Raw genomic sequence first — 72,089 nt, 5'->3', positions numbered from 1 at the left:
TCTGACCCCTTTTATATCCGGAAGGTTGTTGTGTTCTCCTTAGTGAATACCGAAGCAAAGTACTTGTTCAATTGGTCTTACATTTCTTTGTTCCCAGTTATGACTTCCCCTGATTCTAACTGCAAGGGACCTACGTTTGTCTTTACTAACCTTTTTCTCTTTACATATCTATAGAAGCTTTTGCAGTCCGTTTTAATGTTCCCTGCAAGCTTCCTCTCGTACTCTATTTTCCCTGCCCTAATCAAACCCTTTGTCCTCCTCTGCTGAGTTCTAAATTTCTCTCAGTCCCTGGGTTCGCTGCTATTTCTGGCCAATTTGTATGCCACTTCCTTGGCTTTAATACTATCCCTGATTTCCCTTGATAGCCACGGTTGGGCCACCTTCCCTTTTTTTATTTTTACGCCAGACAGGGATGTACAATTGTTGTAGTTCATCCATGTGGTCTCTAAATGTCTGCCATTGCCTATCCACTGTCAACCCCTTAAGTATCATTCACCAATCTATCCTAGCCAATCCACGCCTCATACCTTCAAAGTTACCCTTCTTTATGTTCTGGACCATGGAGTCCCGCCCCTCGGACTCCCCGATTGGTTGGAGGACCCGCCCCACTCATTCCCCATTGGTCAGAAGCTCCCGTCAATCAGGCCGTGGGCCCGGCTCACATGTCCCTCGAGCGCGCTCCACCAAACTGGAAACTGGTCTCGGGTCCCAGATGTGCGGACTCTCAGGTTTGAATTTCCCTTTATTCTCCCCCCCCCCCCCCCCCCACACACAATTCTCTACCCAATCGGAGTGGAAAAAACTCACTTTACGTCACCGATCGCGGCTCTTTAACGGACACAAACGCCTTTCCCTCGAAGGCCCCGCGCCGACCCAACTCCGCGCCACAGGATCCGATCGCGCTGGCGCAACTCCGAATGTGAGGGGGAGGGGTGGTTGGTGTCCTCTGGGCATGCGTGGTTATTGCCGATGGTGACCGAGAGGGGGCGCTGTGCAGGGCACAGTTCCCGGTGCGCAGGCGCGGACTCTCGGCTGTCAAATCAGGCAGCATGGCTGCTGGTGAGGCCTGAGACGTCACAGAACCCCAGACAGTGACATCACAGAAGGAGGCCATTCGGCCCATCGTGTCCCTGCCGGCCGGCACAGAGCTCTCCAGCCTAATCCCACTGTACAGCTCTTGGCTTACACTGATACAAGACTTACATTTATATAGCGCCTCTCACCGCCACCAGACGTCTCAAAGCTCTTTACAGAGAATGAAGTTCTGTTGGTGCGTAGTCACTGTTGCAATGTGGGAAAGCGGCAGCTAATCTCCGCACAGCAAGCTCCCACAGACAGCAACATGATATTGACCAGATAAACTGTTTTTGTTATGTTGATTGAGCGATACATATTGGCCAGGACACCGGGGATAACTCCCCCACTCTTCTAAATAGTGCCATGGGATCTTTAACGTCCACCAGAGCGAGAGCAGACGGATTTAATGTCTCGACGAAAGACGGCTCCTCCGACACTGCAGCACTCCCTGAGCACTACACTGCAGTGTCAGTCTAGATTTTTTTGTGCTCAAGTCCCTGGGGTGGGACTTGAACGCACAACCTTCTGACTCAGATGAGAGTGCTACCTACTGAGCCACAGCTGACTCCTCTGCTAAGGGAAATAGGTCCTTGCTATCCACTCTATCCAGGCCCTCATACTTTTATATACCTCAATTAGGTCTCCCCTCTAATCCTTCTACCAATTACTTTAATTCTATGCCCCCTGAGTTATTGACCATTCTGCTAAGGCAAATAGGTCCTTCCTATCCACTCTATCTAGGCCCCTCAAGTATGATCCCATCCTCGAGGCCACCTGCAGCCACTCCCAGTGCAGCATTCGTCGCTCCGTGATTACAGTCCAGCCGAAGTACATGTATGCTGGTAATGTCCATCTTTTGTATACTTAACTGCCTTGTAGCTGATTGTATTTATTCATTAAAGTTTTAACTTTAAAATGCAAACTCGCCCTAAAAGAAAATTAGTTTACCCGGAATTGCCAAATGCCCAAGCGATCCGGATAAACGAGAGTATCCTGCAATTTTAAATGCTATGGGTTTCTGCCTCTACTGCCCTTTCAGGCAGTGAGTTCCAGACTCCCACCATCCTGTGGGTGAAAAAACTTCTCCTCAAATCCCATTCAAACCTTCGACCAATTACTTTAAATCTATGCCCCCAGTTATTGACTCCTCGACTAAGGGAAGTAGGTCCTTCCTATCCACTCTGTCTAGACCCCTCTTAATTTTATACACCTCAAATGAGGTTTCCCCTCTGCCTCCTTTGTTTAAAGAAAACAACCCCAGCCTATCCAATCTGTCCTCATAGATAAAATTCTCTACTCCAGGCAACATCCTCGTAAATCTTTGTACCCTCTCTGGTGCAATCACATCTTTCCTGTAATGTGGTGACCAGAACTGCACGCAGTACTCTAGCTGTGGCCTAACTAGAACCCAGCCAGAGTCAGTAACTTCAAGGGAGGAGAGGGAGGGGAACCAGTGAGTGTACAACTGAACCCAGCCAGAGTCAGCACCTTCAACAAGAAGGAAAAAATGTTGGTGGTGATGTAATGGGTTTGGATTTCAGCACTGGTGTAGGATAGTGTGTGTGATGGGGATTTACAGCTGTGGGGAAACCAGAGGTGAATGTGTATACCATAGAAACTAGAATATTCTGTCCTTAGTGATGACTTTTGTAAACTCCTTTTACAGGGGATAAGAAGGGGAGGATTTGCAGATGGGAAACTCTAACCAAACATCACCAAGATCTGACACTCTCTCGATCCACCGCAACATGAATATCATCGGCCTTTGAGTGTGGAAAAATAAATGTTTGTCTGTTCTGTCTGTGGGAAAAGATTTCAAACATCAGTGTGACTGGAAAAGGACCGAGATACACACACCCTTGAGTGTTCCAGTGCACTGACTGTGGAAAGGGCTTTAACCAGTTACACAGCCTGAAAAAACATCTCACTATTCACAGCGGGGAGAACCCGTACACGTGTTGTGTGTGTGTGGACAAGGCTTCAACTGATCATCCAACCTGGAGAGACACAAACACACCCGCACCATGGAGAAACCGTGGAAATGTGGGGACTGTGGAAAGGGATTCAGTTCCCCGTCCCAGCTGGAAATTCATCGACGCAGTCACACTGGAGAGAGGCCGTTCACCTGCTCTGTGTGTGGAAAGGGATTCATTATTTCATCCAACCTCATTGAACACCAGCGAGTTCACACTGGGGAGAGACCATTTGTCTGCTCCTTGTGCGGGAAGAGATTCACTTGTTCATCTCACCTCACTGATCACAAGCGAGTTCACACCGGAGAGAGACCGTTCGTCTGCTCTGTGTGTGGGAAAGGATTCATGAAATCATCTCACCATCTGAGACACCAGCGAGTTCACACTGATGGGCCATTCACCTGCTCTGAGTGTGGGAAGGGATTCATAAATTCACCCCACCTTCTGGCTCATCAGCGTATCCACACTGGGGAGAGACCATTCACCTGCTCCGAGTGTGGGAAGGGATTCACTTGTTCATCCCACCTGCTGACACACCAGCGACTTCACACTGACGAGAGGCCATTCACCTGCTCTGAGTGTGGGAAGGGATTCACTTGTTCATCCCACCTGCTGATACACCAGCGAGTTCACACTGGGGAGAGACCGTTTACCTGCTCTGAGTGTGGGAAGGGATTCACTTGTTCATCCCACCTCACTACACACCAACTTGTTCACACCAGTAAAAGACCATTTAAATGTTCTGACTGTGAGAAGAGCTTTAAAAGCAGAAATGATCTGATGATGCACCAACGCACTCACACTGGGGAGAGACCGTTCACCTGCTCAGTGTGTGGGAAAGGATTCACTTGTTCATCCCACTTCACTACACACCAAGTTGTTCACAGCAATAAGAGACTGTTTAAATGTTCTGATTGTGAGAAGAGCTTTAAAAGCAGAAGTGATCTGATGAAACACCAACGTATCCACACTGGGGAGAGGCCGTTCACCTGCTCAGTGTGTGGGAAACGATACATTCGTTCATCCCACCTCACTGCACACCAACTTGTTCACACCAGTAGGAGACCATTTAAATGTTCTGACTGTGAGAAGAGCTTTAAAAGCAGAAATGATCTGATGATGCACCAACGCACTCACACTGGGGAGAGACCGTTCACCTGCTCTGAGTGTGGGAAGGGTTTCACTCGTTCATCCAGCCTGCTGACACACCAGCGAGTTCACAAGTGACTGCAGGTTTTGGATTCTGCTGTGAATCAGATCGGGACCGAACCGTGTTCATTCTGACAGTTGGGCTGTGTTTTCCCTGTAACTGGGCTGAAGTTTAATTTTCTGGATATCTGACAAATAAATCGGTTTTGGTTCAAACAGTATGTCGATTCCTTGATTTCTCCAATATATGAGGAGACTAATTGTTGTCCTGTCACCGACTTCCTTTTTTTAAACTTTTCTCCTTCAGTTAACAAAGACCTGTCCTTATGCAGCACCTCACATGACCTCAGGATGTCCCAAAGTACTTTACAGCCAATGAAGTACAACAACATCAAAGTACATTTGAAGTGCATTCACTGTTGTAGTATAGGAAATGCAGCAGATGATTTGCACACAGCAAGCTGCCATGAACAGCAATGTGATACTGGCCAGATAATCGGTTTTAATGATATTGGTTGAGGGCTGATGGGGCCTCGGTTCAGGGATTCATCCGAAAGATAGCAACACTGACAGGGCAGCAATCCCTCAGTACTGCACTGGAATGTCAGCCTAGATTTTGTGCTCAAGTCTCGACAGGTGGACTTGAACCCACAACCTACTGACTCGGAGACAAAACTGCTACCACTGAGACATGACTGACACCCGATCATTACTCGTGATTATTTTAGTTCGGTTACTCTCATGGACAAACCCCAGCTCCCCAAACCTTCCAGAGTGCCTCTCCTAGCCTTGGTATCCAGAGAAGGTATTGGTAACATGTCCATGTACCTGCCTGGGAGTGTTTGATGGGACAGTGTAGAGGGAGCTTTACTCTGTATCTAACCCGTGCTGTACCTGCCCTGGGAGTGTTTGATGGGACAGTGTAGAGGGAGCTTTACTCTGTATCTAACCCATGCTGTACCTGCCCTGGGAGTGTTTGATGGGACAGTGTAGAGGGAGCTTTACTCTATCTAACCTGTGCTTTACCTGATTAAAGTGTGCTTTAGGCAGACACAAGCTGCTCAGAATGACCCATTCCTCGATGCTGGCATCCATCACCTCTTTGAGAACATAATTTAACCCAAAGATAGAAACCCATCAGTTCCTCCCCTGGACACAGATCCGGAGGGACAGTGAGTGTCCTGAACATTGTTGTACAGTGTGCTTGATAGTTCATCCCTGGGTCTGGGCCTTTTGGTGATGATTTGAATTCGATGCCCTCGAGTTACTGACTCACCGACTGGTGGAAATAGTTTTTCCTCATTTACCGGATCAAATTTTGAACACCTCCCTCAGATCTCCAATTACCCTTTGTTCTCATGAAAAGAGCCCCAGTTTCTCCAATCTCCCCTGATAACTAAAGACTCTCTTCCCTGGTATCGTCTGTGAATCGCTCTGCACCCTCTCCATGGTCTCGACATCCTTCCTGGTGTAAGATCCCCAAAACCTGACACAATATTCGAACTGCAGCCTAACCAATGCTTTCTACAGGTTTACATGACCTCTGCCCTTTTGTACTCCACACCCCTATTTATAAAACCTAGGATCCCATGTTTTTTATAACGACTTTATCAACTTGCCCTCCTACTTTTAAAGGTTTATGTATCTGAACTCCTTGTATGTTTTAGAGATATTAACATAACTTGGCTAAAATACATTGACATCTCTAATGGCGGATATAATGTGCATCATGGGAAAGAGAAGTTTAGTCTGAGTTAGAAACTCAAACAATCGATTCACTGCAGACAGGTCGCCATGGCAACACTGATCAGACATTCCATTCACTGAACCCAGTTAGAATCTGTAATAAGAACAGGGTTTGTCTGTTAGTAACCTTAAACTAGAATGAGTAACACAATAGATTAGATTATAATGTGTGATATTTATATCTATAATTGTGAAACTATAAGAAATAAAAACTAAAGCAGGCAGGGGAGTTTGGGGATATTGAGAAAATTACTGAAGAAAAATAACTTGGGAACCAGGGAAAGTGTCCTTGTAAATCACAGATTAGAGAAGTTCCAGCTGTCGTCTTCACTTCCTGCCCAACCCTGTGGAGAAGACAAAGAAGAGTCCGGTGCCAGAGGTGGATCAGTGCAGGGTATAAAAGTGAGGGGAGACTGATGTAAGGGGGCAGTCGGGACTGGAGACACCGGAGATCAAGCTCAGGGCGCCCGAGGTTCCATCCAGCGGGCTGACCTGGTGTCAGTTACTGTGTACACGTGGGACTTGCATCTTTACTCTGATGTGGTAGAGCACAGAGAATCTGCTCAAATTATATTTAAGATATTAAAGTTGCTAATAATTGAATATATTTAAGGTGGCGATAGAGTTTTGAAAGATAAGGGAGTGAAGGGTTATGGGGAGCGGGCAGGAAGTGGAGTTGAGGCCAGGATCAGATCAGCCATGATCTTATTGAATGGCAGAGCAGGCTCGAGGAGCCAGATGGCCTACTCCTGCTCCTATTTCTTATGTTCTTGTGTTCCTTAATGAGACAATGAATTAGCTAGAATCTTACAACCCTAAATCGCTCTGCTCCTCTACTCCATTGAAAGTTTTACCATTTAATGTACATTTCCTCCCTTTATCTTCCTCCCAAAATCTATCACCAGCACATTTCTCTGCATTAAATTTCATTTCACATCTACCTGTCCCAATTACTAACCTGTGTATTGACAATGAAGGCACTTAAAGTCCTCTTCACAGCTGGCCATGGGCTCTTTTTGGCGTTCCCTGGAGATTTTGATCGTGTGCCCCATATACCCAAGCCCAGATCATTTCTCTATATTGAGCAGAGCAATGGTCCCAACACTGACCCTGGGTACACCACTGTTTACATCCCTCCAGTCTGAAGAACATCCATTAACCGCTACTCTCCGTTGTCTGCCCTTTATCCAACTTCCTATCCACCCTGCCCCTCTCCCTTTAATACTGTGAGCCTTAATTTGATCAACAAGCCTCCTGTCCGGCACCTTATCAAAACACCTTTTGACAATCCATCCAGACAACATTCACTGCATTTCCTTTCTCACTGCACGGTGTTATTTCCTGAAACCCTGCTGTCTGTCCTGAATGAATCCATTTCACTACCAAACGTTGCAATGTTTGCTCCACCCCACAGGGTTCCATCTGTTTAAAGCCACAACACAAAGGTCCAGTTTCCTCCTGGAGTTTGAGGGAAAACACTCCAAATTATCCACCTCCCCACAACTACCCGGGACACAAAGACACAAACTCCGGGACAACCAGGAAGTGCTGAGAAATCCCCAGCGAGTCAGGGAGCGTCTGTAAATGGAGGAGAAATGAGTACTGGTCAGAGAGCGTCTGGAAAATAAGGTGAAATTACTATTTTTAGTTGACAAATGTATCACTGATTTTAATGGGACTTTTCCCATGACCCAGCTCCTGTGATAATACAATAACTTTTATTTATATAGCGCCTTTAACATTGTAAAACGTTAATACTGGTTGTAAAAAGACCAGATTCTCAGGAGGCTCTACACCACTGGCTATTCATGAGTCAGTGATCTCCCATCACATTAATGTGCTTCTGCTGTGTGTGTTTAATAAAGTGCCAGGAGCATTTCACAAAAAGTGGGGAACCAGTGAGTGTAGAACTGAACCCAGATACAGTCTGCACCTTCGGGGGAGGAGAGGGAGGGGAACCAGAGTGTAGAATTGAACCCAGCCAGAGTCAGCACCTTCAAGGGAGAAGAGGGGAACCAGTGAGTGTAGAACTGAACCCAGCCAGAATCAGCATCTTCAGGGAGGAGAGGGAGGGGAACCAGTGAGTGTAGAACTGAACCCAGCCAGTGTCAGTACCTTCAGGGGAGGGAGAGAAGTCAAACAAAAGGGAAAACATTGGAGATGGTTTGGACTTCAGCACAGGCAGGAGGGAGTGTGTGTGGGAACAAGACAGGAAAGAATGTTCTGTAGAAACTTGAATTGTCTGTTTAGAAGGGTAGGATTTGCAGACGGGAAACACAAACCAAACATATAGTCAAGATCTGACTGAGACACTCGCTCAGGACCTGAATATCATCGGCCTTTGAACACAGAATGAGAAATGTTTGTCTGTTCTGTCTGTGTGAATAGATTTCAAACATCAGTGTGACTGGAAAAGCACCAAGACACACACTCCTGAGTGAGAGTGTTCCAGTGGAAAGTGGAAAGAGCTTTAACCAGTTACACAGCCTGAAAAAAACATCGCACCATTCACAGCGTGGAGAAACCGTACACGTGTTGTGTGTGTGGGCGAGGCTTCAACTAATCGTCCAACCTGGAGAGACACAAGGATACCCGCACCATGGAGAAACCGTAGGAATGTGGGGACTGTGGGAAGGGATTCAATGACCCATCCCTATTGGAAACTCATCGCTACAGGCACACCGGGGGGAGGCCGTTCACCTGCTCCATGTGAGGGAAGGGATTCACTCTAGGCTGCAAAAAACAAAAGCAGCCTTGGAGTCTGGAAGGGCGTTAAGAACGGTTCTCTTGCTGCTGAAACTCTCATCCATGCCTTTGTTATCTCTAGACTTGACTACTCCAACTCACTACTGGCCGGCCTTCCACATTCTACACTATGTAAACTTGAGGTCATCCAAAACTTAGCAGCCCCTGTCCTAACTCGCACCAAGTCACGATCGCCCATCACCCCTGTGCTTTCTGACCTACATTGGCTCCGGTTAAACAACGCCTCTATTTCAAAATTCTCATCCTTGTTTACAAATCACTTCACGGCCTCGCCCCTCCCTGTCTTTTTCAGCCTCACAACCCCACAAGATATCCGTGCTCCTCAAATTCTGCCGCCTTGAACATCCCTCATTATAACTGCTCAACCATCGGTGGCCGTGCCTTCAGCTGTTTGGGCCCTAAGCCTCTCCGCATCTCTACCCGTTTTTCCTACTTTAAGACGCTCCTTAAAACTTACCTCTTTAACCAAGTTTTCGGTCATCTGACTTAATTTCTTCTTTTGTGACTCGGTGTCAAATTTATCTGTTTTGTCTCATTAACACTGCTGTGAAGCACCTTGGGATGTTTTGCTACGTTAAATGCGCCATATAAATAACATTTATTATAAAAACCGTTGCACATGACTGCTCCATGCAACACTCCACCCCAGATCCCCAATGGTGCAGGGAAGGACCCCTGCGTAGAGAGCCCTCCATTGGGGACCACCGCCTCCGCTGGACAGCAAGATGACCCACCATTGCGACTGAGACTGGGCAATGAACAAAATTCATCAATCAATGACACAGAAACCCGAGTGCCCGGGTTCTCAGCCCTGGAGCCAAGTACGCTGGCCGCCACTTTTCCATCACTAACTCGCATCTTAGGCCCAGCCCAGTCTGGCTCAGTCACTAAATGCTTTCTAACTGTGATTCTAACTCTGGTGGAAAGCTATGAGGCCTCATTTTATTGTGTGACCCTGTGGATATGTGAACCCTTTGAGACCTTGCAGTTGGACTACATTGAGTTGCAAAGGGTTCAGTGTTACAAATATGTGTTAGTAATAGTAGATGTGTTTAGCAAATGGATTGAAGCCTACCCTACCCTGGACAATAAGGCTCAAACTGTTAAGGTGTTAATGAGGGAAATTGTTCCTAGGTATGGTATCCCAGCTCGACTGATGACCACCTATGTTCTTTCTCTGACATAGGCTCTGCGACTAGCTCACAACCAGTTTCGAGAGGCTCACCTCGACCTCCCAGTTTTACCCGAAATGTCGCTCGTGGCACCAGGGAAGTATGTCCTGATTAAGAAATGGATTCGGAAGGGATTAGAGCCACAATGGGAGGGGCCTTTTCAGGTGTTACTCACTACCCCCACTACAGCCAAGATTGAGGGGAAAAGTGCCTGAGTTCACCTGCACCACTGCAAGCTCACCACCCTCTAACAAACCTATTTTACTGGTTATTCTAATTCCTGTTTCTGTTCCAGATTTCCTCTTCTCCATAGCTGAACAAGGCCATCTCTAGCGGCGTCCTGATTAAAAGAGTGGGTCCCGAGGAGATCAGTTTGAACTTTTACCCGTAGTGATAGACAGCCAGCTACACCGATGGTGACCTAAGGAGAGCCGGGAAAACTGAACTCTTTTAATCAGCAAAATAATTGGACTATTTATCTGAATCCTGAGCCGTAAGATGAAACCATGTCTGTTTGACACAGTCTATATTGATATATGATAGTTTTGGCGCATGGGAAAGGAAACAGAGGCGAGAGCTCCATGTAAACACCTTTTTGTATATGTCTTATGTTTATGCGCAAAATGGGCACTTCTCTAGATGCTGGGTGTGTTCCCATATCCCTATACATTCCAAAGGGGGAATTCCTTTGCGCCCTGTTCCACTGACCCTAACTGAGACTGTCAGATGGATTCAGAGCCAGACTATCACATCCTATCTAATGCATGGGGCAATTATTCTCATCGTAGTAATAATTACCTGTTGTCTGATTGTTGGTTGCCTTAACCTCTGCTGTAAAGTAATGACGGCAAGGTTACCAAACCCTCTTGTGGTCAAGGGCTCCCGGGTTATGATCCAACGAACTAAAGAACTACTCGAAAATAACAATATGATTCAGGAAATAGAGTGTGAACGGATGAATGCAATACTCCTAGAATGATCCTAAATGTTTTCATAGAATGATAAAAGGGGGGAATGTGGATATTGTCGAAATCTCGACCTCAGAAAAGAATGACTCCGACACTTACAGCTCCGATGGAAGTTTCCCTTTTAATTTACTTGCTCGCAAGGGGTAGGTTTCACTCAGTCAAGGGCCAAATGAAACCTCCGCAATGGTACAGCTTCACAAGATATTTATACAGTAAAACCCAAGTTCTGGCCTCTCCCTGTGTATTGCTCTGTCTCACAGTCAGTGAATACAGATAAAGAGTTAATTACTATATCCTGGTCCTGAAATGGTATCCAGATATTTCCTTTTGTCAGGGTTATCAGAAAGCCAAACGGCCATTACTCCATGAGTCATAGGTAATGGGCTATCACCTGTCTTGTATTGTATCAGGATTATCCAATTTCCTGGTCAGTTTACCTGTTTGCTTCAAATGGATGAGGTAAAGGAAAGAGATAATGGCTAGAAGATAAGGGTGGGGTGACATGGAACTCCTGTAGTGTAGACAATAGGAGAGCACCATGGGGGGTTACTTGTCTCAGCATGACTTGTCTCCTAGCTGTCTGATAACCATCAGCCATCTAACAGCAGGTTTAGCTGTTCATAATAAGCTGGCTGCTAAAATGCAGAAAGTTCTGGAAGGGCCAGGACTCCATTTTAATCAAAAGGCACACAAATACCGTATGGTATCAGCTTAGATAAAAATACATTTCCACAATATGTGAACTGGATATATGGAAATAAAGACAGTGAAGTGAACTGGATATATGAAAATGTATAAGCCATGGAAAAATAACTAAGAGAATGTCAGATTGCAAATAATACAACATCAGCACAATTAAGACGTTCTCAAGGTTTTAAGTTACTAATCATGCCAGTATAAATTGTAACATGAAATGGATATATGGATAAATGAAAATACAACATCAGCACAATTAGCAGAATTGCAAGGTTTCAGTTAGTAGTCACGCCAGTAAAATTGTAACATTTAGAAGCAATGCCTGAGCTTTAGTAAAAACAGCCCATATAGATGTCGGTTCATGAGTGGACAAAGGAAAGGAAGGATCAAAAGGGATAGGCTGAACTAGGATGTCACTCTAATTGTATCTTGTTATCTATTTCTGAAAATGTATAACTGTCGTCGCTTTACAATGCAACGTTACCTTGTCCGTAGGAAGTGTGTACGCTCTATCAAGAGAGTAAACCTTCTGTCTGATAAGGTCCCCGATCGGGATTTGCTTTTTAAATAAAAGCTTGCTTTGTTTAAAGCACAATCGGTATTCGTTTCAGTAATTTTGCTGAACCAGATTGAGGGAAAAGAATCCACATTTACATTCCGAGAGGCTTTTAATGGCTTTAATAAACTGGCAATAAGATTTTTATTTTAAAAACTGGAAAGTGGTGAAAAACGTCATTAGCACTGCCTCAAAACTCAGAGAAATCCACTTCATCAGCGCCCCTGCCACAGGACTCAATATCCACCCCCTCCACCTCTGGTGCACTGTGTCTGCAGTATGTACTGTCTCACAAAATGACCACGGTCAGGTCGTGTGGAGTCAAAGGTCAGGTAACAGAAAGGATGGAAATATGGCAACAAACTGCCCTCAACTCCAACAAATGATTTCTGTTTTGCAGCCATCTTTCCATCCATTCTGCTGCCTGGCCCTTCACTCCACACGGCCTGACCTTGGTCATCTTGTAAATCTTACATACTGTTGTGGGTAGCAAGCTGGTTACAAAACAGTAAACAGAGAGTAGGGGTTAAGAGTAGCTACTCAGACTGGCAAAAGGTGGGAGGTGGTGTTCCCCAAGGATCGGTGCTGGGACCACTGTTCTGGCAATAGGTGGGCAGTGGTGTTCCCCAGGGATCAGTGCTGGGACCACTGTTCTGGCAATAGGTGGGAGGTAGTGTCCCACAGGGATCGGTGCTGGGACCACTGTTCTGGCAATAGGTGGGAGGTGGTGTTCCACAGAGATCGGTGCTGGGACCACTGTTCTGGCAATAGGAGGGAGGTGGTGTTCCCCAGGGATCGGTTGTGGGACCACTGTTCTGGCAATAGGTGGGAGGTGATGTCCCACAGGGATCAGTGCTGGGACCACTGTTTTGGCAACAGGTGGGAGATGGTGTTCCCCAGGGATCGGTGCTGGGACCACTGTTGTTCACCATTTACATAAAGGATTTGGGCTCGTGAATCAGAAGTACAATTTCCACATTTTTAGATGACACAAATTGGGAGGTAGAGTTAATACTGAGGAAGACTGTGACAAAATGCAAGATATTAATAAGTTTCAGAATGCGTGTGTAATTGGGAAATGAATTTCAGTATAGATCAGTGAGAGGTGGTGTGTTTTGGTAGGAAGAATAAGGAGGCCACATTCTATTTGGAAAATAAGAGTCGAAATGGGGCAGAGGAGCCAAGGGATCGAGGGGTACTGATACACAAATCACTAAAAGTAGCGACGTGGGTTAATACGGCCATTTAAAAAAGCAAACAAAGCACTGGGGATAATTTCTAAAGGAGCCTTCTGTTCCATGCCCAGGAGCTCTGAACCATGGGACAGAGCGGCTGGGACACATTTCTTACACACCTCAAGATTAACCCGCACGGTGATTTTGCTGTCAGTGCAGAGAGATGAAAGAGACCAAAGTTCCGTTTGGCCCTCTCAGTGTGGCCCTGAAGGATTGTGTCCAGGCTGAAGTTCTGTTCCCGCCGTATGATCCTCCCCCTAGATTGTCCTCTCTGAGCTCCAGCCGGGTGATGCTAAACACTCCGGTGGGAAAGACAAAAATCCACAGCAATGTGTTAAAAGCAAAGCTGATTCATTTCCCATTCATCCTGAATATTAAACTCCAGCCCAGTTACAGAAGTTATCAGCAGAAACAAACCCCAACTGTCACAATGAACATGGTTCAGTCCTGGATGTGATTAAGAGCAGCAAAAACAGCAGAATCCATGCCCTACAGTCACTTGTGAAGTCGCTGGTGTGTCAGCAGGTTGCATGACTGAGTGAATCCCTTTCCACACTCAGAGCAGGTGAACGGCCTCTCCCCAGTGTGAATGCACTGGTGTATAGTAAGTCCAGATGATCGCGTGAACCCAATCCCGCAGCGAGAGCACCTGAACGGTCTCTCCCCAGTGTGAATGCACTGGTGTATAGTAAGTCCAGATGATCGCGTGAACCCAATCCCGCAGCGAGAGCACCTGAAATGTCTCTCCCCAGTGTGAACACGATGGCACATCAGTTGCCCGGGACTTTTATAGCACTTCCTGCAGTCCGGGCATTTAAAAGGTCTTTCGTCAGTGTGAACTCGCTGGTGTGTCAGCAGGCTGGATGACTGAGTGAATCCCTTCCCACACTCGGAGCAGATAAACAGCCTCTCCCCAGTGTGAACTCGCTGGTGATTCAGCAGGTTAGATGACGAAGTGAATCTCTTCCCACACTCTGAGCAGGTGAACGGCCTCTCCCCAGTGTGAATTCGCTGGTGTATCAGAAGGTGGGATGACTGAATGAATCCCTTCCCACACTCTGAACAGCCTCTCCCCAGTGTGACTGTGCTTGTGTCTCGATAGGCCAGAGATTCGGCTGAAGCCTCGTCCACACACACAACACGTGTACACTTTCTCCCCACTGTCAATGGTGCTTTTTGCTTCCATATTGAGAGGCCGATGATATACCGGTCCCAATGAATCGAGTGACGCCGTCAGATTTTGATGCAGCGTGCAATTTGAGTTTCCTGTCTGCAAATCCTCCCCTTCGAATACCCTGTAAAATTAATTTATAACAGGAAAAAGGGAGTGTGAGAGAGAACCCACAAAGAGGCAGGTTAGTAATAGACAAGACAAATGTGTGAAACATGACTCTGACTGACTGAATTCTGCTTTTCCAAATGTCCTGCTACTGCTTCTTTAATAAGAGGCAGGTTAGTAATTTGAACTGAATGAATCTGCTAAATTGAGGGGCTGGCAGTACAACAAAGTGACTATGACAGCAACCGGATTGTCGTAAAAACCCAACTGGTTCACTAATGTCTGACTCTGGCTGGGTTCATTTCGACACTCACTGGTTCCCCTCCCTCTCCTCCCCTGAAGGTGCTGACTCTGGCTGGGTTCAGTTCTACACTCACTGGTTCCCCTCTCTCTCCTCAAGGTGCTGACTCCGGCTGGGTTCAGTTCGACACTCACCAGTTTCTCTCCAATACGTGACCCATGTGCGAACCTCAACAGTGAGTGTCGACAGGCTATTCTCATGAGGCATCACATGTGCATTTTCCAGCAGGGTCACTGGACCCTCCTCTCAATGGCTCAGTAGCTACAGGCAGCGACCAGTGTGACTGAGTCATAATAACAGGAGGGGCCCAGGTTTAATCCCCTCTGCGTATCCTCCCCTTCTAAACCCCTGTAAAAGCTGTTTACAAAAGTCATCACTGTAAGTAGTGTGGAAGTACAGGCCATAAGGTCACCGGTCTGGGCAGCCAAAGCAGAGCCAATTTCCCCCATCACAAAGACCAAGTATGCACTGTCAATTTCAGCAGGAAAGAAGCTAATTACCTTAGACTTACTGACCTGATCACTCAGACTTACTGGCACCAACTCGACGAGTTCGGACAGGAATATTACATGAAAAGGAGGGTATAAAGATAGACAGGTTTGGACAGTCCAAAGTGAGGATCTAGGAGTAACACTCGGCAGAAGTAGGCACCAGGGAAGAAACCCTTGATGGGACAGTGTTAGGATGGACTGATCATCCAGGGACCTACTGGATAACTATAAAGTATAAGTGGTGAGTCTTGTTCTCCAAAGCTGTAAATGCCCATCCCACACACTCTCCCTCTCCCTGTGCAGAAATCCAAACCTATTGCACCATCTCCAACTATTTTTTCTCGCTTCCCTGAAAGCACTGACTCTGGCTGGGTTCAGTTCCATACTTACTGGTTCCCCTCCCGCTCCTCCCCTGAAGGTGCTGACTCTGTCTGGGTTCAGTTCCACATTCACTGGTTCCCTTCCCTCTCCTCCCCTGAAGGTGCTGACTCTGTCTGGGTGTCTGTGCTCTCATCACCTCTTTATACACTCTGACCCTCCCTATCTATCTGTAATATCTCCCTGTTTGGTGATGGGCTCTCCCTGACCACTCTCCATTTCATCTTCTGAGACAGATGCTCCCAGACTGTCACCATTTCAGGGAACCATACAGCACAGAAGACCAATCGGTCCATCAAGCCTGTCCGACTCACTGAAAGAGCCACTCCCTGCACCTACCCCAAAACACTGGAACATTTTTCCCTTTGAAGCATTCATTGTTTTGAAAGTTATTATTGATGTCCTTTTCAAAGTGTGGAGCCCAACCCTCAATATCTGAGGTGTAACTAGTGACTGATAAAGGTTGACCATAATGAGCTTGTTGTTGTACTCTATACTGCTATTAATACTTTAACAGATTGAGCAGCTGACCCTGCCCCTCACAGATTTGTGGTCACCTTTAGGCCAAGGGTGCCATCAGCCGGTCCAGGCAGCGGGCGGTCGAGGGGGTCGTTCAGCCTGACTGTCTGCCTCTCTTCCGTGCCTACATCCGGTCCAGGGTGTCCTTGGAGATGGAGCACGCGGTGTCCACCGGTACGCTCGCGGCCTTCCGCGAGAGGTGGGCACCGGAGGGACTGGAGTGCATCATCACGCCCGGCAACCAAATTTTAATTTGATTTTACGTTTTAAAGCTTAATTTGTTTTAATTGCCGGTGCTTTTAGTGTCCCCCTCCCCTTTTATAGGGGGCACTTGGAAAAATGTGATCTTAGCGCCCCAAAAAAAAAACAAAAAAAAGAAAAAAAACACAAAAAAAGGAAAAAAAAAAAGGGGCCTTGAAAATGTCTGCTGTGTCACCCAGGCGGGTGGCACGGTTTAATGTTTGTTTTTTTTTCAGGTAAACTCAAAAGAGTTTCATGCACAAGGGCCAATTGTGGAACAGTGGCCTATTCAATTGGAGCCCTGCTGCTGAGAGAGGAGCAGCTACCAACCTTAGCTCCTGCCTGGAAGGCCTGGAGTGAGCCCTGAGACCAGCCCAGGAAGAGGAGGAAAGGGCTAGCTTGCTACCCATTCAACATCCGGAGGGAGAGGAGGAGCACAGAAACATTTTGTGGTCACCTTTAGGCCAAGGGTGCCATCAGCCGGTCCAGGCAGCGGGCGGTCGAGGGGGTCGTTCAACCTGACTGCCTGCCTCTCTTCCGCTCTTACATCCGGTCCAGGGTGTCCTTGGAGATGGAGCACGCGGTGTCCACCGGTACGCTCGCGGCCTTCCGCGAGAGGTGGGCACCGGAGGGACTGGAGTGCATCATCACCCCCGGCAACCAAATTTTAATTTGATTTTATATGTTTTAAAGTTTAATTTGTTTTAATTGCCGGGATTTTTTTAGTGTCCCCCTCCCCTTTTATAGGGGGCACTTGTAAAAATTTATGATTTTATTATCCCCCAAAAAAATCACAAAAAAAGTAATTAAAAAACCCCCCAAAAAAAACAACAAAAAAGGGCATTGGAAATGTTTGAAGTGTCCCCCAGATCGGGGGGGCACTTGATCTAATGTTTGCCTGTTTACTTTAAAAGATTTGTGGTCACCTTTAAATTGGACCATTTGGTTTAGAAAGCCTCCCATTTTTCTTCCTTCCAGAATACATTGAGTGTGGGTGTCCCTGGGAGCCTGAGGCCCTGTCCCCGCGGGCGGGACAAACCCGGGCTCAGCCTCTGGCCTGTTATTGGGCCCTGGGCCCTACACCAGGGGTTTATGAAGCTCACCAGCCCCACTCGCGGCTTCAATTCCTGCCCCGCGCCGACAACCCACCGTCTCGTGTCCCACATCATCCGGGCTCCACCAACTGTCGCCGCCTACGCATGCTCAGTGCGGGAGTTTCCGGGCTCAGCCCCGCCCACTGGGGGGGGGGGGTCCGCAAGCCCCGCGCACTCCGATTGGTTGCAGGACCAACCGCCCGCTCGGTTCTCCAGTCCTGCCCCCGTGCTTCCTATTCGTCCGCAGCCGCCGTCAATCACCTGGGCAGTATGAGCTGAGCATGCGCGGTGGGGCTGCTGTGTCTCAGGCAGCGGCTGAGAGATGGGCGGAGGGAGCGTGTTAATAAACCCCGGGGGGACGCGGGCTTCACACACACCGAGTGCGGGCCCAGGCCCCGCCCGCGACACAACACTCCACATTATCCGCTTCACACACACCCGCTGTGGGCCTCAGGCCCCGAACAACAACCTGCGGCTCCGGCCTTTCCCCGGGCGGGGGCAGCTGCGGGGCTTTCTCCCGGTGACAGGCCCCCGGCAACGGCCGCTCTGTCCCGGGGTGGGCGCTGGGTGCGGGGCGGGGGGAGCTCTGTGTGTTGCAGCAGTTTGAGCGGCAGTGGGGATGGAGGAGAAGCTGCTGGGTTCCCCCCCAGTACTTCTGGGCCCAGTGGGTCCAACAATTGCCCATGTGGGGCTGTCCGGGGAGGTGGGCTCTGGGCCCAGTGGGACCAACAATTGCCCATGTGGGGCTGTCCGGGGAGGTGGGCTCTGGGCCCAGTGGGACCAACAATTGCCCATGTGGGGCTGTCCGGGGAGGTGGGCTCTGGGCCCTGTGAGACCAACAATTGCCCATGTGGGGCTGTCCGGGGAGGTGGGCTCTGGGCCCAGTGAGACCAACAATTGCCCATGTGGGGCTGTCCGGGGAGGTGGGCTCTGGGCCCAGTGAGACCAACAATTGCCCATGTGTGGGGCTGTCCGGGGAGGTGGGCTCTGGGCCCAGTGGGACCAACAATTGCCCATGTGGGGCTGTCCGGGGAGGTGGGCTCTGGGCCCAGTGAGACCAACAATTGCCCATGTGTGGGGCTGTCCGGGGAGGTGGGCTCTGGGCCCTGTGAGACCAACAATTGCCCATGTGGGGCTGTCCGGGGAGGTGGGCTCTGGGCCCAGTGGGGCCAACAATTGCCCATGTGGGGCTGTCCGGGGAGGTGGGCTCTGGGCCCAGTGAGACCAACAATTGCCCATGTGTGGGGCTGTCCGGGGAGGTGGGCTCTGGGCCCTGTGAGACCAACAATTGCCCATGTGGGGCTGTCCGGGGAGGTGGGCTCTGGGCCCAGTGGGGCCAACAATTGCCCATGTGGGGCTGTCCGGGGAGGTGGGCTCTGGGCCCAGTGGGGCCAACAATTGCCCATGTGGGGCTGTCCGGGGAGGTGGGCTCTGGGCCCAGTGGGTCCAACAATTGCCCATGTGGGGCTGTCCGGGGAGGTGGGCTCTGGGCCCAGTGGGGCCAACAATTGCCCATGTGGGGCTGTCCGGGGAGGTGGGCTCTGGGCCCAGTGGGGCCAACAATTGCCCATGTGGGGCTGTCCGGGGAGGTGGGCTCTGGGCCCTGTGAGACCAACAATTGCCCATGTGGGGCTGTCCGGGGAGGTGGGCTCTGGGCCCAGTGGGTCCAACAATTGCCCATGTGGGGCTGTCCGGGGAGGTGGGCTCTGGGCCCAGTGGGGCCAACAATTGCCCATGTGGGGCTGTCCGGGGAGGTGGGCTCTGGGCCCAGTGAGACCAACAATTGCCCATGTGGGGCTGTCCGGGGAGGTGGGCTCTGGGCCCAGTGAGACCAACAATTGCCCATGTGGGGCTGTCCGGGGAGGTGGGCTCTGGGCCCTGTGAGACCAACAATTGCCCATGTGTGGGGCTGTCCGGGGAGGTGGGCTCTGGGCCCAGTGGGGCCAACAATTGCCCATGTGGGGCTGTCCGGGGAGGTGGGCTCTGGGCCCAGTGGGACCAACAATTGCCCATGTGGGGCTGTCCGGTGAGGTGGGCTCTGGGCCCAGTGAGACCAACAATTGCCCATGTGTGGGGCTGTCCGGGGAGGTGAGCTCTGGGCCCAGTGGGACCAACAATTGCCCATGTGGGGCTGTCCGGGGAGGTGGGCTCTGGGCCCAGTGAGACCAACAATTGCCCATGTGTGGGGCTGTCCGGGGAGGTGAGCTCTGGGCCCAGTGAGACCAACAATTGCCCATGTGTGGGGCTGTCCGGGAGGTGGGCTCTGGGCCCAATGAGACCAACAATTGCCCATGTGTGGGGCTGTCCGGGGAGGTGGGCTCTGGGCCCAGTGAGACCAACAATTGCCCATGTGGGGCTGTCTGGGGAGGTGGGCTCTGGGCCCAGTGGGACCAAGTATTGCCCATTTAGAACTCAGCAGAGGAGGACAAAGGGTTTGATTAGGGCAGGGAAAATGGAGTACGAGAAGAAGCTTGCAGGGAACATTAAGGCGAATTGCAAAAGTTTCTATAGGTATGTAAAGAGAAAAAGGTTAGTAAAAACAAACATAGGTCCCCTGCAGTCAGAATCAGGGGAAGTCATAACGGGGAACAAAGAAATGGCGGACCAATTGAACAAGTACTTTGGTTCAGTATTCACTGAGGAGGACACAAACAACCTTCCGGATATAAAAGGGATCGGAGGGTCTAGTAAGGAGGAGGAACTGAGGGAAATCTTTATTAGTCGGGAAATTGTGTTGGGGAAATTGATGGGATTGAAGGCCGATAAATCCCCAGGGCCTGATGGACTGCATCCCAGAGTACTTAAGGAGTTGGCCTTGGAAATAGCGGATGCATTGACAGTCATTTTCCAACATTCCATTGACTCTGGATCAGTTCCTATGGAGTGGAGGGTAGCCAATGTAACCCCACTTTTTAAAAAAGGAGGGAGAGAGAAAACAGGGAATTATAGACCGGTCAGCCTGACCTCAGTAGTGGGTAAAATGATGGAATCAATTATTAAGGATGTCATAGCAGTGCATCTGGAAAATGGTGACATGATAGGTCCAAGTCAGCATGGATTTGTGAAAGGGAAATCATGCTTGACAAATCTTCTGGAATTTTTTGAGGATGTTTCCAGTAAAGTGGACAAAGGAGAACCAGTTGATGTGGTATATTTGGACTTTCAGAAGGCTTTCGACAAGGTCCCACACAAGAGATTAATGTGCAAAGTTAAAGCACGTGGGATTGGGGGTAGTGTGCTGACGTGGATTGAGAACTGGTTGTCAGACAGGAAGCAAAGAGTAGGAGTAAACGGGTACTTTTCAGAATGGTAGGCAGTGACTAGTGGGGTGCCGCAAGGTTCTGTGCTGGGGCCCCAGCTGTTTACATTGTACATTAATGATTTAGACGAGGGGATTAAAGGCAGTATCTCCAAATTTGCGGATGACACTAAGTTGGGTGGCAGTGTGAGCTGCGAGGAGGATGCAATGAGGCTGCAGAGTGACTTGGATAGGTTAGGTGAGTGGGCAAATGCATGGCAGATGAAGTATAATGTGGATAAATGTGAGGTTATCCACTTTGGTCTATTATCTGAATGGTGACAGATTAGGAAAAGGGGAGGTGCGACGAGACCTGGGTGTCATGGTACATCAGTCATTGAAGGTTGGCATGCAGGTACAGCAGGCTGTTAAGAAATCAATGGCATGTTGGCCTTCATAGCGAGGGGATTTGAGTACAGGGGCAGGGAGGTGTTGCTACAGTTGTACAGGGCCTTGGTGAGGCCACACCTGGAGTATTGTGTACAGTTTTGGTCTCCTAACTTGAGGAAGGACATTCTTGCTATTGAGGGAGTGCATCTAAGGTTCACCAGACTGATTCCCGGGATGGCGGGACTGACATATCAAGAAAGACTGGATCAACTGGGCTTGTATTCACTGGAGTTCAGAAGAATGAGAGGGGACCTCATGGAAACGTTTAAAATTCTGACGGGTTTAGACAGGTTAGATGCAGGAAGAATGTTCCCAATGTTGGGGAAGTCCAGAACCAGGGGTCACAGTCTGAGGATAAGGGGTAAGCCATTTAGGACCGAGATGAGGAGAAACTTCTTCACCCAGAGAGTGGTGAACCTGTGGAATTCTCTACCACAGAAAGTAGTTGAGGCCAATTCACTAAATATATTCAAAAGGGAGTTAGATGAAGTCCTTACTACTCGGGGGATCAAGGGTTATGGCGAGAAAGCAGGAAGTGGGTACTGAAGTTTCATGTTCAGCCATGAACTCATTGAATGGCAGTGCAGGCTAGAAGGGCTGAATGGCCTGCTCCTGCACCTATTTTCTATGTTTCTATGTCCGGGGAGGTGGGCTCTGGGCCCTGTGAGACGAACAATTGCCCATGTGGGGCTGTCCGGGGAGGTGGGCTCTGGGCCCAGTGGGACCAAGTATTGCCCATGTGGGGATGTGCGGGGAGCTGGCTTCTGGGGGAGATTAGATTGTTAAACAGACACTGTGCACAATATAAAAGCATTTTAGGATTAAGTATTTCTGCAGAGGATTTACGTCCCTCTTTCATACACAGATTTGTTTTAGTTCATTCTTTGGATGTGGCCATTACTGGCAATATATTGCCAGTCCCTTATTTCCCGTTGAACTGCTGCAGTCCGCATTTGCTCCCACAGTTAGGTAGGGAGTACCTGGAATAGTGATATATGTCTGATTCAGGATGGTGTGTGACTTGGAGATGTTAGAATCATAGAATGGTTACAGCACGGAAGGAGGCCATTTGGCCCATCGAGCCCATGCTGATTTCCTGCAAGAGCACCTCAGCCAGTCCCACTCATCTGTCCTTTCCCCATAGCCCTGCAAATAGTTTTCTTTCAGATACTTATCCAACTCCCTTTTGAAAGCCACAGTTGAGTCTGCCTCCACCACCCTTTCAGGCCGTTCATTCCAGATCCTAACCATTCACTGTGTAAAAATGTTTTTCTTTTGTCACCTTTGGTTCTTTTGCCAATCACCTTGCATCTATGTCCTCCGGTTCTTGACCCTTCCGCCAATGGTGGTCACTTTTTTATAGTGCGGCCCCATAAATGACCAGATTCACGAAGCTCAATTTCACAACCTGCCTTTCGTTTTTTTCTTTCTCATGCTCCCTTTTTCCTGTTTTATGTTAATTTCACAGGGCATTAGAAGGGGAGGATTTGCAGCCGCAAAGCTCAAACCAAACATCGCATCAAGATCTGACCGTCACTCGTGTCATCATGACCTAACTATCACTCGCCTTTGAACATGGAAATGGCTGAGACCTTAAACAATTATTTTGCTTCGGTCTTCACAGTGGAAGACACAAAAACCATGCTAAAAATTGCTGGTCACAGGAATGTGGGAAGGGAGGACCTTGAGACAATCACTATCACGAGGGAGGTAGTGCTGGACAGGCTAATGGGACTCAAGGTAGACAAGTTCCCTGCTCCTGATGAAATGCATCCCAGGGTATTAAATCTACCAAAAGTCTCTGGACTCTGGGGAGGTACCAGCGGATTGGAAAACAGCTAATGTAACGCCTCTGTTTAAAAAAGGGGGCAGACAAAAGGCAGGTAACTATAGGCCGGTTAGTTTAACATCTGTAGCGGGGAAAATGCTTGAAACTATCATTAAGGAAGAAATAGCAGGACATCTAGATAGGAATAGTGCAATCAAGCAGACGCAGCATGGATTCATGAAAGGGAAATCATGTTTAACTAATTTACTGGAATTCTTTGAGGATATAACGAGCATGGTGGATAGAGGTGTACCGATGGATGTGGTGTATTTAGATTTTCAAAAGGCATTCGATAAGGTGCCACACAAAAGGTTACTGCAGAAGATAAGGATACGCGGAGTCAGAGGAAATGTATTAGCATGGATAGAGAATTGGCTGGCGAACAGAAAGCAGAGAGTCGGGATAAATGGGTCCTTTTCGGATTGGAAATCGGTGGTTCGTGGTGTGCCACAGGGATCGGTGCTGGGACCACAACTGTTTACAATATACATAGATGACCTGGAAGAGGGGACAGAGTGTAGTGTAACAAAATTTGCAGATGGCACAAAGATTAGTGGGAAAGCGGGTTGTGTCGAGGACACAGAGAGGCTGCAAAGAGATTTAGATAGGTTAAGCGAATGGGCTAAGGTTTGGCAGATGGAATACAATGTCGGAAAGTGTGAGGTCATCCACCTTGGGGGAAAAAAAACAGTCAAAGGGAATATTGTTTGAATGGGGAGAAATTGCAACATGCTGCGGTGCAGAGGGACCTGGGGGTCCTTGTGCATGAAACTCTTTTGGAGTTTACCTGAAAAAACATAAACATTAATCCGTGCCACCCGCCCTGGATGACACACCAGACATTTACACGGCCCTTTTTTCAACTTGGGAGCTTGCAAACACTGTAACCGTCAAAGGGCGTCGACACGCACCGCCCGCGCCTGCGTGTCTCTGCTCACATTTTGCCAGAGAAATGGAGTAGTACTAACCAGGCCTGACTCTGCTTGGCTTCCGAGATCAGACGAGATCGGGCATTTTCAGACTAGTGTGGCCGTCCAAAAAGTTAGTTTGCACGTGCAGCAGGTGATCAGGAAGGCGAATGGAATGTTGGCCTTCATTGCGAGAGGGATGGAGTACAAAAGCAGGGAGGTCCTTCTGCAACTGTATAGGGTATTGATGAGGCCGCACCTGGAGTACTGCGTGCAGTTTTGGTCACCTTACTTAAGGAAGGATATACTAGCTTTGGAGGGGGTACAGAGACGATTCACTCGGCTGATTCCGGAGATGAGGGGGTTACCTTATGATGATAGATTGAGTAGACTGAGTCTTTACTCATTGGAGTTCAGAAGGATGAGGGTGGATCTTATAGAAACATTTAAAATAATGAAAGGGATGGACAAGAAAGAGGCGGAGAGGTTGTTTCCACTGGTCGGGGAGACTAGAACTAGGGGAAACAACCTCAAAATACGGGGGAGCCAATTTAAAACCGAGTTGAGAAGGAATTTCTTCTCCCCGAGGGTTGTGAATCTGTGGAATTCTCTGCCCAAGGAAGCAGTTGAGGCTAGCTCACTGAATGTATTCAAGTCACAGATTGATAGATTTTTAACCAATAAGGGAATTAAGGGTTACGGGGAGCGGGCGGGTAAGTGGAGCTGAGTCCACGGCCAGATCAGCCATGATCTTGTTGAATGGCGAAGCAGGCTCGAGGGGCTAGATGGCCTACTCCTCTTCCTAATTCTTATGTTCTTATGTTCTTATAACTATCACTCGCCTTTGAACATGGAATCAAAAAGCAGCATTGACAGCGGGGAGAAACCGTGTACATGTTGTGTGGATGTAGCTTCAGTCGATCCTCTGGCCTGGCGAAACATAAATGCAGTCACACCGGGGAGAGACCGTGTAAATGTGGGGTCTGTGGGAAGCGATTTTATTACCCGTCTGAGCTGGAAAATCATCGGCGAGTTCACACTGGGAGAGACCTTTTAAATGCTCGGACTGTGGGAAGTGTTATAAAAGTTCGAGCGACTGAGCTGTCATCAATGTGTTCACACTGACGAGAATCCGTTCAGGTGCTCTCACTGCGGGACTGGGTTCTGGCGATCATCTGGACTCACTACACCAGCGCACTGACACTGGGGAGGGGCCGTTCACCTGCTCAGAGTGTGGTCATCCTACCTGCTGACACACCAGCGAGTTGACAAGTGACTGCAGGGGTTGGATTCTGCTATTAATCACTTTCAGGACTGAACCATGTTCATTCTGATAGCTGGGCTTTGTTTCTACTGATGTTAATAACTCCTGTAACTGGGCTGGAGTTTAATCATCGAATCCTTACAGCACACTAGGAGGCCATTTGGCCCATCGAGCCAGTACCTGTGCAGGAGCACTTCAGCTCGTCCCACTCCCTCGCCCTTTCCCCATGGCCCTGCACATATATTTCTTTCAGGTACTTATCCAATTCCCTTTTGAAAGCCACGATTGAATCTGTGTCCACCACCCTTTCAGGCCAGATCCTAACCAATTGCTGCATTAAAAAGATTTTCCTCATGTCGTCTTTGGTTCCTCTGCCCAATCATCTTAAATCTGTGTCCTCTAGTTCTCGATTCTTCGGCCAATGGGAACAGTTTCTCTCTCTCCACTCTGTCCAGACCCCTCACGGTTTTGAATACCTCCATCAAATCTCCTCTCAACCTTCTCTGCTCCAAGGAGAACAACCCCAGCTTCACCAGTCTATCCACGGAACTGAAGTCACTCTTCCCTGGAACCATTCTTGTAAATCTTTTCTGCACCCTCTCCAAAGCTTTCACATCCTTCCTAAAGTGCGGTGCCCAGAATTGGACATAATATTCCAGTTGTGGCTGAACCAGTGTTTTATAAAAATTCATCATAACTTCCTTGATTTTATACTCTATGCCTCAATTTATAAAGCCCAGGATCCCCTATGCTTTGTAAACTGCTTTCTCATCTTGCCCTGTCACCTTCAATATTTTGTGCACATATACCAGCAGATCTCCCTGTTCCTGCACCCCGCCCCGCCTCTCAAAATATACCTTTTCATTTATATTGCCTCTCCTCATTCTTCCTCCCAAAATGTATCATTTTGCACTTTTCTGTGTTAAATTTCATCTGCTTCGTGTCCACCCATTCCACCAGCCTGTCTATGACCTCTTGAAGTCTATCACTATCCTCCTCACTGTTCACTATACTTCCAAGTTTTGAGTCATCCGCAAATTTTGAAATACTGCTCTCTACACCCAAGTCCAAATCATTAATATATATCAGGAAAAGCAGTGGTCCTAGTACCGACCCATGGGATACACCACTGTATACTATCCTCCAGTTCGAAAAACAACTGTTCACCACTACTCTCTATTTCCTGTCTCTTAACCAATTTCGTATCTGTGCTGCCACTGTGTCTTTTATTCCATGGGCTTCAACTTTGCTGGCAAGCCTATAATGTGGAACTTTAACAAACACCTTTTGGAAGTCCATGTACAGATCATCAATCACTTTGCCCTGATCAGCCATCTCCGTTACCTCATCAAAAATCTCAATCAAGTTATTTGAACACGATTTGCCTTTAACAAATCCGTATTGGCTTTCCTTAATTAATCCACATTTGTCCAAACCATCTCTTTAATAGGCATTCCATTGTTCAATTAGTTTTGCCTGCCAATCTTTGATTCTAATTTACCTGGGCCAGATCCATTCTCATCCCACTGAAATTGGCTTTCCTCCAATTAAGTATTTTGACGATAGATTGCTCTTTGTTCTTTTTCATAGCTAACCTAAACATTAGGATACTATGATCACTGTTCCCTAAATGTTCCTCTAGTGAAACATGCTCCAACTGACCCTCCTCATTCTCCAGGACCAGATCCAGCAATGCCTCCTTCCTCATTGGGCCAGAAACATACTAATCAAGAAAGTTCACCTGAACACACTTTTGAAATTCTTCCCCCTTTACATTATTACTATCCCAGTCTATATTAGGATAATTTAAGTCCCTGTTATCACTACTCTATAGTTCTTGCACCTCTCTGTAATTTCCCTGCAAATTTGCTCCTCTCTATCCTTTCCACTGCCATCAGAGAAAATTCACAGACAGCCTACAAGATATCCACGCTGATACACAGGAAGCTTTGGCCTGGATATTCAACTTAGATATTGACATTTGATTTGCTTTGCTACTACTATACTAAAGAAGAAGATGATGAGTAGGTGACCAGGATATTTTGGATCGAAGTCAAATAGATCAGCTTTGCTTTTAACACAGTGCTGTGGATTTTTGTCTTTCCCACTTGAGTGTTTAGCATCACCTGGCTGGAGCTCAGAAAGGACAATCTGCGGGGAGGATCGTACGGCGGGAACAGACCTTCAGCCAGGACACAGTCCTTCAGGGTCACACTGAGAGGGCCAAACGGCACTTTGGTCTTTCTCATCTCTCTTCACTGACAGCAAAGTCGCCGTGCGGGTTAATCTTGAGGTGTGTAAGAAATGTGTCCCAGCCGCTCTCTCCCATGATTCAGAGTTCCTGGGCACGGAACAGAAGGCTCCTTTACAACAGTGTTGAGAGTGGAGAAAAACAATGGTGAATGCTGGGAATGTGCTGTCCAATCAGAGATTGGTGTAAATCTGCGATCTGATCCTGACTGAAAGTGGAACGGCAGGTTTATGTTTCCAGTATAAAAATGACTGGTAATTATTCTATGAAGATTTAAAGTATTTGTGTGACAATCCTAAATCTACCATTTTAAGGCAGGCTTTAACACATTTAAATAAATCCGTTTAAAATAAATTGGTTAAAGTCTGCATTGAAATAGCAGACGGAGGAGTTCACAGGAGCCTGATAACTGCTGGTACAATTATACAACAGACAAGTGATCTCCAGATAAAGAAGGACCTGCAGCGTGTTTCCAGGAATTCCCTCTTTTATTGATGTGTGTGTGTGTGTTAGACACAAGGATAACTAAAACTACACGACCCGGGACATCCACGGGGGTGCGATCCTGACAGTTACTCTGGGATCACTCCCGCTGTGGAACTCCACCACTGACCCAGCTGAAGGTTGTAGGCTCAGGGAGTGGGGCCTCCAGGAGTTAGCCCCTTGCCCGTATCGTCAACAGCTCAATAGAGTCAGGGATTGTTGCCTCAGATTGGAAGGTAGCTCACGTAGTTCCCATTTTCAAAAATGGGGACAAATCAGAGCCAGATAAATAACAAAATAGTAAAATATTTTACAGGCACATCAATAAAATAAGGAAGGCTGGGATGGGAATAGGGCCATTCAGGGATAGACAGGGTAATACATAGGTAACGGTGGAGAGATGGCAGAAATATTAAATCATTATTTTGCTTCAGTATTTACCAGGGAGATAGAACAGGTGGACATGATATTGAATGATGAGATTAGAAATTAGATAAGTGCATTTAAATTTAAAAAGGGGATATATTAAAGAAACTAATCAAGCTCAAAGAGGACAAAACCCCTGGTCCGGATGGATTGCACCCAGGCATTCAAAAATAATCTAGGGAACAGATAGAAAAGGCTTTACTGTACATGTTTAGTAATTCGTTAGAAAAAGATGTAGTGCCAGAGGACTGGCGGATAGCTAAGGTAATACCTATATTTAAGAAAGGGGACAGAACATGTCCAGATAATTATAGACCAGCAGCTTAACATCGGTGGTAGGAAAAATAATATCATCCCTGCTAAAGGAAAAAAATAGAAGAAAGTTGGCATGCAGGTACAGCAGGCAGTGAAGAAGGCAGCAAATGGTATGTTGGCCTTCATAGCTAGGGGATTTGAGTATAGGAGCAGGGAGGTGTTACTGTAGTTGTACAGGGCCTTGGTGAGGCCTCACCTGGAATATTGTGTTCAGTTTTGGTCTCCTAACCCGAGGAAGTACGTTCTTGCTATAGAGTGAGTGCAGCGAAGGTTCACCAGACTGATTCCCGGGATGGCAGGACTGACATACGAGGAGAGACTGGATTGTCTGGGCCTGTATTCACTTGAGTTTAGAAGGATGAGAGGGAATCTCATAGAAACATAAAACATTCTGATGGGACTGGACAGGTTAGATGCAGGAAAAATGTTCCCAATGTTGGGGAAGTCCAGAACCAGGGGACACAGTCTAAGGATAAGGGGTAAGCCATTTAGGACTGAGATGAGGAGAAACTTCTTCACTCAGAGAGTTGTTAACCTGTGGAATTCCCTACCGCAGAGAGTTGTTGATGCCAGTTTATTGGATATATTCAGGAGGGAGTTAGATATGGCCCTTATGGCTAAAGAGATTAAGGGGTATGGAGAGAAAGCAGGAAAGGGGTACTGAGGTGAATGATCAGCCATGATCTGATTGAATGGTGGTGCAGGCTCGAAGGGACGAACGGCCTACTCCTGCACCTATTTTTCTATGTTTTCTATGTCTATGTTTCTAAAAATATAATAATGAATAGTCAGCATGGATTTCAAAAGGGAAATCTTGCTTGACCAACATTGAATTTTTTGAAGAGGTAAGAGAGTAGACAATGGTAATGTAGTTGATGTAATTTATCGAGATTTTGTACACCATAATAGACTGATGAACAAGGTCAGAGAATGCAGAGTCAGGGGACAAGCAGCAGAATGGATAGCTATCTGGCTTCAAGACAGAAAGCAGAGAGTAGGGGTAAAGGGTAGCTATTCACAGTGGCAGAATGTGGTAGTGGTGTCCCACAAGGATCAATGCTGGGACCACTTTTTACGATTCTCACAATTTACAATAACAATTTATATTTGAAACCAAGAACACAATTTCCAAATCTGCGGATGACACCAAATTGGGGGAGATAGGAGGACTGCAACAAATTACAGGACATTACTAAACTTGCAGAATTTGGCAAATGAAGTTTAGCATGGATAAATGTGAGGTACAGGTACAATGTCCCGAATCCTGAATTCTGAAAACCGTAATTGTCCAAAAAACGGCCTTTTTGAGGCGGCCAAGATGGCAACATCGGGCGGCAAGGGCAAGGAAACCGGTAAAAAAACACAGTGCCAGGGGGCCGCAGGTGGCATGAATCGGCGGCCATCGAGGAGCGCCAACAGCGAGGTCCGAAATCCGGCAAAACACAAAAACCGGCACGGATTCAGTCCCGAGGTGGCCAGACTTCAGACGTTGTACCTGTATTATATTTTGGTAGGAAGAATAGGGAAGTCATTTATTTCTTGAAGGGTGTGGGAAGGACGGGGTTGGAGAACAAAGGGATCTCGGAGAACAAGTACACAAATTACTAAAAGTTGCAACACAGGTTAGCAAGGCCATAGAAATGCAAACAAAGCACACAGGTTTATTACTGGAGGTATAGAATTGAAAAATAGGGAAATTATGTTAAACTTGTATCGAACCTTGGTTAAACCACACACAGTATTGCGTACAATTCTGGCCGCCATATTATAGAAAGGATATAGAGGCACAGGAGAGGGTGCAGAGAAGATTTAAAAGGATGATACCAGAAATGCGAGGGTATACACATCAGGAAAGGATGGACAGGCTGGGTCTCTTTTCTCTTGAAAAAAAGAAGGCTGAGGGGTGACTTAATAAAGGTCTTTAAAATTATGAATATTTTTCATATGTGGATAGAGAGAGAATGTTTCCACTTGTTGGGAAGAGCATAACTAGAGGCCATCAATATAAGATAGTCACCAGGAAATCCATTAGGAAATTCAGAAGAAAATCCTTTACCCAGAGAGTGGTGAGAATGTGGAACTCACTGCCACAGGGAGTGGTTGAAACAAATAATACAGATGCATTTAAGGGGAAGCTAGACAAGTATATGGGGGAGAAGGGAATAGAGGGTTATGCTGATAGATTTAGATGAGGAAAGATGGGAGTGGAGCATAAACGGCGGTATGGTCTGCTGGGGTTGAATGGCCTGTTTCTGTGCCGTATACCCGATATAATCCGATGCATCGTGATCATGAATACAGAATACTAAATTGCAAAAAGTACAAGAAAATCACTGTTTCACCTGGAAGGAGTGTTTGGGGCCCTGGATAGTGAGAAGGGAGGAGGTAAAAGGGCAGGTGTTGCATCTGCTGTGCTTGCACGGGAAGGTGCCGTGGGAAGGGGAGGGGGTGTTGGGGGTGATTGTGGAATGGACCAGAGTGTTGCAGAGGGAGCGGTCCCTTCAGAATGCTGAGAGGGGAGGGGAAGATGTGATTGGTGGTGGGATCACGCTGGAGGTGGCAGAAATGGCAGAGGATGATCTGTTGAATGTGGAGGCTGGTGGGGTGAAAGGTGAGGACAAGTTGAATCCTGTCATAGTTCTGAGAGGGAGGGGAAGGGGGTGAGAGCAGAGGTGTGGGAAATAGAATGGACACGGTCGAGGGAATCCTCGGTTGAGGAAAAAGGAAAACATCGGAAACACTCGTATGGAATGGAGTTCTTTCAGGAAGCGGGGTGGGAGGAAGTGTGGTCCAGGTAGCTGTGGGAGTCAGTGGGCTTCTAGTGGATGTTTGTCGATAGCCTGTCCCAGAAATGGAGACAGAGAAGTCGAGGAAGGGAAGGGAAGAGTCAGAGATGGACCATGTGAAGGTGAGCATGTGCGGCACCGAGAAAGTTCCATCGATAATGGCACATTTGTGTTGTCAGCGACAACTTAGCATGGCGGCTGGAGCACAGGGGCTTGTGGGTATTGCAGCCACCATTACTGTTGATACTTTCAACCAACCTGTGCAGCAGCTGGGGCCTGAAAATCAACTTCACTGCCCCTGGACTGGGAAAGGGGGACATGAGGCAACATTTTCCCTGTTCTCCTCCTTTCTAAACTTACCACAGGGTTTTAGAAGTGGAGCATTTGTAGACAGGAAGTACAAACCAAACATCATGTAAAGGGGTAGTTACATTGCTGGGACCCCCAAAGAGACAGAGGGAGATAGACAAGCAAATATGTAGGCATATTTCTGAGAAGGTTAAATAAAATAGGGCAATAATAGTAGAGCATTTCAACTACCCTAGCATTAACTGGGATGGAATCAGTGTAAATGGTATAGCGGGAGCAGAATTCTTAAAATGCATTCAGGAGAACTTTTTTAGCCAGTACCGAGCAAGCCCAACAAGTGAGAGATTTAGTTTTAGGGGATGAAGCTGGGCAGGTGGAGAGAGTATTGTGGTGCTAGTGATCATAATTCAGTTACATTTGGGGTAGTTATGGAAAAGGACAAAGGTAGACAAGGATTAAAAGTTCTCGATCGGGGGAAAGGCCAATTTTAATCAGCTGAGATGTGATTTAGCAAAAGTGGACTGGAAACAACTTCTTAAAGTGTCAGAGCAGTGGGAGGCATTCAAGGAGGAGATCCTGAGGGTTCAGACCAAATATGTTCCCACAAACAAAAAGGGTGGGACACCCAAATCTAGAGTCCCCTGCATATCAAGGGGCATAAAGGTTTTGATAAGGCAAAAAAGGGAAGCTTATGTCAGATACCGAGAGCTCAATATTGCAGAAACCCTCGACGAGTATAGAAAGTGCAGGGGTGAAACTAAAAAGGAAATTAGGAGAGCATGAAAAAATATTGGCAAGTAAAATCAAGGAAAACCCAAAGATGTTTTATGAATACATTAAGAGCAAGAGAATAACTAAAGAAAGAGTAGGAGACCAAAAAGGAAGGTTGTGGAATGTGAAGACGGAAGACGTGGGAATGGTTCTTAATGAATATATTCCGTCTGTCTTCACAAAAGAGAGGATCGATGCAGACATTGTAGTTAAGCAGGAGTGTGAAATATCAGATGAGATAAATATAGTGAGAGAGATAGTATGAAGGGCAGCATCTTTTGAAAGTGGATAAATCCCCAGGCCCGGATGAAGTGTATCCCAAGCAGTTAAGAGAAGCAAGGGAGGAAATAGCAGAGGTTCTAACCATCATTTTCAATCCTCTCTGGCTACAGGTGTGGTGCCGAGGACTGCTCACGTTGTACTGTTATTTAAAAAGGGAGAAACGGAGAGACCGAGTAATTACAGGCCAGTCAGCCGAACCTCGGTGGTGGGAAAATTGATGGAAGAATTTCTGAGGAACAGTATTAATTGTCATTTAGAAAGGCATCGATTAATCAAGAACAGTCAGCATGGATTTGTTATGGGAAGGTCGTGTCTAACTTGATTGAATGTTTTAAGGAGGTAACAAGGAATGTCGATGCGCGCATTTGATGTAGTCTACAAGGATCTTACCATAGAATCAGAGAATGGTTACAGCACGGAAGAGGGCTATGCGGCCTGTTGAGCCTGTGCCAGCTCTCTGCAAGAGCACCTCAGCAAGTCCCACTCCCCTGCCCTTGGCCAAGGCCTTTGACAAGTTCCCACATGGCAGACTGGTCAGAAAAGTAAACGGCCTGGGATCCAAGTGAAGGTGACACGTTGGATCCAAAATTGGCTCATGGACAGGAAGCAAAGGGTAATGGTCGACTGGAGTTTTTGTGATTGGAAGGCTGTTTCCTGTGGGGTTCCACAGGGCTCAGTACTGGGTCTCTTGCTGTTTGTGGTATACATCAATGATTTAGACTTGGACGTAGGGGGGCATTATTAAAAAGTTTGCAGACAATACAAAAATTGGGCTTGTGGTTAATGACGAGGAAGAAAGCTGCAGACTGCAGGAAGATATCAATGGACTGGTCAGGTGGGCAGAACAGTGGCAAATGGAATTCAATCTGGAGAAGTGTGAGGTAATGCATTTGGGGAGGGCTAACAAGGCAAGGGAATACACTTTAAATGGTTGGACACTGAGCAGTGTAGAGGAACAAAGGGACCTTGGAGTGCACAGATCCCTGAAGGTAGCAGGCCAAGTAGATAAGATGGTTAAGGCGGCATACGGAATTCTTGCCTTTATTAGCCACAGAATATAAGAGTGGGGAGGTTATGCTTGAACTGTATAAAGCACTAGTTAGATCACAACTAGAGTACTGCAAGCAGTTCTGGTCACCACATTACAGGAACGATGTGATTGCACTAGACAGGGTACAGAGGAGATTTACAAGGATGTTGCCTGGACTAGGGAATTTTAGCTATGAGGAAAGATTGGATAGGCTGGAGTTGTTTTCTGTGGAACAGAGGCAGCTGAAGAGAGATTTAACTGTATAAAATTATGAGGGGTCCAGATAGAGTGGCTAGGAAGGACCTATTTCCCTTAGAAGAGGGGTCAACAACCAGGGGCACATGCTCTGACTTTAGTCATGAGTCCACTGTGTGGTATCTTATCGAAAGTCTTTTGAAAATCCAAGTATATTACCGTTTCTGTTTCCTCTTCAAAGAATTCACTGAGGTTGGTCAAGCATGGCCTTCCCTTTTGTAATCCATGCTGACTGTATTAAGCTAGTCTGTGGTTTACTGCAGTTATTGTGTCTCCCTTCTTAAACATAGGAATAACATTAGATATAAAAATTATATATCTTTTCCTAATGTCATTAGTTTATCTTGTCTGATAGAAACCAACACCAGTCACTGACACCAATCCCCTCCTGTCTGATATAAACCCACCCCACAGTCACTGACACCAATCTCCTCCTGTCTGATATAAACCCACCCCACAGTCACTGACACCAATCCCCTTCTGTCTGATATAAACCCACCCCACAGTTGTGGATATCTGAACGGAATATATGGAATTAAGGACAGTAAAGTAAACGGGATATATGAAAATGTATAAGCCATGGAAGAATAGCTGGGAGAATGTCAGATTGCAAATAGTGCAACATCAGCATAGCTAACAGTCTGTCTCAAGGTTTCAAGTCACTAATCCTGCCAATAATATATAATTGTAACATGAAATACATCTGCAGAATTGCAAGGTCTCAGTAAATAGTCACACCATTAGATTGAAACATTTGGAGGCAATACTTGAGCTTTCAAGAAGAACATCTCATATAGATTGACTAATGAGTGGCTGAGTTAGACTGTCAATCCATTTGTATTTTGTTATCTGATTTCAAAACTGTATAACTGTTAACGCTTTACGATGTAACTTCACCTATCCGTAGGGAGTGTGTACGCTCTATCCAGAGAGTATATCTTCTGTCTGATAGGTCTTACTGGCCGGTAATAAAGACTGCTTTGTTCAAAGCACAAGAGGTATTCGACTCAGTAATTTTACTGAACCAGATTGAAGTAAAAGAATCCAGGAATTAACATTTGGTGTCAGAAGTGGGATCTCAACGGACGACTGCCGAAAACTTGCGAATTAAGAGCCAGACTAGCCTTGGACGAGACGAGGGGAAAATGGCCACTGGAGTGAGTATGATTTCAATACTGCTCCAGTTTCCCCCGGTTTCAAAAGTCTGAGGAAAGTTTAGCCACTCGCTGGTTCTCAGGTAGTGTCTGAACGAGATCCAAGACAATCTGGTGAATACCTTTCAAACTTAGAATAGGGATAGAGATAGGGAAATTGCGCGATGACGCAAACCAAGCGGCGACTTGGAAAGATAGTTAGAGCTAGATAGGGATAGATGATCAATCATGGATCCAAAAAAAAAAAAAAAAATTAATAGGAAAGAAAAGAGACTCTTATGAATGTCTGTTTAAATGAGAAATGCTTCTGTGACTTTTACTGTAAAAAAAAAAGCCGGGGAGTTGTGGTTTGTTTTATCTCAAACAGAATGAAAGTTTGTTTTAACCCTTCGTAGTGTTGTCCTGTATGTGGGAAGTTTAAGAGTGTGAACCTTATTGAATTACGTATATTCGGATGATAAGTTGCGGAGCCAGGAAATGCCCAAAGGATAGATTTGTTAAAAAGAAAAAAAATTACATGGTCCCGGTGGTTTAAAAAAAAAAGAAAAACTTGTTGAAAGAAAACATTCAGAGAAGGCACAGCAAAACAACTGAGAGGGATTCAAAAGGATTTAAAAAAAATTATATTAAATAACACGACCTTGAGGCTGGAACAATTGAGATAACGAAAAGCAGTCCACAGCCTACGTGCCAGACTTCTCTCTAGTTATAAAAAAAAAGTAACGTACTAAATAGGTGCTGAAAGAAAAAAAATGTTCTGAGATTTTAAATTATGAAAAATATAAAATCACTCCTGTCCAGTTGGCAGAAAAACTCCATTAAATTAGGGCTTTCATTGACTGATTGAATTTAAACTGTGCAGTAACGTGAAAGGATAGGGAAATTTGGAGGCTGAAAGAAATTAATTGAGGCTCATAAGAAATCAAAATTAGAAAATTAGGCTCACAGGGAATAAAATGGGGATTTAAATAGAGGATAGGTGTTCAACTCAGGTACGACGAAGGGACCTTGTATATCACTTGGCCCGTCTAGGCTCTGATTGAATTAAAAAAAAAACCCCACAGCAACTCGGAAGGTAGGGCCGACGCGAACGCGCGGCCGAGAGAAGGGCCGAAGCGAACGCGCAGTGACGTAAACGCGCAGTGAAGCGAACGCGCAGTGACGTAAACGCGCAGTGAAGCGAACGCGCAGTGACGTAAACGCGCAGTGAAGCGAACGCGCAGTGACGTCAACGCGCAGTGAAGCGAACGCGCAGTGACGTAAACGCGCAGTGAAGCGAACGCGCGGTGACGTAAACGCGCAGTGACGCCGACGCGTGGTGACGCAGAGGCGCAGCAACGCGAATCGCGAAAGTCAGTGCTAATGGCAGTAAGTCTGTAAGTTTTAAAGTGTTTAGAGTTTTAAGTAAGGTTTTAAGATCGTGCGGCGATGCGGACCGTGCGGCGATGCGGGTAAGTGTTAGAAGTCCTTGTTTACCTTTTAAAGTTAAAGTATCTTAATTCGCGCGGCGACGCGAGCCACGGGTCGACGCGGATTGCGCGGCGACGTGAACTGCGAGGCAACGCGGATTGCGCGGCGACGTGAACTGCGAGGCGACGTGGTAGTTTAGTATTGAGATCGCGCGGCGACGCGGACCGTGCGGCGATGCGGGTAAGTGTTAGCATTAGTAAAGTTTGGTTATTTGGAGTTAGTTAAAGTCCGTGTTAGTTCTGTAAAGTCTGTGTCTATTTGTAAGTTTGTTTAAATTGCACGACGACACGAACGCGTAGCGACACAGTAATACGAGGGGCAGTGTGAAAATGGGTAATCAGTTAGATAAAACCACGGATGCGGATAATCCGCTACAAAAGCTATGTGAGGAATTCCCTGAAAGAGCTGAAGACTTTAGAAAATTATCAGGAGCCCTGAACAAATTATTAGGGGATGACCAGTGGCCTCTAAGTGACACTAGAAGCATAGAGGTAAAAAAAAAAGCACAGGGATTAATTTGGAGAAGGGGACGAGGAAAAGGGGATAAAAAAATTTAATTGCAACCTGGCGACATTATTGTCAGAAATTAAAAGATGCATCACTTCTATTGAGTTGGCAAACAAATGCTATTAAATTAGGACTTGCATTGACAGAGGGAACACATGTTAAAACTGTAGACGTCTTTAAAAAAAAAGAGAATGTGCGCACGAGAAACTTGCTAAGAGATCCTCTGGGACCTCTGAGAAAGGTATTGATCAACTACAAGTTAAAATGGCTGGCTTTGTGTTAACCGAGGCTGATGATGAAATTGATGACTGGCCACTGACTCAGCGCCCAACGGCGCCTCCCGCACCCCCTGGCCTCTTGCTCCAGTCCTCTTCCCAACACCCTCCACCTAACACTCCGGTAAAAAGAGTTAGGAACAACCACATATCACCAAAGCAACAAACCCAAACTGACTCCTCATCCTCTGATAGCGATTCGGATCCCCAGTTTACAAGCAATACAGCCGAAAGGACCAGATCTCGCACTCGAAAGGGCAGAACTATATCTCAACATCACAAACAGTCCCGTAAATCTTCTAGTCAACCTACCAGTCCAAGTTGTGAAAGACATAGCAAACACCCCTGCCGATCGAGACGCAGAACTGTCAAGCAGTCAGACAGCTCTGAAACATCCACTGGCCTAGAAATGATTTCCAAGATCCCAAAGTCCCGACACCAATTCCCTGTCAGACCAATGCCAAACCCTGATGCACAACAAGCTGCAGACCATCTCTCTATAGATGTCTGTGATCTTCAAACAACTATTTGATTGCTCATGCTATCCGGACAGATGGAAAGGGCAGTTAGATATTATTGGCAGAAAAAGAAAGGGGAGGGGGGAGGTGCGCCCCCAACCCGGGTCAAGACTGAATACGTGACTAGAAAGGAAGAGCCATCTCGGGAGGAAGGATCAATAGAACCGCAGTGTTGCATACAGGATTGGATGGATAAGCAAGGATACGGTTATACTAAACAACCAAACGGCCCGAGCCCTGCTAATAAACCTCCCTATTGTCCCCGGCATGGTATGGGAAGAGGCCGGGACTGGGTAAGAGGAATTGACTGTTTTAATTGTGGGCAGGAAGGACATTGGAATAAAAATTGCCCCTACCGTCAGCATGGAAAAGGAAGAGGAGGGGGGCAAGGGGGGAGAGGAGGATCTTACACTAACTTCTCCCAGAACAACCCCTTTGGTCAATTGTCCCCCGATTGACTACACAGCTTGATTGTACAGGGATCCTCCCCGGACGACGAACCAATGATATCGTTAAAAATTCTGAATGAATGGCAACCCTTTTTGATAGATACGGGAGCCTTCATGTCTTCTGTACAATCCAAGCTTAAACTCCCTGCTTCTACTGAAACACAGGAACTTTCAGGATTCCTGGGACAAATCTCGACATTCCCAGTGTCAGAACCGGTTAAAATGGGTTACCAGGAAGAATCGGTGGAACATCGAGTTGTTATCACAACCAATCTGGACTGTAACTTGATGGCTAGAGACCTCCTTTGCAAATTCCAGTTGCATTTGGAGTGTGGAGATAATGGGATTATTGTAAAACAGGAAACCCTTAAGCGGCAGTATTATACCACTAGAACCCCTCAGTGGTGGTCTCTGGACCTGCCGCAGGCACCCTATCACATGACCCTAGCATACGATCCCAGTGGAAAGAATCAGGACCTGCAGAACTTTTATCAGGATCACGAAGGGGAAATGAAGGGAATTCTATTAAGGGCTAGAGTGACTGGACTGGAAAGAGAGGCAGATTTTGTGGAAGTGGATAAGAATCTGTGGAAACAGCACCTAACAATGGCACCGCATATTGCTCGTGAAGTATTAGCCCCTCACCATGCTAAAGATTTGGGAGTTATGGTACGTAAGGCCATAGATGAGGCTGACCCTACCAGCCGGGATGTGCAAATTGTAAAACATGGCCGAACAGTCCAATTTAATGGGGACCCCGAGAAAGTATTAACAACTCTACGGCATCATACTGGCTCGGACATATCTGATTATGTGGATCCTCATGTGTGGGCAGAGAACCCCTCCCAAGTGGGTTATACTCCCATTAATTGAGATCCCAGTGCAGGGCAATGTGGACTGGCCCTCTATCCGACAGAACCCACTGAAATCACAGGCAATCCTAAACTGACTTTTCGGCACTGTACTGCAATTAATCCGGCCTGTTTCCTTACTGAGCCACCCCAAGATGAGGAAGAACCCAGTCATGATTGCTTATCTTTAATTTAAGAGGCCACATCAGTCAGGGAAGATTTAGTTGATGTACCAATGGAAGATCCAGACTGTTTTCTTACTGAGCCACCCCAAGATGAGGAAGAACCCAGTCATGATTGTTTATGTTTGTTCACGGAAGTACTTCTATTAATCCAGAAGATACACGAATCTCAGGATATGCCATAGTAAACCAGGAGAATCAGGTCTTGGAATCTGCTGCTTTGAAACCGCCTATTCTGCTCAACAAGCTGAACTATTCGCCCTCACCCAAGCCTGTATCTTGGCCAAAGATCTCAAAGTCAATATCTATACCGACTCTAGGTATGCCTTTGGGGTGGCGCATGATTTCGGACAATTATGGAAAAATAGGGGATTCCTAACCTCACAGGGGAATGAGATATCTCAAACAGCTAGTATCTGATTTGTTGCAAGCCCTCATGTTCCCCAAACGCATTGCCATTGTCAAATGTACCGCCCAACCTACCGGAAATTCTCTGGTTGATATAGGGAATCGTTGTCCTGACCAAGAGGCCAAACAGGCCTCTCGTGACCAACAGATGGTAGTGCCCAAAATTATGAGTCAGACTAAAAATCCTGCGAAGGATAAGTTAGCCTCGGAAAAACCAATGCCAACCATCCAAGATGTTATAAAAGCACAGGGGGACGCTCCTGAAAAAGATAAACTGTTGTGGAAATATTATGCATGTACTTATGACAATGTTTCTAAACTCTGGACCACTCCCGCGGAACAGACTTGCATGTCTGACGAGTTGGCCTCATGGGTTATAGAATGTCTGCATTTTGCTACTCATTGTGGAGCAAGGGCAACAAGTGATATACTTTTGGCTACTTGGTGGCACCCTAAACTCCAGGCGCTCACCCAGAACATCAGTAGTCGTTGCCTGGTTGGCCAGCAACATATTCCAGGGAAGGGAGTCCCCTGTGATTGGGGTAAAACGCCCCTACCCGAAGGTCCCTTTGAGACATTTCAGTTGAACTACATTGAGTTGCAAAAAGTTCAGTGTTACAGATATGTGTTAGTAATAGTAGATGTGTTTAGCAGATGGATTGAAGCCTACCCTAACCTGGACAATAAGACTCAGACTGTTGTTAAGGTGTTAATGAGGGAAATTGTTCCTAGATATGAGATCTCAGCTAGACTGATGACCACCTATGTTCTTTCTCTGACTCAGGCTCTGCGACTAGTTCACAACCAGGTTCAAGATGCTCACCTCGACCTCCCAGTTTTACCCGAATTGTCCCTCGTGGTACCAGGGAAGTATGGATTCGGAAGGGATTAGAGCCACAATAGGAGGGGCCTTTTTAGGTGTCACTCACTACTCCCACTGCAGCCAAGGTTGAGGGGAAAAGTGCCTGGGTTTACCTGCACCACTGCAAGCTCATCACCATTTAAACAAATTTTGCTGGTTAGTCTAATTCCTGTTTCTGTTCCAGATCTCCTCCTCCCTATAGCTGAACAAGGCAGTTGAAGGAGGATCAGTTTGAAATCTTACCTGTCAGACAGCCAAATACACTGACAGAGACCTGAAGGGAAATGTGAAAACAGAACTCTTTTTATCAGCTAAATAATTGGACTATTTATAAGATGAGACTGTGTCTGTATGCTACTGTCTGCATAATAGTGTTGATATATGACAGTTTTGGTGCACGGGAAGGAAGACAAAGGCTCCATGTAAACACCTTTTTGTATATGTCTTACGTTTATGCGGAAAAAGGGCACTTCACTAGATGCTGGGTGTGTTCACATATCCCTATACATTCTAAAGGGGGAATTCCTTTGCGCACCGTTCCCCTGACCCTAACTGAGACTGTTAGATGGATTCAAAGAAACGATATTGGAACAGGTAGCTAACCGCACTGCTGAGGCTCTGGAGGGCATCACAGCTGAAATGGTAGCGATAAGGACCGTAGCATTACAAAACCGAATGGCCCTCGATTACCTGTTAGCTGAGAAAGGGGGAACGTGTGCCCTGATAGGATCTGAATGTTGCACTTACATTCCTGATAGTTCAGGAAACATAACCCACCTTGCCGATCACATAAGGAGGGAGGTGAAAAAGTTATCCACACCAGCAAAAGAACTTAGCAGGTTTGATTGGTTTCTGGGTGGATCTTGGAGATCCTATCTAATACATGGGGCAATTGTTCTCCTCATAATAATTACCTGCTGTTTGATTGTCGGTTGCCTTAACCTCTGCTGTAAAGTAAGGACAAGGTTAGCAGACCCTCTTGTGGTCAAGGGTTCCCGGGTTATGATCCAACAAACTAGAGAACTACTCAACAATGCAATACTCATAGAATGATCCTAAATGTTATCATAGAATGATAAAAGGGGGGATGTGGATATCTGAACGGAATATATGGAATTAAGGACAGTAAAGTAAACGGGATATATGAAAATGTATAAGCCATGGAAGAATAGCTGGGAGAATGTCAGATTGCAAATAGTGCAACATCAGCATAGCTAACAGTCTGTCTCAAGGTTTCAAGTCACTAATCCTGCCAATAATATATAATTGTAACATGAAATACATCTGCAGAATTGCAAGGTCTCAGTAAATAGTCACACCATTAGATTGAAACATTTGGAGGCAATACTTGAGCTTTCAAGAAGAACATCTCATATAGATTGACTAATGAGTGGCTGAGTTAGACTGTCAATCCATTTGTATTTTGTTATCTGATTTCAAAACTGTATAACTGTTAACGCTTTACGATGTAACTTCACCTATCCGTAGGGAGTGTGTACGCTCTATCCAGAGAGTATATCTTCTGTCTGATAGGTCTTACTGGCCGGTAATAAAGACTGCTTTGTTCAAAGCACAAGAGGTATTCGACTCAGTAATTTTACTGAACCAGATTGAAGTAAAAGAATCCAGGAATTAACACAGTCACTGACACCAATCCCCTCCTGTCTGATATAAACCCACCCCACAGTCACTGACACCAATCTCCTCCTGTCTGATATAAACCCACGCCAGTCACTGACACCAATCCCCTCCTGTCTGATATAAACCCACCCCACAGTCACTGACACCAATCCGCTCCTGTCTGATATAAACCCACCCCACAGTCACTGACACCAATCCCCTCCTGTCTGATATAAACCCACGCCAGTCACTGACACCAATCCCCTCCTGTCTGATATAAACCCACCCCACAGTCACTGACACCAATCCCCTCCTGTCTGATATAAACCCACGCCAGTCACTGACACCAATCACCTCCTGTCTGATATAAACCCACCCCACAGTCACTGACACCAATCCCCTCCTGTCTGATATAAACCCACCCCACAGTCACTGACACCAATCCCCTCCTGTCTGATATAAACCCACGCCAGTCACTGACACCAATCACCTCCTGTCTGATATAAACCCACCCCACAGTCACTGACACCAATCTCCTTCTGTCTGATATAAACCAACCCCACAGGCCCGGAAAGATTAAACTCAGCCGTTACTTGGTCTAGACTTGTCCCCATTCCCGTGCCGAGGGAATTGCTGTACCAGATGGAGGAGCAACATTTGGGGCTCTTGATTCCCCACCAATTCCCACCTTTCTGGTGGATACTGGAGGGTCCACGGTGTGTAATGTGCAAGTCAGTAAGAATTGTCAGCAAAGATTAATCAGCACTTTCTAATTGGAGATGTTAATCAGTGAAGACTTTCAGACTGTGAATTCTAGATTTTGCACCAAATATCAATTTAGGATTGAATTAAAAGTTCATAATTTTATTTTAAACTAATTTCTGACTAAAACTAAATTAAGGGGAAAGATCACAGATAGCAGATCTTAAATGGACACTGCAGCCCCGAGAACACCATCAGCAATATATCCAGAATATTAAAGTCCAGCCCAGTTATAGGGTTGTTAACATCAGAAACAAACCCAAACTGTCAGAATGAATATGATTCAGTCGGGATGTGATTAACAGCAGCAATAACAGCAGAATCTAACCCCTGCAGTTACTTGTGAACGCGCTGGTGTTTCAGCAGGTTGGATGACTGAGTGAATACCTTCACACACTCAGAGCAGGTGAATGGCTTCTCCCTGGTGTGAACTCGCTGGGGTGCCAGTAGGCCAGATAACTGAGCAAATCCCTTCCCGCACACTGAGCAAGTGAACGGCCTCTCCCCAGTGTGAACTCGCTGGTGTGCCAGTAGGCCAGATAACTGAGCAAATCCCTTCCCGCACACTGAGCAACTGAACGGCCTCTCCCAGTGTGAACTTGCTGGTGTGCCAGTAGGCCAGATAACTGAGTGAATCCCTTCTCACACACAGGGCAGGTGAACGGCTTCTCCCCGGTGTGACTGCATCAATGAGTTTCCAGCAGAGATGGGTAATTAAATCCTATCTCATCCCCACATTTTCACGGTATCTCCATGGTGCGGGTGTCCTGGTGTCTCTCCAGGTTAGATGATCAGTTGAAGTTTCTCCTGCACACAGAACACGTGTACAGTTTCTCCCCGCTATGAATGGTGCGATGTATTTCAGGCTGTGTAACTGGTTAAAAGATTTCTCCTTCAACATTCAACTCCGATGATATTCAGGTTCAGATATATTGAATGATTCTGTGAGATCTTGACGTGATGTTGGGTTTGAGTTTCCCGTCTGCAAATCCTCCTCTTCTAATACCCTGTAAAAGGAGTTTACAAAACTCATCACTAAGTACAGTATATAAATTCAGAAAAGATCATTCTAGTTTCTATTCAAGAGAGAACATTCTTTCCTCTCTTTTTCCCCCAAAGCTGTAAATCCCTCCACCCTGTGCAGACATCCCAACATTTATCTTTTAAGTTGACTGTTCTCCCTGTCCTGAAGGTGCTGACTCTTTCTCGGTTAAGTTTAAATCATCACCAAAAGGCTCAGACCCAGGGGTGAACTATCCAGCACACTGTACAACAATGTTCGGGACACTCACTGTCCCTCCGCATCTGTAATAATCAAGGGAATAATGGAGGCATGTGAAAAAGGAACGGCAGTAGTCATGGGGGATTTTAACCGACATAACGATTGGTCAACTCAAATCGCACGGGGGAGGAATTCATAGAATGCATACGGGATTGTTTCTGAGAACAGTATATAACAGAACCTACAAGGGAGCAAGCTATCTTAGATCTGGTCCTGTGTAATGAGACAGGAAAAATAAACGATCTCCGAGTCAAAGATCCTCTCGGAATGAGTGATCACAGTATGGTTGAATTTGTAATACAGATTGAGGGTGAGGAAGTTGTGTCAGAAACGAGCGTACTATCCTTAAACAAAGGGGACTACAGTGGGTTGAGGGCAGAGTTGGCTAAAGTAGACTGGAAACACAAACTAAACGGTGGCACAATTGAGGAACAGTGGAGGAATTTTAAGGAGCTCTTTCATAGTACTCAACAAAAATATATTCCAGTGAAAAAGAAGGGCGGTAAGAGAAGGGATAACCAGCCGTGGATAACCAAGGAAATAAAGGAGAGTATCAAATCAAAAACCAATGCGTATAAGGTGGCCAAGGTTAGTGGGAAACTAGAGGATTGGGAAAATTTTAAACAACAGCAAAGAATGACTAAAAAAGCAATAAAGAAAGGAAAGATAGATTTCGAAGGTAAACTTGCGCAAAACATAAAAACAGATAGTAAAAGCTTTTACAGATATATAAAACGGAAAAGAGTGACTAAAGTAAATGTTGGTCCCTCAGAAGATGAGAAGGGGGATTTAATAATGGGAAATGTGGAAATGGCTGAGACCTTAAACAATTATTTTGCTTCGGTCTTCACAGTGGAAGACACAAAAACCATGCCAAAAATTGCTGGTCACAGGAATGTGGGAAGGGAGGACCTTGAGACAATCACTATCACTAGGGGGGTAGTGCTGGACAGGCTAATGGGACTGAAGGTAGACAAGTCCCCTGGTCCTGATGAAATGCATCCCAGGGTATTAAAAGCGATGGCGGAAGTTATAGCAGATGCATTCGTTATAATCTACCAAAATTCTCTGGACTCTGGGGAGATACCAGTGGATTGGAAAGCAGCTAATGTAACGCCTCTGTTTAAAAAAGGGGGCAGACAAAATGCAGGTAACTATAGGCCGGTTAGTTTAACAACTGTATTGGGGAAAATGCTTGAAACTATCATTTAGGAAGAAATAGCGGGACATCTAGATAGGAATAGTGCAATCAAGCAGACGCAGCATGGATTCATGAAGGGGAAATCATGTTTAACTAATTTACTAGAATTCTTTGAGGATATAACGAGCATGGTGGATAGAGGTGTACCGATGGATGTGGTGTATTTAGATTTCCAAAAGGCATTCGATAAGGTGCCACACAAAAGGTTACTGCAGAAGATAGAGGTACACGGAGTCAGAGGAAATGTATTAGCATGGATAGAGAATTGGCTGGCGAACAGAAAGCACAGAGTCGGGATAAATGGGTCCTTTTCGGGTTGGAAATCGGTGGTTAGTGGTGTGCCACAGGGATCGGTGCTGGGACCACAACTGTTTACAATATACATAGATGACCTGGAAGAGGGGACAGAGTGTAGTGTAACAAAATTTGCAGATGACACTAAGATTAGTGGGAAAGTGGGTTGTGTAGAGGACACAGAGAGGCTGCAAAGAGATTTGGATAGGTTAAGCGAATGGGCGAAGGTTTGGCAGATGGAATGCAATGTCGGAAAGTGTGAGGTCATCCACATTGGGAAAAAAAGCAGTAAAAGGGAATATTATTTGAATGGAGAGAAATTACAACATGCTGAGATGCAGAGGGACCTGGGTGTCCTTGTCCATGAAACTCTTTTGAGTTTACCTGCGAAAACATAAAACATTAAAGAGTGCCACCCGACCTGGGTGACACTCCAGACATTTCCAAGGCCCTTTTTTTCCCCCCTTTTTTTTTTTTTTGTGTTTTTCTTTTTTTTGGTTTTTTTTTTGGGCACTAAAATCACAATTTTTCCCCAGTGCCCCCTATAAAAGGGAAGGGGACACTAAAAGCACCGGCAATTAAAACAAATTAACTTTAAAACGTAAAATCAAATTAAAATTTGGTTGCCGGGCGTGATGATGCACTCCAGTCCCTCCGGTGCCCACCTCTTCCTTGTCCATGAATCCCAAAAAGTTAGTTTGCAGGTGCAGCAGGTAATCTGGAAGGCGAATGGAATGTTGGCCTTCATTGCGAGAGGGATGGAGTACAAAAGCAGGGAGGTCCTGCTGCAACTGTACAGGGTATTGGTGAGGCCGCACCTGGAGTACTGCGTGCAGTTTCGGTCACCTTACTTAAGGAAGGATATACTAGCTTTGGAGGGGGTACAGAGTCGATTCACTCAGCTGATTCCGGAGATGAGGGAGTTACCTTATGATGATAGATTGAGTAGACTGGGTCTTTACTCGTTGGAGTTCAGAAGGATGAGGGGTGATCTTATAGAAACATTTAAAATCATGAAAGAGATAGACAAGATAGAGGCAGAGAGGTTGTTTCCACTGGTAGGGGAGGCTAGAACTAGGGGGCACAGCCTCACAATACAGGGGAGCCAATTTAAAACCGAGTTGAGAAGGAATTTCTTCTCCCAGAGGGTTGTGAATCTGTGGAATTCTCTGACCAAGGAAGCAGTTGAGGCTAGCTCATTGAATGTATTCAAGTCACAGATAGATAGATTTTTAACCAATAAGGGAATTAAGGGTTACGGGGAGAGGGCGGGTAAGTGGGGCTGAGTCCATGGCCAGATCAGCCATGATCTTATTGAATGGCGGAGCAGGCTCGGGGGGCTAGATGGCCTACTCCTGTTCCTAATTCTTATGTTATGTATACTGGGGGAGGAACTGATGATTTTCTCTTATATTTGGGTTAAATGATGTCCTCACCGAGGTGATGAATGTCAACGCCGGGAAATGGGGTATTCTGAGCACCGTATGTCTGCCATAAACACTGTCCAGTCATAAGATCATGGCTGATCATTCACCTCAGTACCCCTTTTCTGCTTTCTCTTCATACCCTTGATCCCTTTAGCCGTAAGGGCCATAACTAACTCCCTCTTGAATATATCCAATGAACTGGCATCAACAACTCTCTGCGGCAGGGAATTCCACAGGTTAACAACTCTCTGAGTGAAGAAGTTTCTCCTCATCTCAGTCCTAAATGGCCTACTCCTTATCCTAAGACTATGTCCCCTGGTTCTGGACTTCCCCAACATCGGGAACATTCTTCTCGCATCTAATCTGTCCAGGGGATTTCTATAAGATTCCCTCGCATCCTTCTAAACTCCAGTGAATAAAGGCCAAGTTGATCCAGTCACTCCTCATGTGACAGCCCAGCCATCCCTGGATTCAGTCTCGTGAACCTTCGCTGCACTCCCTCAATAGCAAGAACGTCCTTCCTCAGATTAGGAGACCAAAACTGAACACAATATTCCAGGTGAGGCCTCGCTAAAGCCGTGCACAACCGCAGTAAGACCCCCCCTTCTCCTATACTCAAATCCCCCAGCTATGAAGGCCAACATACCATTTGCCTTCTTCATCGCCTGCTGTACCCACGTACCCACTTTCAGTGACTGATGTACCATGACACCCAGGTCTCGTTGCACCTCTCCTTTTCCTAATCTGCCGCCATCCAGATAATATTCTGCCTTCGTGTTTTTGCCCCCAAAATGGATGACCTCACATTTATCCACATTATACTGCATCTGCCATGCATTTGCCCACTCACCTAATCTGTCCTAGTCACCTTGCAGCCTATTAGCGTCCTCCTCACAGCTCACACTGCCACCTAGTTTAGTGTAATCCGCAAACTTGGAGATATTACACTCAATTCCTTCATCTAAATCGTTAATGTATATTGTAAAGTGCCCTGCGGCACCCCACTAGTAACTGCCTGCCATTCTGAAAAGGACCCATTTATCCCGACTCTCTGCTTCCTGTCTGCCAATCAGTTCTCTATCCACGTCAGTACATTACACCCAATACCATGTGCTTTGATTTTGCACACCAATCTCTTGTCAAAACCTTGTCAAAAGCCTTTTGAAAGTCCAAATACACCATATCCACTGATTCTCCCTTGTCCACTCTGTTAGTTACATCCTGAAAAAATTCCAGAAGATCCGTCAAGCATGATTTCCCATTCATAAATCCATGCTGACTTGGTCCAATCCTGCCACTGCTTTCCAAATGTGCTGCTATTTCATCCTTAATGATTGATTCCAACATTTTCCCCACTACTGATGTCAGGCTAAGCTCCACTTACCCGCCTGCTCCCCGTAATCCTTAATTCCCTTATTGGTTAAAAATCTATCCATCTGTGATTTGAATACATTCAATGAGCTAGCCTCAACTGCTTCCTTGGGCAGAGAATTCCACAGATTCACAACCCTCGGGGAGAAGAAATTCCTTCTCAACTCGGTTTTAAATTGACCCCCCCGTATTTTCAGGCTGTGCCCCCTAGTTCTAGTCTCCCCTACCAGTGGAAACAACCTCTCTGCCTCTATCTTGCCTATCCCTTTCATGATTTTAAATGTTTCTATAAGATCACCCCTCATCCTTCTGAACTCCAATGAGTGAAGACCCAGTCTACTCAATCTATCAGCATAAGGTAACCCTCTCATCTCCGGAATCAGCCAAGTGAATCGTCTCTGTACCCCCTCCAAAGCCAGTATATCCTTCCTTAAGTAAGGTGACCAAAACTGCACGCAGTACTCCAGGTGCGGCCTCACAAAAACCCTGCACAGTTGCAGCAGGACTTCCCTGCTTTTTTATTCCATCCCTCTCGCAATGAAGGCCAACATTCCATTCGCCTTCCTGATTACCTGCTGCACCTGCAAACTAACTTTTTGGGATTCATGCACAAGGACCCCCAGATCCCTCTGCACCGCAGCATGTTGTAATTTCTCCCCATTCAAATAATATTCCCTTTTACTGTTTTTTTTTCCAAGGTGGATGACCTCACATTTTCCGACATTGTATTCCATCTGCCAAACCTTAGCCCATTCGCTTAACCGATCCAAATCTCCTTGCAGCCTCTCTGTGAACTCTACACAACCCGCTTTCCCACTAATCTTTGTCTCATCTGCAAATTTTGTCACACTAAACTCTGTCCCCTCTTCCAGGTCATCTATGTATATTGTAAACAGTTGTGGTCCCAGCACCGATCCCTGTGGCACACCACTAACCACCGATTTCCAACCGGAAAAGGACCCATTTATCCCGACTCTCTGCTTTCTGTTGGCCAGCTAATTCTTGATCCATGCAAATACATTTCCTCTGACTCCGCGTACCTTTATCTTCTGTAGTAACCTTTTGTGTGGCACCTTATCGAATGCCTTTTGGAAAACTAAATACACCACATCCATCGGTACACCTCTATCCACCATGCTCGTTATATCCTCAAAGAATTCCAGTAAATTAGTTGAACATGATTTCCCCTTCATGAATCCATGTTGCGTCTGCTTGATTGCACTATTCCTATCCAGATGTCCCACTATTTCTTCCTTAATGATAGAATTGAGCATTTTCCCCACTACAGATGTTAAACTAACCGGCCTATAGTGACCTGCCTTTTGTCTGCCCCTTTTTAAACAGAGGCGTTACATTAGCTGCTTTCCAATCCACTGGTACCTCCCCAGAGTCCAGAGAATTTTGGTAGATTATAACGAATGCATCTGCTATAACTTCGGCTATGTCTTTTAATACCCTGGGATGCATTTCATTCGGACCAGGGGACTTGTCTACCTTGAGTCTCATTAGCCTGTCCAGCACTACCCCCCTAGTGATAGTGATTATCTCAAGGTCCTCCCTTCCCACATTCCCGTGTCCAGCAATTTTTGGCATGGTTTTTGTGTCTTCCACTGTGAAGACCGAAGCAAAATAATTGTTTAAGATCTCAGCCATTTCCACATTTCCCATTATTAAATCCCCCTTCTCATCTTCTAAGGGACCAACATTTACTTTAGTCACTCTTTTCTGTTTTATATATCGGTAAAAGCTTTTACTATCTGTTTTTATGTTTTGCGCAACTTTACTTTCGTAATCTATCTTTCCTTTCTTTATTGCTTTCTTAGTCATTTTTTGCTATCATTTAAAATTTTCCCAATCTTCTAGTTTCCCACTAACCTTGGCCACCTTATATGCATTGGTTTTTAATTTGATACTCTCCTTTATTTCCTTGATTATCCACGGCTGGTTATCCCTTCTCTTACCGCCCTTCTTTTTCACTGGAATATATTTTTGTTGAGCACTATGAAAGAGCTCCTTAAAAGTCCTCCACTGTTCCTCAATTGTGCCACCGTTTAGACTGTGTTTCCAGTCTACTTTAGCCAACTCTGCCCTCACCCCACTGTAGTCCCCTTTGTTTAAGCATAGTACGCTCGTTTGAGACACTACTTCCTCACCCTCAATCTGTATTACAAATTCAACCACACTGTAATCACCCATTCTGAGAGGATCTTTTACCAGGAGATCGTTTATTATTCCTGTCTCATTCCACAGGACCAGATCTAAGATAGCTTGCTTCCTTGTAGGTTCTGTAACATACTGTTCTAAGAAATAATCCCATGTGCATTCTATGAATTCCTCCTCAAGGTGACCCTGTGCGATTTGATTTGACCAATCGATATGTAGGTTAAAATCCCCCATGATTACTGCCGTTCCTTTTTGACATGCCTCCATTATTCCCTTGATTATTGCCCGCCCCACCGTGAAGTTATTATTTGGGGGCCTATAAACTACGCCCACCAGTGACATTTTCCCCTTACTATCTCTAACCTCCACCCACAATGATTCAACATTTTGTTCATTAGAGCCAAGATCATCTCTCACAACTGCCCTGATATCATCCTTTATTAACAGAGCTACCCCACCTCCTTTCCCTTCTCGTCTATCTTTCCGAATTGTCAGGTACCCCTGTATGTTTAATTCCCAGTCTTGGCCCCCCAGCAACCACGTTTCTGTAATGGCCACCAAATCATACCCATTTGTAATGATTTGTGCCGTCAACTCATTTACTTTATTTCGAATGCTGCGTGCATTTAGCTAGAGTGTTTTAATATTAGTTTTTAAACCATGATTTTTAGTTTTGACTCCTCCTGCATATTCATACATATTGTCCCTTCCTATCACCTTGTGGTTTACACTTACCCCAGTGCTACTCTGCTCTGTTGCCTCCTGCCTTTTGCATTCTTTCTTGGGGTCCTGTTCATCTGAGCTCTCACCCACTCTCACGAGCTCAGAGCCCTCTCCTGGGTTCTGAATACTCCTCGCATTGAGGCACTGAGCTTTCATGCTTGCCTTTTTATTACACTTTGACCCTTTAGAATGTTGCTGTACCATGGCCCTTTTTGTTTTTTGCCTTGGGTTTCTCTGCCCTCCACTTTTACTCATCTCCTTTCTGTCTTTTGCTTCTGTCTCCATTTTGTTTTCCTCTGTCTCCCTGCATTGGTTCCCATCCCCCTGCCATATTAGTTTAACTCCTCCCCAACAGCACTAGCAAACACTCCCCCTCGGACTTTGGTTCCAGTCCTGCCCAGGTGCAGACCGTCTGGTTTTTACTGGTCCCACCTCCCCCAGAACCGGTTCCAATACCCCAGGAATTTCAATCCCTCCCTGCTGCATCACTGCTCAAGCCACGTATTCATCTGCACTATCCTGCGATTCCTACTCTGACTAGCACGTGGCACTGGTAGAAATCCCGAGATTACTACTTTTGAGCTCCTTCGTTTTTAATTTAGCTCCTAGCTCCTTAAATTCGTCTCGTAGGACCTCATCCCTTTTTTTACCTATATCGTTGGTACCAATGTGCACCACAACAACTGGCTGTTCACCCTCCCTTTTCAGAATGCCCTGCACCCGCTCCGAGACATCCTTGACCCTTGTACCAGGGAGGCAACATACCATCCTGGAGTCTCGGTTGCGGCCGCAGAAATGCCTATCTATTCCCCTTACCATTGAATCCCCTATCACTATCGCTCTCCCACTCTTTTTCCTGCCCTCCTGTGCAGCAGAGCCAGCCACAGTGCTATGAACTTGGCTGCTGCTGCCCTCCACTGATGAGTCATCCCCTTCAACAGTACTCAAAGCGGTGTATCTGCTTTGCAGAGGGATGACCGCAGGGGACCCCTGCACTACCTTCCTTGTACTGCTCTTCCTGCTGGTCTTCCATTCCCTAGCTGGCTGTGGACCCTTCACCTGCGGTAAGACCAACTCGCTACACGTGCTATGTGTGGGAAAGTATTCGATTGGCCATCCACCCTGCTGATACACCAGTGAGTTCACACTGGGGAGAGGCCGTTCACCTACTCCATGTGTGCGAAGAGATTTACTTGTTCATCTCACCTCACTGATCACTCTGGAGACCATTCATATGCTCTGTGTGAGGGAAACGATTCATGAAATCATCTCACCATCTGAGACACCTGCATTTTCATGCTGACGAGAGGCCATTCACCTGCTCTGTGTGTGGGAAGGGATTCACAAATTCACCCCACCCTCTGGCTCAACAGTGTATCCACACTGTGGGGAGGCCATTTACCTGCTCTGAGTGTGGGAAGGGATTCACTTGTTCATCCAACCTCACTGCACACCAAGTTGATCATACCAGTAGACCATTTAAATTTTCTGACTGTGGGAAGAGCTTTAAAAGCAGAAGTGATCTGAGGAAACACCAGCGAGTTCACACTGGGGAGAGGCCATTCACCTGCTCCGTGTGTGGGAAAGGATTCGCTCGTTCATCAAGCCTGCTGAAACACCAGCGAGTTCACAAGTGACTGCAGGTTTGGATTCTGCTGTGAATCACATCGGGACTGAATTGTGTTAATTCTGACAATTGGGCTGTGTTTCCCCTGTAACTGGGCTGGAGTTTCATTTTCTGGATATCTGACAAATAAATCAGCTTTGGTTCCAACACAGTGTGTCGATTCCTAGATTTCTCCAATATAAGAGGAGACTAATTGATATCCTGTTACCGACTGTTCCTTTTTTGGAACTTTTCTCCTTCATTTAACAAAGACCTGCCCTTATGCAGCACCTTACATGACCTCAGGATGTTCCAAAGTGCTTTACAGCCAATGAAATACAACATCAAAGTACATTTGAAGTGCATTCACTGTTGTAGTACAGGAAATGCGGCAAAACAATTTTACTTGAGCAAGAGGGTGGCTGCTCTGAGACACCACCTGGGAGTAACGTCAAGTTATTGGCACAGTCATGGGAGCATTTGGTGACTGCTGCTATTGATTAAAGAATGGGGGGAGGTTGATGAAGCATCTAAATTTCTATTTTCTTTTGATTCATAGGAAAAAAAAATAGAATTGAAAAGTAGGGAAGTTATGCTAAATCTTTATCGAACCTTGGTTGGACCACATAGAGGACTATGTCATCTTTAAGTTGTCATTGCGGCAAATATTGTTTCTATTATCACAAAAACTCATTTCTTCCTCCTTCCGGCCCCAGTTATTACTGCACTAGACCATTCCCACAAATGTTAGAAGAGGTTGAGGAGGTAACAGTGAAGGGAACAGTCAAAAGAAAGAAGACTGTGGAAACAGAAATAGTGCACAATTCTCCGGAAAGTAACAAGTGTTTCATTCTTTTCAAATGAGGGAAATACTCAGTCATAGAATTACAGGTTTATTAACCCCATGCCAGTCATAGGTAGTTTTATTTTTACCATCACTTGCACCAATAATCACACACTCCAGATGTATATCAGGGGATTCTGTGTGACGGTGAGGTGATCACTGGACAATAAAGCTCAGAGACTGGTGGGGGGCTGCTCATTATCCTCGGTGTGATTTAATCCCCTGTCCCACTGAATACTGTGGACAGACATGGTCACCTTGGTAAAGGAATGGTCAGTGTGACGTCACTTTCTGAACAAGAGCACACAAGACAATGGGTTATCAATAAATGGTAATGTTATTAAACACTCTGCAATTACGTTTTGAATAAACGTTATAAAATGGTGAAAGATAACTGGTGAGGTTAATCATTTATTTTTGCAGAATGCACTTGCAAATATTAAAAATGATGAACTTTATACACCCACAAATCACACATATATAGAGCAAAGTGTGTGCTTTTTTTCCAGTTGTTCCTCTTAACCAGATGAGAGTTAAAGATTACGGCGGACATTAGAACCCTGCGGCTGCCCAGCCGGTGGTGCTGTGAGGTCACGGTTCCAGGCTCTGTCTGACACAATCAGTGGGCCAGGCAAAGCTCAATGGAAAATACTGCAGGAAAAACAATCCTTAGCATTAAAATCTGTGAGCAGTTGCCACAGGACAACACAAGTGTGAATCAGTGACCTTTAACACACAGAGTGCCACTAAGTAGTGCAAAGTGAATTGCTCCCCTTCAGTCCTGTCCCTCAATCCCAGTCCATCTCTGGGAGATTGTTACAAGATTCACCCCATCCTCTCAACACAAATATTACCCACACAATACCAGATCAATTACACTTTCCCGCAGCTGCTGAGCGCTATTAACAAGAATAAACCTGCATCTAAGTAAAAAAAACGATTGCATTCTCTCACACAATTAAATATATATCTTTACCATTATCAATATTTATCTATTCCTCTATCTTTCATCTGTCTTTATCTTACAGACGCAAGGTCTTGTGCAGTCTTAGCAGAGACAGGTTCTATTGTAATATAAAGTGAGAAAGGGAATTGTGTCTAGCAGAGTCAGGACCTCGTGTAATATAAACAGAGACAGGATCCAGTGCAATATAAACAGAGACAGGGTCTAGTGTAATATAAACAGAGACAGGGTCGAGTGTAATATAAACAGGGACAGGGTCTAGTGTAATATAAACAAAGACAGGACCTAGTGTAATATAAACAGAGACAGGGTCGAGTGTAATATAAACAGAGATAGGGTCTAGTGTAATATAAACAGAGATATGGTCTAGTGTAATATAAACAGAGACAGGGTCGAGTGTAATATAAACAGAGACAGGGTCTAGTGTAATATAAACAGAGATATGGTCTAGTGTAATATAAACAGAGACAGGGTCTAGTGTAATATAAACAGAGACAGGGTCTAGTGTAATATAAACAGAGACAGGGTCTAGTGTAATATAAACAGAGACAGGGTCTCGTATAATATAAACAGAGACAGGGTCTAGTGTAATATAAACAGAGACAGGGTCTAGTGTAATATAAACAGAGACAGGGTCTAGTGTAATATAAACAGAGACAGGTCCGAGTGTAATATAAACAGAGATAGGGTCCAGTGTAATATAAACAGAGATAGGGTCTAGTGGAATATAAACAGGGACAGGGTCTAGTGTAATATAAACAGGGACAGGATCCAGTGTAATATAAACGGAGGCAGGGCCTAGTGTAATATAAACAGAGACAGGGTCCAGTGTAATATAAACAGAGACAGGTCCGAGTGTAATATAAACAGAGATAGGGTCCAGTGTAATATAAACAGAGATAGGGTCTAGTGGAATATAAACAGGGACAGGGTCTAGTGTAATATAAACAGGGACAGGATCCAGTGTAATATAAACGGAGGCAGGGCCTAGTGTAATATAAACAGGGACAGGATCCAGTGTAATATAAACGGAGGCAGGGCCTAGTGTAATATAAACAGAGACAGGGTCTAGTGTAATATAAACAGAGACAGGGTCTAGTGTAATATAAACAGAGACAGGGTCTAGTGTAATATAAACAGAGACAGGTCCGAGTGTAATATAAACAGAGATAGGGTCCAGTGTAATATAAACAGAGATAGGGTCTAGTGGAATATAAACAGGGACAGGGTCTAGTGTAATATAAACAGGGACAGGATCCAGTGTAATATAAACGGAGGCAGGGTCTAGTGTAATATAAACAGAGACAGGGTCTAGTGTAATATAAACAGAGACAGGTCCGAGTGTAATATAAACAGAGATAGGGTCCAGTGTAATATAAACAGAGATAGGGTCTAGTGGAATATAAACAGGGACAGGGTCTAGTGTAATATAAACAGGGACAGGGTCTAGTGTAATATAAACAGAGACAGGGTCCAGTGTGATATAGACAGAGACGGGGTCTAGTGTAATATAAACAGAGACAGGGTCTAGTGTAATATAAACAGAGACAGGGTCCAGTGTAATATAAACAGAGACAGGGTCTAGTGTAATATAAACAGAGACAGGGTCTAGTGTAATATAAACAGAGACAGGGCCCAGTGTAATATAAACAGAGACAGGGTCCAGTGTAATATAAACAGAGACAGGGTGTAGTTATACAATTACAGAATGTTACAGCACAGAACGTGTACATTTACCCCACTGGTGTCTGTGCCGGCACTCAGTTGAAAGATCTAACCAATCAGTCCCACTCCCCCTGCTCTTTCCTAATATCCCAATTAGTCTCACTCCCCCTGCTCTTTCCCAATATCCCAATCAGTCCCACTCCCCCTGCTCTTTCCCAATATTTCTGCAATTTTCCAATTCAAGTATTGACCCAATTCCCTGCTGAAACTTATGACTGAATCTGCTCCCAGTACCATTTCAGGCCGTGTATTCCAGATCACAACAGCTCATTTATTTCCTCATTTCCCCTCGGATTCTTGTGCTAGTTAAATCGGTGTCCTCTGGTTACAGACCCTTCAGCCTCTGGAAACAATTTCAGAACATAAGAGCATAAGAATTGGAAGCCGGAGTCGGCCATACAGCACTTCGAGCCTGCTCCGTCACTCGATATCATGGCTGATCATCGACCTCAACTCCACTTTCATGTCTGTTCCCCATAATCCCGTGATTTCCCTCGAGTCCATAAATCTATCGATCTTAGCCTTGAATATACTCAATGACTCAGCATCCACAGTCCTTTCAGGTAGAGAATTCCAAAGATTCACAACCGTCTGAGTGAGGATAATCCTCCTCAACACAGTCTGAAATGGCCTTCCCCTTATCCTGAGACTATGCCCCCTATTTCTCGACTCTCCAGCCGGGGAACCAACCTCTCAGCATCGACCCTGTCAATACCCTTCAGAATCATATATTTTTCAATGAGATCCCCTCTCATTTTTCTAAACTGCAGAGAGTATAATCTACTAATATAGTCAGTTCGTTAGATATATTCAATGGGAGTTAGATGTGGCCCTTACGGCTAAAGGGTTCAAGGGGTATGGAGAGAAAGCAGGAATGGGGCACTGAAGTTGCATGATCAGCCATGATCTTATTGAATGGTGGTGCAGGCTCGAAGGGCCGAATGGCCTACTCCTGCACCTACTTTCTATGTTTCTATGTTACTCAATCTCTCCTCATAGAACAACCCTCATCCCAGGGATCAATCTAGTGAACCATCGTTGGACCGCCTCTGTGGTCTCACCAAAGCCCTGTACAATTGTAGAAAGTCTTCCTTACTCTTGTACTCCAACCCCCTTGCAATAAAAGCCAACATGCCATTCACCTTCCGAATTGCTTGCTGTACCTGCATGCTAACTTTGTGTGTTTCCTGTACGAGGACACCCAAGACTCTCTGAACACCCAACATTTAACATTTTCTCACAATTTAAAAACATCAATTTTTCTGTTCTTCCTAATAAAGTGAATAACCTCACAGTTCCCCACATTATGCACCATCTGCCACCTTATTGCCCACTCTCTTAACCTGTCCATATCCCTTTGTAGATGCTTTATGTTCTCCTCACAGCTTAACGTCCCACCCATCCCTCGATACTGCTCCTGACACCCGGCACCTCTTGAACCACTGCATCAACATTGGGAAGAAATGACTGGACTGAGGTGTGTCTTGGATAAAAACATGAGGACCACTGTGTCTGTAGTGTGCACCATCTACAGCAGCAAGTCACCAAGGCTTTTCCGACAGCACTTTCCAAACCCACAACCTCCTCCATGTAGAAGGACAAGGACAGCAGGTGCATGGGAATAGCGGCACCTCCAAGTTCCCCTCCAAGTCACGAGGTGTCCTGACCTCAGCACTGTGGGAGCACCTTCACCACATCGACTGCAGCACGGTTCAAGGAGGCAGCGGCTCACCACCACCTTCTAAAGGGGCAATTAAGGATGGCAATAAATGCAGGCTGGTTCGCCCACATCCCGAGAATGAACAAATAAAGAACAAACAAGCTGCAGAACTACCGACACCATGAGCTTTAAGGAGAAGTTTCCCTTTGGAGATCGGATTGCCCATTGAGTTTGATAAACTGATGATAAAGTAACAATGCTGCTTTGCCGCGTGACAGTAATAGATTATCAGAATATTCCCCATCGGATGAAATTGAATGGCAGACTTGGATATCGTGTAAATCCATCTTTTAAAAAGTTGAGGGAACTCCGTTCTAAGGTAGATTCCATCCAGTTCATAATAAGTCCTCAATCAGCTCGTCTTATCATTGAGATATCAAGGACTAGGCACACGGTGTTTAAAAGAAAGCTGATTTATTTGACATTTACAGAATATCAAACTATAGCCCAGTTACAGGGGTTTTAACATCGACAGAAACAAACTCCAACTGCCAGAATGAACATGGTTCAGTTCCGGAAGCCAACTCATGCAGTCAATTGTGAACTCGCTGGTGTTTCAGGTAGTCGGATGACTGAGTGAATCCCTTCCCACACACAGAGCAGGTGAATGGCCTCTCCCTGGTGTGAATTTGCTGGTGTCTCAAGAGGTCGGATGACACAGCGAATCCCTTCCCACACACGGAGCAAGGGAACGGTCTCTCCTTCGTGTGAACTTGCTTGTTGTGTGCTAGTAGGTTGAATGACACAGCGAATCTCTTCCCACACATGGAGCAAGGGAACGGCCTCTCCCCAGTGTGAATTCGCTGGTGTCTCAGGAAGTCAGATGACCGAGTGAATCCTTTCCCACACTCAGAGCAGGTAAACGGTCTCTCCTTTGTGTGAACTCGCTTGTTGTGTGCCAGCAGGCTGGATAACTGAGTAAATTTCTTCCCACAGAAAGAGCAGCTGAACGGCCTCTCTCCAGTGTGAAGTCGCCAGTGTTTCTGGAAAACAGCTAACCGAGCATATCCCTTCCCACAGACGGAACAGGTGAATGGCCTCTCCCCAGTGTGAATTTGCTGGTGTCTCAAGAGGTCGGATGACACAGCGAATCCCTTCCCACATACGGAGCAAGAGAACGGCCTCTCCTTCGTGTGAACTTGCTTGTTGTGTGCCAGCAGGTTGGATGACGCAGCGAATCCCTTCCCACACATTGAGCAAGTGAAAGGCCTCTCCTCAGTGTGAATTCGCTGGTGTCTCAGGAGGTCGGATGACCGAGTGAATCCCTTCCTATATTCAGAGCAGGTGAACGGTCTCTCCTTCATGTGAACTTGCTTGTTGTGTGCCAGCAGGTTGGATGACTGAGTGAATTTCTTTCCAGAGACAGAGCACCTGAATGGCCTCTCCCCAGTGTGAACTTGCTGATGTGTCAACATGGTACCATACTGAATGAAATCCCTCCCACACACCGAGCAGGTGAACGGCCTCTCCCTGGTGTGACTGCGCCGAAGAATTTCCAGCTCAGACGGGTAATTGAATCCTTTCCCACAGTCCCCACGGTTTCTCCATGGAGCGGGTGTCCTGGTGCCTCTCCAGGTTGGACGATCAGTTGAAGCCTCGTCCACACAGAGAACACATATACAGTTTCTCCCCGCTGTGAATGGTGCAATGATTTTTCAGACTGTGTAACTGGCTAAAGCTCTTTCCACAGTCAGTGCACTGGAACACACTCACTCGGGTGTGTGTGTCTCGGTGCTTTTCCAGTCACACTAATGTTTGAAATCTTTGCCCACAGACAGAACAGACAAACATTTCTCCTTCCACATTCAAAGGCCGATGATATTCAGGTCCTGATGAATCGAATGACTCTGTCAGATCTTGATGTGATGTTTGGTTTGAGTTTCTCGTCTGTAAATCCTCCCCTTCTAATATCCTGTAAAAGGAGTTTACAAAAGTCATCATTAAGTACATGATAGAAATTCAGAACAGACAATTCTAGTTTCTATACAATGTTCCTTCAAATGCTGGGGATGATTTAACCTAAAACCCAGTCTGTCAATCATTTTCAGTTAAGGACTTAGCGTGTGCTCACACCATCTTTCTCACCATTGATGTTAATAGAGCATCACACCTGCAAACCTGGTTTTAAATTTAAATTCACTCAACAAGTTTATTTAACAGAAGACAAACATGTAAACAGATCATGGCCCAATAATACAGATCTATATTCACAGAAGAAAGTCTGTTATCTAAATCCTCGCGTGAACAAAATAAAGATCCCAAATGCAAGAGTACCGTGAATCCTGTGTTAAAATGTTTCAAATCTTGTCCGGTTCCTTCCTTATTACAGAATTCCCCCTCCCTGTGGGAATAAATATTGGTTAAAAATTAATTGTAAATTTCTAACCGATTCTTACACTCTGAGTTTCAAGCTGACCAGATCCTTCTCGCAGAGAATCTCCAAACAGACTATTTGATTTAAACACAGCTCGCCTCTCATTTAAATCCAGGATTACAATTACTGGGAATTTGAATACACAACCACACAAATTTAAAAGGGCCTGTCAGTGAATTATTCCTCTCTCCAGCCTGTAACCAATGAAATTGTAACACCAAAGCTGAATTTCTGCTTCCGTGCGCCGGGTTAAAAACTTTTGACTGTATATGGGGTTTCCAACCCTGGGACTGTACATGGGGATTCTAACCCTGGGACTATACATGGGGATTCTAACTCTGGGAATGAACATGGGGAGTCCAACCCTGAGACTACATGGGGAATCCAACCCTAGGACTGTACAACGGGAATCAAACCCTGGGACTGTACATGGGGATTCCAACCCTGGGACTGTACATGGGGATTCTAGCTCTGGGAATGAACATGGGGAGCCCAACCCTGAGATTGTACATGGGGAATCCAACCCTGGGACTGTACCTGGGGAATCCAACCCTGGGACTGTACATGGGTATTCCAACCCTGGGACTTCCAAACCCTGGGACAGTACTTGGGGATTCCAAACCTGGGACTGTACATGGGGATTCCAACCCTGGGACTGCACATGGGGAATCTAACCCTGGGACAGTAAAAAGGGGCCAGCTCTGGGGCTCTTCTGTTAGAATTGTGTGGGATGTAAACTGTAAGCTGGGCACTTACCAACGCCTTCAGGAGAGATGGTGAGAAATCCAACGGTGGAGAATGAATAAAATAAATGAGGAATTGACTTTCACTCCCGGGCACTTGGACAATATACATAGATGACCAAGAAGAGGGGACAGAGTGTACTGCACCAAAATTTGCAGATGACACTAAGATTAGTGGGAAAGCGGGTTGTGTAGAGGACTCAGAGAGGCTGCAAGGAGATTTGGATAGGTTAATCGAATGGGCTAAGGTTTGGCAGATGAAATACAATGTCGGAAAGTGTGAGGTCATCCACCTTGGGAAAAAAACAGTAAAAGGGAATATTATTTGAATGGGGAGAAATTACAACATGCTGTGGTGCAGAGGGAGCTGGTGGTCCTTGTGCATGAATCCCAAAAGGTTAGTTTGCAGGTGCAGCAGGTAATCAGGAAGGCGAATGGAATATTGGCCTTCATTGCGAGAGGGATGGAGTACAAAAGCAGGGAGGTCTTGCTGCAACTGTATAAGGTATTGGTAAGGCTGCACCTGGTTCAGTTTTGGTCACCTTACTTAAGGAAGGATATACTAGCTTTGGAAGGGGTACAGAGACGATTCACTAGGCTGATTCCAGAAATGAGGGGGTAACCTTATGATGATAGATTGAGTAGACTGGGTCTTTACTCGTTGGAGTTCAGAAGGATGAGGAGTGATCTTATAGAAACATTTAAAATCATGAAAGGGATAGACAAGGTAGAGGCAGAGAGGTTGTTTCCATTGGTGGGGGAGACTAGAACTAGGGGCATAGCCTCAAAATATGGAGGAGCCAATTTAAAACCGAGTTCAGAAAGAATTTCTTCTCCCAGAGGGTTGTGAATCTGTGGAATTCTCTGCCCAAGGAAGCAGTTGAGGCTGGCTCATTGAATGTTTTCAAGTCAAAGATAGATAGATTTTTAAGCAATAAGGGAATTAAGGGTTACGGGGAGAAGGCGGGTAAGTGGAGCTGAGTCCACGACCAGATCAGCCATGATCTTATTGAATGGCGGAGCAGGCTCGAGGGGCTAGATGGCCTACTCCTGTTCCTAATTTTTATGTTCTTATGTTCTTATGTCTCAGCGTCCGTGCGACTCCAGTGCTTGCTCTGCGCATGCCCAGCTAACACTGCCCGGGAGATTGACGGCAGCTCCGGATCAATAGGAAGAGCGGGGCAATACTGGAGGACCAAGCGGGCGGTTGGTCCACCAACCAATCGGAATCTGAGGGGGCGGGGCTTGCGGCCCGCAATGGGTGGGGCTGAGCCCGGGTCTCCCGCACTGAGCATGCGCGGGTGGAGAAGACGGATGTCAGTCGACCGGATCCTTCGGGAAGGTGGGGGAGGATGTGGACCCGCGGGTGGGCCGGGGGATAATTCACAAACACCCGGTGTAGGCCTCAGGCTCAGAATCAGAGCCCACAGGCCGCGGGTTTGCCCTGCGGTGACAGGCCCGGGTCAGCGGGGTAACTGGCGCAAGCGCAGGCAACTTGGGCAGGAACAATGAGTGGGCGGGGCTTCAGGGACCCAGTGCCCGCGAGATGGAGTAACTTGGGCAACATGCACGTCATCACAACAGTAACCTGGGCAACATGCGCGTCATCACATCACAACACCAATCTGGATTTATATAGCGCCTTCAACCAAGTAAAATATCCAAAGGCACTTCTCAGCAGTGTTATAGAGAATAGTTTGATACTGAGGCGGAGAGATTTAGAATCACAGAAATTTACGGCACAGAAGGAGGCCATTCAGCCTGTGTCCGTGCCGGCCGACACAGAGGCGTTGGGACCAGTACAAACCGGACGGTCTGAACCTGGGCAGGACTGGAACCAATGTTCTAGGGGGAGTGTTTGCTTGTGCTGTTGGGGAGGAGTTAAACTAATATGGCAGGGGGATGGGAACCTATGCAAGGAGACAGATGGAAGTAAAATAGGGGCAGAAGCAAAAGGTAGAAAGGAGATAAGGAAAGGTGGAGGGCAGAGAAATCAAAGGCAAAAATCAAAAAGGGCCACATTACAACATAATTCTAAAAGGACAACGTGTGTTAAAAAAAACAAGCCTGAAGGCTCTGTGCCTCAATGTGAGGAGCATTCCTAGTAAGGTGGATGACTTAACTGTGCAGATAGCAGTTAACGGATATGATGTAATTGGCATCACGCAGACATGGCTCCAGGGTGACCAAGGCTGGGAACTCAACATCCAGGGGTATTCAATATTCAGGAAGGATAGACAGAAAGGAAAAGGAGGTGGGGTAACGTTGCTGGTTAAAGAGGAGATTAACGCAATAGTAAGGAAGGACATTAGCTTTGATGATGTGAAGTCTGTTTGGATGGAGCTGCAGAACACCAAAGGGCAGAAAACACTAGTGGGAGTTATGTACAGACCACCAAACAGTGGTCATGAGGTTGGAGATGGCATCAAACAGGAAATTATGGATGTGTGCAATAAAGATACAGCAGTTATCATGGGTGACTTTAATCTACATATAGATTGGGCTATCCAAACTGGTAGCAATACGGTGGAGGAGGATTTCCTGGAGTGTATTAGGGATGGTTTTCTGGACCAATATATCGAGGAACCACTAGAGGGCTGGTCATCCTAGACTGGGTCTTGTGTAATGAGAGAGGATTAATTAACAAACTTGTTGTGCGAGGCCCCTTGGGGAAGAGTGACCATAATATGGTAGAATTCTTCATTAAGATGGAGAGTGACACAGTTAATTCAGAGACTAGGATCCTGAACTTAAAGAAAGGTAACTTTGATGGTATGAGACGTGAATTGGCTAGGATAGACTGGCGAAAGATACTTAATAGGTTGACGGTGGATAGGCACTGGCAGGCATTTAAAGATCGCATGGATGAACTTCAACAATTGTACATCCCTGTCTGGAGTAAAAATAAAACAGGGAAGGTGGCTCAACCGTGGCTAACAAGGGAAATTAGGGATCGTGTTAAATCCAAGGAAAAGGCATATAAATTGGCCAGAAAAAGCAGCAAACCTGAGGAATGGGGGAAATTTAGAATTCAGCGGAGCAGGACAAAGCGTTTAATTAGGAGGGGGAAAATAAAGTATGAGAGTAAGTTTGCAGGGAACATTAAAACTGACTGCAAAAGCTTCCGCAGATATGTGAAGAGAAAAAGATTAGTGAAGATAAATGTAGGTCCCTTGCAGTCAGAATCAGGTGAATTTATAATGGGGAACAAAGAAATGGCAAACCAATTGAACAAATACTTTGGTTCTGTCTTCACTAAGGAAGACACAAATAATCTTCTGGAAATACTGGAGGACCGGGGGTCTAGCGAGATGGAGGAACTGAAGGAAATCCTTAATAGTCAGGAAATTGTGTTGGGGAAATTGATGGGATTGAAGGCAGATAAATCCCCCGGGCCTGATAGTCTGCATCCCAGAGTACTTAAGGAAATGGCCCTAAAAATAGTGGACATTTTCCAAGATTCTATAGACTCTGGATCAGTTCTTATGGATTGGAGGGTAGCTAATATAACCCCACCTTTTAAAAAAGGAGGGAGAGAGAAAACAGTTACCAGTTAGCCTGACATCGGTAGTGGGGAAAATGTTGGAATCAATTATTAAAGATGAAATAGCAACGCATTTGTAAAGCAGTGACAGGATCTGTCCAAGTCAGCATGGATTTATGAAAGGGAAATCATGCTTGACAAATCTTCTCGAATTTTTTGAGGATGTAACTAGTCAAATGGACAAGGGAGAACCAGTGGATGTGGTGTATTTGGATTTTCAAAAGGCTTTTGAGAAGGTCCCACATGAGATTACTGTGCAAAATCAAAGCACATGGTATTGGGGGTAATGTATTGACGTGGATAGAGAACTGGTTGGCAGACAAAAGCAACGCGTAGGACTAAACGGGTCCTTTTCAGAATGGCAGGCAGTGACTAGTGGAGTGCCGCAGGGCTCAGTGCTGGGGCCCCAGCTATTTACAATATATATTAATGATTTGGACGAAGGAATTGACCTGTACCAACCTTCTGACTTGGCACAGAGTCTTAGTAAGTTGATAAGTGGACATTGCCCTAGGTCTCCATCAGTTACCCAGAAAGAGAGCTTTCCCTCTGCAATATGCTGCAGGTTTCCTTGGACTTGTTCCACTAACCAAGATCCATACATTACTTCCAGCAGTTTCATTGAAGATGATTTGTTCCCTTTTATAATCTGCTTTACCCCCTTTTTAGCATTAAACCAGTTGCAACATATGTGCGTGGAGGCCAACAAAAGGTCGTGAGACAAGGAGTCGGGCAGTGTCGGCGAGAGGTGATAGTCCGGGGTGTGTGGTGACCTACAAAAGGCCGTGAGACAAGGAGTCGGGCAGTGTCGGCGAGAGGTGACAGTCCGGGGTGTGTGGAGATGTACAAAAGGCCACGAGACAAGGAGTCGGGCAGTGTCGGCGAGAGGCGACAGTCCGGGGTGTGTGGTGACCTACAAAAGGCCGTGAGACAAGGAGTCGGGCAGTGTCGGCGAGAGGCGACAGTCCGGGGTGTGTGGAGACCTACAAAAGGCCGTGAGACAAGGAGTCGGGCAGTGTCGGCGAGAGGCGGTAGTCCGGGGTGTGTGGAGACCTACAAAAGGCCGTGAGACAAGGACTCGGGCAGTGTCGGCGAGAGGTGACAGTCCGGGGTGTGTGGAGACCTACAAAAGGTCGTGAGACAAGGAGTCGAGCAGTGTCGGCGAGAGGCGGAGCTTGTGCAGCTGCAGGAGGAAGGCAAAAAAGAAGTAAAAAGAAATAGAAAGGTGACGTCATAGCCAAGAGGGTAAGTGATTGGCTGGTGATTGGTGAGTAGTTTTTCTTCTTTCTCTTCTGTAACAGTGAGTAAACTTTAGCATTGTTGTTGCCAATTTAAGTGTATCTAAGGGTTAAGTCATGGCAGGAGAGCTCGGTCACGTGATATGCTCCTCCTGTACCATGTGGGAACTCAGGGACACTTCCGGTGTGCGGGAAGTGTATCCGCCTCCAGCTCCTGACGGTCCGCGTTGCAGAATTGGAGCTGAGGGTGGATTCACTCTGGAGCATCCACGATGCTGAGAATGACGTGAGTAGTACGTGTAGCGAGTTGGTCTTACCGCAGGTGAAGGGTCCACAGCCAGATAGGGAATGGAAGACCAGCAGTAAGAGCAATGCAAGGAAGGTAGTGCAGGGGTCCCCTGCGGTCATCCCTCTGCAAAACAGATACACCACTTTGAGTACTGTTGAGGGGGATGACTCATCAGAGGAGGGCAGTAGCAGCCAAGTTCATGGCACCGTGGCTGGCTCTGCTGCACAAGAGGGCAGGAAAAAGAGTGGGAGACCTATAGTGATAGGGGATTCAATTGTAAGTGGAATAGATAGGCGTTTCTGCGGCCGCAACCGAGACTCCAGGATGGTAAGTTGCTTCCCTGGTGCAAGGGTCAAGGATGTCTCGGAGCGGGTGCAGGACATTCTGAAAAGGGAGGGTGAACAGCCAGTTGTCGTGGTGCACATTGGTACCAACGATATAGGTAAAAAAAGGGATGAGGTCCTACGAGTCGAATTTAAGGAGCTCGGAGCTAAATCAAAACATAGGAACTCAAAAGTAGTAATCTTGGGATTGCTACCAGTGCCACGTGCTAGTCAGAGTAGGAATCGCAGAATAGCTCAGATGAATACGTGGCTTGAGCAGTGGTGTAGCAGGGAGGGATTCAAATTCCTGGGGCATTGGAACCGGTTCTGCGGGAGGTGGGACTAGTACAAACCGGACGGTCTGAACCTGGGCAGGACGGGAACCAATGTCCTCGGGGGAGTGTTTGCGAATGCTGTTGGGGAGGAGTTAAACTAATATAGCAGAGGGATGGGAACCAATGCAGGGAGAAAGAAGGAAACAAAATGGAGACAGAAGCAAAAGACAGAAAGGAGATGAGTAAAAGTGGAGGGCCGAGAAACCCAAGGCAAAAAACAAAAATGTCCATGGTACAGTAAAATTCTAAAGGGTCAAAGTGTAATAAAAAGGCAAGCATGAAAGCTTGGTGCCTCAATGCGAGGAGTATTCGGAACCCAGGAGAGGGCTCTGAGCCAGTTCGAGTGGGTGAGAGCTCAGATGAACAGGACCCCAAGAAAAAATGCAAAAGACAGGAGGCAACAGAGCAGAGTAGCACTGGGGTAAGTGTAAACCACAAGGTGATAGGAAGGGGCAATATGTATGAATATAAAGGGGCTGCAGGAGAGCTCAAAACTAAGAATCATGGTTTAAAAACTGGTATTAAAACACTCTACCTAAACGCACGCAGCATTCGAAATAAAGTAAATGAGTTGACGGCACAAATCATTACAAATGGGTATGATTTGGTGGCCATTACAGAAACGTGGTTGCAGGGTGGCCAAGACTGGGAATTAAACATACAGGGGTATCTGACAATTTGGAAAGATAGACAAGAAGGGAAAGGAGGTGGGGTAGCTCTGTTAATCAAGGATGATATCAGGGCAGTTGTGAGAGACGATATTGGCTCTCATGAACAAAATGTTGAATCATTGTGGGTGGAGATTAGAGATAGTAAGGGGAAAAAGTCACTGGTGGTCGTAGGTTATAGGCCCCCAAATAATAACTTCACGGTGGGGCGGACAATAATCAAGGGAATAATGGAGGCATGTGAAAAAGGAATGACAGTAATCATGGGGGATTTTAATCTACATATCGATTGGTCAAATCAAATCGCATGGGGTAGCCTGGAGGAGGAATTCATAGAATGCATACGGGATTGTTTCTCAGAACAGTATGTTACAGAACCTACAAGGGAGCAAGCTATCTTAGATCTGGTCCTGTGTAATGAGACAGGAATAATAAACGATCTCCTAGTAAAAGATCCTCTCGGAATGAGTGATCGCAGTATGGTTGAATTTGTAATACAGATTGAGGGTGAGGAAGTAGTGTCTCAAACGAGCGTACTATGCTTAAACAAAGTGGACTACAGTGGGATGAGGGCAGAGTTGGCTAAAGTAGACTGGGAACACAGACTAAACGGTGGCACAATTGAGGAACAGTGGAGGACTTTTAAGGAGCTCTTTCATAGTGCTCAACAAAAATATATTCCAGTGAAAAAGAAGGGCGGTAAGAGAAGGGATAACCAGCCGTGGATAACCAAGCAAATAAAGGAGAGTATCAAATTAAAAACCAATGCGTAGAAGGTGGCCAAGGTTAGTGGGAAAATAGAAGATTGGAAAAATTTTAAACGACAGCAAAAAATGACTAAGAAAGCAATAAAGAAAGGAAAGATAGATTACAAAAGTAAACTTGCCCGCAAAACATAAAAACAGATAGTAAAAGCTTTTACCGATATATAAAACAGAAAAGAGTGACTAAAGTAAATGTTGGTCCCTTAGAAGATGAGAAGGGGGATTTAATAATGGGAAATGTGGAAATGGCTGAGACCTTAAACAATTATTTTGCTTCGGTCTTCACAGTGGAAGACATAAAAACAATGCCAAAAATTGCTGGTCACGGGAATGTGGGAAGGGAGGACTTTGAGATAATCACTATCACTAGGGGGATAGTGCTGGACAGGCTAATGGGACTCAAGGTAGACAAGTCCCCTGGTCCGGATGAAATGCATCCCAGGGTTTTAAAAGAGATGGCAGAAGTTATAGCAGATGCATTCGTTATAATCTACCAAAATTCTCTGGACTCTGGGGAGGTACCAGTGGATTGGAAAGCAGCTAATGTAACACCTCTGTTTAAAAAAGGGGGCAGACAAAAGGTAGGTAACTATAGGCCGGTTAGTTTAACATCTGTAGTGGGGAAAATGCTTGAAGCTATCATTAAGGAAAAAATAGCGGGACATCTGGATAGGAATAGTGCAATCAAGCAGACGCAACATGGATTCATGAAGGGGAAATCATGTTCAACTAATTTACTGGAATTCTTTGAGGATATAACGAGCATGGTGGATAGAGGTGTACCGATGGATGTGGTGTATTTAGATTTCCAAAAGGCATTCGATAAGGTGCCACACAAAAGGTTACTGCAGAAGATAAAGGTATGCGGAGTCAGAGGAAATGTATTAGCATGGATCGAGAATTGTCTGGCTAACAGAAAGCAGAGAGTCAGGATAAATGGGTTCTTTTCGGGTTGGAAATCGGTGGTTAGTGGTGTGCCACAGGGATCGGTGCTGGGACCACAACTGTTTACAATATACATAGATGACCTGGAAGAGGGGACAGAGTGTAGTGTGATAAAATTTGCAGATGACACAAAGATTAGTGTGAAAGCGGGTTGTGTAGAGGACACAGAGAGGCTGCAAAGAGATTTAGATAGGTTAAGCGAATGGGCTAAGGTTTCGCAGATGGAATACAATGTCGGAAAATGTGAGGTCATCCACCTTGGGAAAAAAAACAGTAAAAGGGAATATTATTTGAATGGGGAGAAATTACAACATGCTGCGGTGCAGAGGGACCTGGGGTTCCTTGTGCATGAATCCCAAAAAGTTAGTTTGCAGGTACAGCAGGGAATCAGGAAGGCGAATGGAATGTTGGCCTTCATTGCGAGAGGGATGGAGTACAAAAGCAGGGAGGTCCTGCTGCAACTGTACAGGGTATTGGTGAGGCCGCACCTGGAGTACTGCGTGCAGTTTTGGTCACCTTACTTAAGGAAGGATATACTAGCTTTGGAAGGGGTACAGAGACGATTCACTAGGCTGATTCCGGAGATGAGGGGGTTACCTTATGATGATAGATTGAGCAGACTGGGTCTTTACTCGTTGGAGTTCAGAAGGATGAGGGGTGATCTTATAGAAACATTTAAAATAATGAAAGGGATAGACAAGATAGAGGCAGAGAGGTTGTTTCCACTGGTCGGGGAGCCTAGAACTAGGGGCACAGCCTGAAAATACGGAGGAGCCAATTTAAAACCGAGTTGTGAAGGAATTTCTTCTCCCAGAGGGTTGTGAATCTGTGGAATTCTCTGCCCAAGGAAGCAGTTGAGGCTAGCTCATTGAATGTATTCAAATCACAGATAGATAGATTTTTAACCAATAAGGGAATTAAGGGTTACGGGGAGCGGGCGGGTAAGTGGAGCTGAGTCCACGGCCAGATCCGCCATGATCTTGTTGAATGGCAGAGCAGGCTCGAGGGGCTAGATGGCCTACTCCTGTTCCTAATTCTTATGTTCTTATATTAATCAGGCTTCACTGCCTTCTGTTATGATTCTCCCCAATAGTCTCGGCACCATTCTTATCAAGGTACGATCAAGCCCATCACTCTCCCTGAATTCAGTGCAGGTTGTACTGGCCATCTGACAAACTCCCTTGCTCATTCTCCGATGTAGCTGCGCTGTTTTAGGCTTGCACCACCCAGGTAGTCGCACTTTGGTCAGATTCAATATAACAGGAACCACTTTGTGATGCACATCATGGTACAATATACCCGAGTTGAGATTACCATTAGCCCATTTGTTTCCCTGGGATGTGTTTATGACAAACAATTACCTTTTCCCACAAAGGAGCCTTTGGATGAGTCTTTAAAAAAAAAAACCTACTGTTTGTACAACCGCATTCCCGTCCTTGCATCCCTTGATATAATGGCCGGTTACAGTGGTATGATTACCATGCCACTGTAAATGTACCCCTATCCTATACCCTCGATTGTCCCTACTTTTACCATTCACGATATGTCTGTTACTAATCTGAGATTGACGGGGTTTGCGAGGTATGTCTGTGGATCGGAGGTAGTTCTAAATCTGGGACCCGAGGAGATTCTTCCAGCTCCCGTGTCCTGCTCACTTCCCTTTCAATCATACTGTACCTGATTAGCTGGGGATATCCCATTTGGCACCCCTTCTTCCTCATTCCCCTGGAGAGGACGAATCCCACTTCTGAGATTTACTCTCAGATGTAGCCGGTTACAGTGGTGTGCCCTCCTGACCCCTCAGGCACAATCCACTAACCCGTTTAAACAACATCGCTTCTTCCCAATGGTCACCTACTTAAAACAAAAGAAACAGAATCGCTGGTGATTCTCTTCAAATTAAGAAGATTTCCAATATTCAAAAGGTATCACCCACTGAGTTAAAACAGAGTTCACAGCTGCCCATGAAAGAGTTAACTTCCTTTGTTTCGAAAGCTGACAAACACAGACACCATCAATTAATGTCGACTTCAGCCTTCAGCCTTTTTCAGTTTAAACTCTCCAGTTAAAACTTTTACCTTTGTAAAGTCTCTGTGTTTTTATTCTCAAAATAAACATTCAGAAAAAAAACTTTGCAAATAATAGTATTTCATTCTTTTCTCCCAGTTACACATTGGTCAGAATTTTTAAAAACCATACCCATTATTAATGTGAAATGCCTTATGTCCAGAACTAAAGACTCTCCACACAAT

General features: G+C 45.9%; 4 protein-coding genes and 1 long non-coding RNA gene across 5 annotated transcripts in view; 2 read left to right on the top strand and 3 right to left on the bottom strand.

The window, feature by feature from the left end:
- The window catches only part of LOC139256812 (zinc finger protein 229-like), a 20,768-nt gene extending 16,353 nt beyond the window's left edge, over positions 1–4,415 (top strand). The window contains exon 3 of the mRNA XM_070874318.1: positions 2,744–4,415. Within this exon, the coding sequence (XP_070730419.1) occupies positions 3,102–4,277 (1,176 nt within the window). The 5' untranslated portion in view covers positions 2,744–3,101 and the 3' untranslated portion in view covers positions 4,278–4,415. The remainder of the gene's footprint in view (positions 1–2,743) is intronic.
- Positions 4,416–11,710: 7,295 nt separating this feature from the next.
- LOC139256814 (zinc finger protein 239-like) lies at positions 11,711–14,553 on the bottom strand (the record flags this gene model as incomplete). The annotated part of the gene is made up of 1 exon (XM_070874321.1): positions 11,711–14,553. A coding segment is annotated over one exon (720 nt), but the record flags the coding sequence as incomplete, so codon positions are not given.
- A 15,502-nt stretch (positions 14,554–30,055) lies between these two features.
- On the top strand, positions 30,056–53,392 carry LOC139256811 (zinc finger protein 22-like). Its single transcript, XM_070874317.1, has 2 exons — positions 30,056–30,313; positions 53,129–53,392. The coding sequence occupies exons 1-2, from the start codon at positions 30,056–30,058 to the stop codon at positions 53,390–53,392; spliced, it is 522 nt and encodes a 173-aa protein (XP_070730418.1).
- A 5,619-nt stretch (positions 53,393–59,011) lies between these two features.
- On the bottom strand, positions 59,012–60,225 carry LOC139256813 (zinc finger protein 271-like). The gene has a single exon (XM_070874319.1). The coding sequence runs from the start codon at positions 60,027–60,029 to the stop codon at positions 59,148–59,150; it is 882 nt and encodes a 293-aa protein (XP_070730420.1). The 5' UTR covers positions 60,030–60,225; the 3' UTR covers positions 59,012–59,147.
- Positions 60,226–61,776, bottom strand: LOC139256815 (uncharacterized). The gene is made up of 3 exons (XR_011592204.1): positions 61,745–61,776; positions 60,889–60,955; positions 60,226–60,526 (listed from the first exon to the last, which is right to left on the bottom strand). It is a non-coding gene; the product is annotated as an uncharacterized lncRNA (long non-coding RNA).
- Positions 61,777–72,089: the final 10,313 nt, after the last annotated feature.

Source organism: Pristiophorus japonicus, unplaced genomic scaffold (assembly GCF_044704955.1).
Source record: "Pristiophorus japonicus isolate sPriJap1 unplaced genomic scaffold, sPriJap1.hap1 HAP1_SCAFFOLD_776, whole genome shotgun sequence".
Taxonomy (NCBI): domain Eukaryota; kingdom Metazoa; phylum Chordata; class Chondrichthyes; family Pristiophoridae; genus Pristiophorus; species Pristiophorus japonicus.
This window is presented reverse-complemented; position numbering and strand designations above follow the sequence as displayed.

Bases quoted from the DNA above. Each gene is read 5' to 3' on its own strand.
- LOC139256811 (XM_070874317.1), top strand. From the start codon at position 30,056: ATGTCCCGAATCCTGAATTCTGAAAACCGTAATTGTCCAAAAAACGGC. The intron at 30,314-53,128 runs GTAGGAAGAATA...CTGGCTCAACAG, and splicing joins TGTACCTGTATTATATTTTG to TGTATCCACACTGTGGGGAG.
- LOC139256813 (XM_070874319.1), bottom strand. From the start codon at position 60,029: ATGTTGACACATCAGCAAGTTCACACTGGGGAGAGGCCATTCAGGTGC.